Here is a 69,070-nt window from a genome sequence, read left to right on the forward strand (position 1 = left end):
CCCTCTCGTGAAGCCCGCGCCCCTCAGATGCCCCCCACAGCCGGTTTCCGATCCCCGTCGCCCACCCAGCGCCCCCTCTCGTGAAGCCCGTGCCCCTCGGAATGCCCGCCCCCCCCCCCCCAGCCCGTGTCTGGAGCCCCGTCGCCCACCCAGCGCCCCCTCTCCTGAACCCCGCGCCCCTCCGGTGCCCCCGCCGGAGCGTCGGCGCGCGGCCCTGCCCTCCGTCCCCTCCCCCGGCGGCGGCCGCGCGTCATGGCGGCGGCGGGCGGGGCGCGTCTCGCACGCAGCGCGCCGGGCGGAGCGCTCGCCGCATTGTTTGCTTCGCTGGGGAGCGAGCGGGCGAGCAAGCCGGCCCTGGCGTCCGAGCAGCCCCGCGCCAGCGCCCCGCCGCCCCGCCGCTGCCGCCGCCCGCCGCCCGCCGGCCGGGCTCCCGCGCCGGGCCTCCGCTCGGCCCCGCCGCCGCGCGAGCCGCCGCCCGCGAGCCCGCGGCCGCCGCGCCGAGCCGGGCCGGGCCGCCGCCGCCAGGAGCCCGCGCCCAGAGCGGCGGCGGGCCGGGCCTGCGCGGCCGTTGGCGGAGGAGCCGCGGGCGCCATTAGCGCCGCCTCGGCCGCGCCGGCCCCGCGCCCGCCGCCCGGCTCCCGCGGCCGCGGCCCCGAAGGTGAGTGCGCCGGGCGGGCCGGGGCCGGGGCCGGGGCCGGGGCCGCCGCCTCGCCCGCGGGCCGCCGCCGCCGCCGGCCTCTCGGTGCTGGGGCCGCCGCCATGTTTGGGGCCGCCGCGGCGACGCATTGTCCGCGGGCGGCGGGGCCGGGGGAGGCCGCGATGTGGGGGCAGCGGCGGGGAGGCCGGGGCCGGCGGGCGGGAGGCCGGCCTGGCGAGGCGGGGAGGGAGGGCGGCCCGGAGGCCCGGGAGGGAGGCCGGGTCGGGAGGCCGGGGGACCGGGGAGGGAGGCCGGGCGGCTTGGGAACTCGACAGGGAGGGAGGCGAGGCCGGCGGGCGGGAGGCTGGACGGCGAGGGAGGCCGGCCGGGTTGAGAGGCCGGGGGGCCGGCGGGGAGGTCGGTCTGGCGAGGCGGGGAGGCCCTGGGTCCGGTCGGGAGGCTGCAAGGCCAGGGAGTGAGGGCGGGCCGGGTTGAGAGGCTGAGCGGCCGGCAGGGAGGGAGGCCGGCCGACGGGGAGGCCCGGAGGTCCGATCGGGAGGCTGCGAGGCCTGGGTGGGAGGCTGGGCCGGGGAGAGAGCCCGGGCGGCTTGGGAGCTCGACAGGGAGGGAGGCGAGGCCGGCGGGCGGGAGGCTGGACGGGGAGGGAGGCCGGGCTGTGGAGGCGCCGGGGCCGCCCTGCCCGCCGCGCCTCCTGCCCGGCCGCCCGGCGAGGTGGGGGCGGCCCGGGGGCTCGGCTTCCCCGGCCGAGCGTTTGCCCGAGGGTCGCGTTATGTAACGGACGCGCTGGGCTTGTTGAGCCCGGACGGGAAACTTCCTGTTCCAGGGCCGCGCGGACCCGGGCGGCCGCCCCCTCCCGCGCCCGCTGCGGGCGGCCTCCGGGCCCCCAGGAAGAAGTGACCTGGTTGTAATTTACGGGGCACGCGCTGCAGGCGGGCCCCGCTGGAGGAGCCGCCCACCGGCGGAGAAGGGTCGCGGGGGCGGCGCTGCGTGCCGCCCCTGCGCGAGGGTGTTCGTGGCTTTCCTAGGGCCAGGCGGGAAAGGCGGTGTTGGAAGGTGAACCGGCCCTGGGTGCCGCGTTCCTCTCTTGTGGCCACACGGCTTTTCAAGGGGCATTTATCAGAAGGGTCTGGAGGGGCTGCCGATAGTCTCCACGTGGGAACCTTTGTCCTGCACGGAAGCTCCAGGTGGACGGAGGTTGGAGGTTTGGAGCCTGGGGTGTAGGGGAATGGTGGGCTGGTGAGGTGGTCTGCAGAGTGACCAGCGCCTTCTGTCCCTGTCACCATCGAGCTTTCAAATTGCAGAGCTGCCATGAGCAGTAACTGCTGTCCTTCTTATAGCAAGTGGCCAGATAACAAAGCCTCAGTCACTTCAGGAGCGTGTGGGTTTTGAAGAGCCGGTTATGGTTAGTGCTGTTGGTACTGTGCTCTGGAGGAGAAAATTACACGTTTGCCTTTCGTCTGCTGAGTAACCAACTGTGGCTTCTGCCCCACCCCAGAGGACCCCTGAGGCTGCACTGGGGGCCCTCCGCAGGCTGTGGTGCTGACAGCAGGGGGACTTGCCCTCTTCCCAAGAAGGGCTGGCAGGGCCAGGGCAGCTGGGGCGCAGCTTGGCTGACTGCACCCCAGGAATCCAGGGCTGTGGGCCCCTGGGACGTGGAGATGCAGGTGGGTTAGGGTTGGTTTGCCCGTGGTGGCTCTCAGGCTCCCCTTTGTAGGGCGTTCTTGTCAGATTTCACATAAACGTTTCTGTTTGACAAAAGAGAAGGAAAACCACAGTCAGAAGGACCTGTCTCAAGGAATGCATTTCGGGTCTGCTGCGATTTCCTCTCAGGTGTGACAGTGCAGGCCGCCGCATGGCGGCTTTTCCTGGCCGACTCCCCAGGGCTTTGTCCAGCGGGGGGCCTTGTCCAGCGGGGGGCCTTGTCCAGCGGGGGGCCTCGGGCTCCACCTGGCATGTGTGTCGGCCAGTCTCGTCAGCATCACTCTGATTCCTGTCAATGGCGTGTGGTGGTTTGGAGTGGGGAGAGGGCATTGTCATCAGTTCCTAAGGTGTCACCCTGCTTGGCGGGTGGTGGACCAGAGTCAGGGATCGTCAGGAAAGGGAGACTGGAAGTAGAACTTGCTGGTGGCCGATGGCAGATGTCTGACAAGAGCAAGTGCTTGAAAGTCTCCGTGGCCAAGGCTTAAGTCGCCTGAGCCTGTGCTGCACCCGGTAGAGGGGAGGAGCACTCTGTGGGTGGCGAGGGGGTCTCCGGGTTGCCCTCACTGTGACGGGATGATGGCCCAGCACTGTGGTCAAGCCAGCAGCCGAGAAGGCCCCCGAGGGGCAGGCAGGTGGCTGGCGTGCAGTCGCCACTTCTGAGAAGCCTGCCCAGGCCAGTATGGGGCTGCCCTCTTGGGTCCCGGCGCGGCCGGTGGCCTTTGCCTCAACACGGTTGTGGAGGGTGTGTTCGTGGAGACAGTGACGGGCTGAGGGCTCTCTCCTGGGTAGCAGTGGGGGTCAGACAGTGGCCAGAACCTGCAGGAGTGCAGCTCTGTGCACGTACTGTCTTGGGCTTGGGACTGTGACCCCAACTCCTGAGGGGTGTGGATCCAGGGTGACCAGTGAGCAGTGGGCGTCAGCATTCTGGAAGGACTCGTCCCCGTGTGTGCCTCTGGGGGCCCTCCTGACTGCCTGCCTTCTCCTCTGGTCCTGGGAGTCCTTGGCGGGGAGCAGTGGCTGTAGGTGGTTGTTGTCATACCTCCGTGAGTCCCAGATGCGTGATTTTGGAAGCCTCAGGGTGGGTTAGCTGGGACGTCTGCTTGGATTTAGTGCCAGGTGGTTAGTTCTACCCATGTGTGCTTGGTGGTTTTCGCCTCTCCTGTCTTCTGCGTGGCGCTCACGTGTTGTCTGTCTGTTTCAGGGAGTCAGTGCCAAATGAGGAGGAAAGGCCGAGGTCATCGCGCTGCAGCGAGGCACCCTTCCTCCCCTGGCAGCACCAAGCACTCCCCCACACGAGAGACCCTGACCTACGCGCAAGCCCAGAGGATGGTGGAGATCGAGATCGAGGGGCGCCTGCACAGGATCAGCATCTTCGACCCCCTGGAGATCATCCTGGAAGATGACCTCACGGCCCAGGAGATGAGCGAGTGCAACAGCAACAAGGAGAACAGCGAGCGGCCGCCCGTGTGCTTGAGAACTAAGCGGCACAAGAACAACCGGGTCAAGAAGAAAGGCGACGCCCCGCCCAGCGCCCACGGCGCACCGGCCTCCGCCAGCGCCCTCCCCGAGCCCAAGGTGCGGGTGGTGGAGTACAGCCCCCCGTCGGCGCCGCGGCGGCCCCCCGTGTACTACAAGTTCGTGGAGAAGTCTGCCGAGGAGCTGGACAACGAGGTGGAGTACGACATGGACGAGGAGGACTACGCCTGGCTGGAGATCGTCAACGAGAAGCGCAGGGGCGACTGCGTGTCGGCCGTGTCGCAGAGCGTGTTCGAGTTCCTCATGGACCGCTTCGAGAAGGCCTCACACTGCGAGAAGCAGAAGCAGGGGGAGCAGCAGTGCCTGATCGACGAGGACGCGGTGTGCTGCGTGTGCATGGACGGCGAGTGCCAGAACAGCAACGCGATCCTCTTCTGTGACATGTGCAACCTGGCCGTGCACCAGGAGTGCTACGGCGTGCCCTACATCCCCGAGGGCCAGTGGCTCTGCCGCCACTGCCTGCAGTCCCGGGCCCGGCCGGCCGACTGCGTGCTCTGCCCCAACAAGGGTGGCGCCTTCAAGAAGACGGACGACGACCGCTGGGGCCACGTGGTGTGCGCCCTGTGGATCCCCGAGGTGGGCTTCGCCAACACCGTGTTCATCGAGCCCATCGACGGCGTGCGGAACATCCCGCCCGCGCGATGGAAGCTGACCTGCTACCTCTGCAAGCAGAAGGGCGTGGGCGCCTGCATCCAGTGCCACAAGGCCAACTGCTACACCGCCTTCCACGTGACGTGCGCCCAGCGCGCCGGCCTCTACATGAAGATGGAGCCCGTGCGCGAGCTGGCCGGCGGCGCCGCCACCTTCTCCGTCAGGAAGACCGCTTACTGTGACGTCCACACGCCCCCCGGCTGCACCCGCAGGCCTCTGAACATTTACGGGGACGTGGAGATGAAAAACGGCGTCTGTCGGAAGGAGAGTTCGGTCAAAGCGGTCAGGTCCACCTCCAAGGTCAGGAAGAAAGCCAAGAAGGCCAAGAAGACGGCCCGGGAGCCCTGCACGGCCCTGCCGCCTGTGTGCGCGCCCTACATCCCCCCGCAGAGGTGAGCGCTGCGAGGGGGCGCAGGGTCTGTGCGGGCCCGCCACGTGCCGTCTGCCCGGCCCTGACGGCCCCTCTGACGGGGCCTTGTTCCCGCTGCACTTGGCGGGAGCGTGGCTGTTGTCAGAGACTCGGGTCTGAGGCGGGGGTGTGTGTGCGTCTGGTCTCCTCGAAGCCCTGGGCCGAGCCCGCCCAGCCGCAGCCCCGCCTCGGGTGCCCAGGATTCGCTGCCCTCTCTGCCTTCCTCACCGTGCTCGCAGCAGCATTTGGGGATCTTGGGACTGAAAAAACGCACGCATTTATTTATCCGGCTGCGTCGGGTCTTAACTGCGGTGCACGGGATCCTCTGTGGCGTGTGGCCCCGAGCGTGCAGGCTCCGTTGCCCTGCAGCATGTGGGGGCCCAGGTCCCCAGCCAGCAACTGACCCCGTGTTCCTTGCACTGGGAGGCGGACTCCCACCCGCTGGACCACCAGGGAGTCCCCTTGTGGGATGTTTAACTTGCTGAACTTAGGCAGTGTGGCCGGGTGAGGCAGACACGGTGGAGATGAGAGTGGGGCTGACGGGGACCCTGGCGGGAGATCCTGGCTTCATTCCTGTCGGGGCACGGGCTGTCTGGTTTCCCAACCTTTTCTCTCAGATGAGCGTTGCCTGGTCAGCGTGGGGTTCTCTTTCTAGAGTGGTCCCGGTGGGGGGTCAGGATCCCGCCGGCCACCCCGTCTCTAAACTCTCCGCCTTCTGCTTATCTCTCTTGCTACTGACTTCCTGTTTTTATTTCATTGGATTTAAAAATGGTCTTGTTGGGAACACCAGGTAAGTGGCTTGGGGAATTTCTTAGCAGACGTGTGAGCACCGTGTGGTTTGGGAAAGACTTAAACACAGGCTCTAGTGTTGAGCGGCAGAAAGGCAGGGAGAGCGGTTCAGGGGGCTGCGGCAGGGTGGCCGGTGTGGTAGGCGTGGCCTCGGAAGTCCTGCCTTGTGCTAGAGGAACAGGCACTTCCTGGGTGTTTGTCAGGAGCGTCCAAGAGGAGAAAAGTAGGTAGATAACAGTAAATTCAGACAGTGAATAGAAAGCACTTCTCATTCTTCTTATCTGGAGAAGACTTCTGGTAAAACCAAGCGTCTCTTTGCGAGTAAGTCGGTCTGACTTTTAAGACAGTTTCACTTGCATTTGGAGAAGGAAATGGCAACCCACTTCAGTATCCTTGCCTGGAAAATCCCATGGACGGAGGAGCCTGGTATTCAGGAATCCATGGGGTTGCAGAAAGACAGGACTGAGCGAATTCACTTTGACTTCACTTGCGTTTCTTCCCGAGGGTTGGAAAGTATAGGATTTGTATCAAGAAGTTCTGTTTAAGACCCCAAAGTTTTCAGGTTTACTAAAATCAAAGTAAATAAAAGTTGTGACTTTATAAATTGAGAAGCCAGGAGCTAGGTGCTGCCCTCTGTCCAGTCCCACGTGGTGCCCACTGCCTGCCTGTCTGTCTGTCCGCCCGAGGGGCAGGCACGTGGCGGGGAAGCGCGGGTTCCTGGGGTCGGAGGTGCTGCCTGATGGGGGCCGAGTGGAGGAGCGACAGGCCCTTGCGCTGCCCCCCCCCGGCTCAGGGCGGAGGTCAGCGATGCACCTGGGCGAGTGTGTGTGGCCGTGGGCCTCGCCGTCGCTGTTGCCCAGCGTCTCCGGAGACCCTGACGTCAGACCAGCGTGTAGGGTGTTGGGGCGGCTGGGACGCCTAAGCTCACGACCACTGCTCTCTTCCTGAAGCTGTGGTCCGCGGTGCGGCCTTAGGATCCAGGCCCCAGAGGGGGTCAGTGAGGGTGTAACCCCGCGCTCTCCACAGCCGCAGGACAGAGCTGCTGCCAGGACGGTGTTCAGAGCTGGCTCAGGCACTGGCTGCACGAGGGACTCTGAGGTCTCAGAAGAGGAGGGGCCCCTCACTTGGCTGAGGGGAGGGTTGGCTGTGAGAAGGCTGGGGGTGGTGGCAGGGACTGTGAGTGCTTCTGTAGTTTGCGTGGTTTAAAAAGTTGTTTGCAAATGAAAAAGATAGTTCAGACACACTAATTTTGAGACCGTCATCTGTTCTCAACAAGAGGCAGATGGTTTAGTTTTTCTCATCTTGCAGCATGTTTACACTACAAAGGTCGCTTTTTTTGTCTAGTAACAGACCCCAGAACAGAGGTGTGGGTGCCCTGAGCATGTGCTCCCTCCTGTCCGAGGGCCCCAGGCCTGCGGTCAGCCTGGCTGGCTGTGCAGGCTCAGCCCTGTGGCTGCTCCGTGCGCGGCCAGGCATGGCATTGGCTCTTTCGGGAACGCCGAGCGCTGCCCTGGGTGGCCCTCGTGGCCTCCCGCTCCTGTTGCCGTGAGGGCCTAGCCTACAGCGAGCGCGGGAGCTGTGCCTGTCTGCCCGCCTGTCCCCTCCCTCTCCTGCTCTTCAGTTAGAGTGACTTTCTCCCTGATGGAGAGGCGACACGTTTGAAGTTGGGGAAGACCCGTGAGGTCAGGTCGGAAGGAGAGAGAGCTGTTGCTCGCCCTCCTCTCTCCCTCCTGAGCTGGTGCCGCCCTTCTGGTGAAGCGGCCCTTGTCCTCGGGGCCGCTGTTCTCCTTGGAGCCTCTGTCTCCTCATCCGCTTCCTCTGCCTTGTGCGCGAGGGCAGAGGGCGGCAGAGGCAGTCACGGCAGGGCGCAGGCTCGGAGAAGGCGTGTGTGGGATTGGAGCTTCTGGGTCTCTGGGGTCACTGGCTGTGAGGCTCCTGCAGAGCCGCAGGCCGCTGTGGGCGCCGTGGCTGCTGCTCTGGGCGTGGGGAGGGGCCGTGGCAGGCCCACGTGGCCCCCAGGTGGTGTACGCACTGCTGCTCACTGTGGACGCTGCCTTACGACCCCTGACAGGGCCCTTGCCAGGGTGGGGGCTCGGCGTCTCATCCCTCCGAGGACGTGGCTGAAACCCCAGGGGGGCCGGCTGGACGGTGGGGGCTCGGCTCACGCACTTAATGCTCGTTGAATGTAGTAGCGAGGAGTGTGGGCCTTAGTCTTGCCTTCATTCTTTTCTAGCAGCTAGTTTTACTACGATTTCTGAAGTTCTGATGGGCTGTGGCCTGGGTAAACGGGGGAGCCTCGTGGCCCCCGCAGGAGCACAGCTCTGGGTGCCCCATGCGTGTGAGTGTCGCCAGGCAGCCCCCCACTGGGTCCTTGGGGAGGGGCTGTTGACAGAGCCCAGGTCGGGAATGTGGGTTGAACGGTGGCCATGGTGCGGGGAGCCGGCTGCCCTGCTGGGCGAGTGCACGGCTGGGGGACCGCGCCACGTGGGTGCCACGTGTCTGTGCTGACCCTCCCGTGACTTCGCTGGTTTCCCGGTACTTGAATTTGGGGTGGGGTATGGGGGCTGGCGGCCAGCTCCAGGCTCTGCCCCCAAGGGCCTTCGGGGGGTGGGGTGGGGTCTGGGCACAGGCCAGCCCGTGGGCACTGTGAGTCAGTGAAGCCCAGTGTGGGGTGCCTGGCGCATCATGGTGGCTGTGCCATGTCTTGGGCGTCTCTGAGCACCTCCCGCAGGCCCCCGTGTTTCTGGGGCTGAAGCAAGCGCCGAGCGGGGTTCAGTGGGGCGCGTCCCGTGTGCCTCAGGTGTGTGGACCTCTGGTGGGCCGGGCATCCTGGAGGCGCAGAGGGGGCCTGGCCCCTAGGGCGTCTGCCGAGGACTGGGGTCTGGCAGTCCCTGCTCACGGCCCCCGTGTCTGCTTTGCAGAGGGGGGCAGGCACACGTGGGCGTTTTCCTCCGTGCTGCGCTTGGGGTCGCTGCCTGGAGTGGACCGTGGGGCGGGCCCGGCGTACGTGGAGACCGGCCTCGGCATCCCGCCGCGTCTCGTCCTGTATTAGTTTCGAGTTTTTCTCTGAGATAACTTCAGATTTATAAAAGCTTGCAGAAGTAGGAGGAGAGACGTCTCCCCTCACCCCCTCAGCCAGAGGCCCCTCTCACTGATGGCTCACCAGTGTGCTGTCCCGGGGGCAGACCATGTGCCCCTGGGCACCACCCAGGCGGGGGCTGGCCTCCCGGGGCGCCTTCTTGCCTGCGGCCGGGAGTCCCACTTGGCCTCCCCGGGATCGGGGTCACCCTTAGATTGCCTGTGCCTCCCTGTGAGGGCTGAAGGGCATACCCACCCCATGGGGTTCTCTTCTCCTCTCAGCGCCATGGAGGGAGGTGCGGTTTTCGGAGGGTCTGCCTAGCGGGCCTGGGTGCTGAGGTGGGCGTCTGGGGGCGTCACCGCTGGTGGGGTTTCTCAGGAAAGGGGGCTCTGACCAGCTGGCTGTCACGCGCCTGCTTGGGCTGTGAGGGGCGGCGCCCGGCGCAGGCAGCTGCCTGGCTGGGGGCTGGGGGTCCTGCTGGGAGGCGCGCACAGGCTCCTGGGGTCCCGGCCGTGATCTGTGCCGTCGGGCAGGGGGCGCCCCAGGAACCAGCAAGGCCCAGAGCTGCGCCCCTCCAGAGGCTGACTCTGGGCTTTTTGGGTCTGGTGGGGGGCTTCTCTCGCGTCCCCTGATCTCCGACTGAGCTGTTCTGAAAGCGCAGGGCCTGTTGTGGCTGGGAAGGGAAGGTGGCCCTGCTCCCTGAGATGCCGGCGGGGCGGCCTGGGCCCTGCTTCCGCGTCTGTGTGTGTGAGGAGGGATGGTGTGTTTAAAAAACCAAGTAACGAATCTGGCTGCGCGGGCTCTGCAGTTGCGGCATTTGGGCTCGTGATTGCGGCCTGAGGGGTCCCTGACCTCGGCCCCCGCGTGTGGAGTCTCAGCCAGTGGACTGCCGGGAAGTCCCAGGGGATGGTTTTTAATGCTGTTTTCTCCCTGTTTTTCATGACTTTAATAGAGAAAGTTAAAAAAGAGACACTGACAGGGATTTATCAGATGTAGCAAAAAACGGTGACTGACGCTTGTTCCTGAGGCGCCTCCAGGCCCACCAGCCCGGCCGCGGTCGCAGCAGCCGCTTGGAGTGGATGGGGCTGGGTCCCTCTCAGGCCTGCCTTTCCGTTCTTCCTGCCGGGGTGGGCTGCTCTCCCGCTGCGGGCATGGGCAGGCCTTGAGTGCTGCCCTCTGACCGCAGGCCCCTGGCGCAGGCCTGGGCCTTGTCAGCAGGGTTGGTCTCCGTGCCCCGCGGTCCCGGGTCTCTCCCTGGTTTGGCCTGTGGTTGGCAGGCAGTTTGCTGGTGCTCAGCGCACGTCTGCCCCTCGGCGTCCCTGCTCTTTACGTCTTTAAAAGCCCTTGTCAAGGCTGGATGTTTGTGAGGCTGGAAGCGCCACCCCCATACCCCAGCTTCGGGAGCACTGGGCTGGCCCCCTCGCCCGCTCCTTCCTTTGGGTCACTTGGAAGCACACCCCAGTCCTAGACGTCCCCCGGGGCCTTGGCAGCGCAGCTAACAGCACGCTTCAGAGCCTCGCCGTGCCTGCGGCCCTGGAGTGGGTGTGTCTGGACAGCGTGTGTCTGTCTGGTCTGAGGACGCGGTGTGTGACCCTGTGGTCCTCAGCCCACACATCTGTCCTTCCCGCTGGCGGGCAGGGCCATCACTGGTCTGGCCCTGCACCCCTGACCTGGAGACCGCTCTGAGGGCCCCCCATCCCCGAGATGTGCGTCTCGGAAGCCCGGCTCCATGCCTGCCTTCAGCCTGACCCGGGCGTGGCTCACCTTTTGCTCACTACGACCTTTCCAGCGTCTGTTGAAAGTTCACGGTTTTCTCCATAAAAACGTCCATGGAAACCTCAGTCTTAGAAACAGTGCTCTCTCGGCGTGTCTGGGTGCTGGTGAGATCCAGGGCTTGACGTTGGTGGTGTGCGTTGCAGCCTCCCTTAGGTTCTCTGGACGTCGTGTGTGAGGTGACGGTTTGGGCGGACTTTCCCTCCTTCGGGTTTTCCTGTCTTCTTTTTTGCTAGCCCGAGTGGGTTTGACGGGCGAGAGCGGGCAGCCCCGCCACAGGGATCACCGCCTGCCTTTAATGTGTATTTTTGATCTATCTTATGGCTTGTATATGTCACATCTTACTTAACCGTTCATTTTCTGAGGGCCTCGAGGTTTTCTTCTGAAAGCTTTGCAGCTATCCCTCCGCTCCTGCCCCCTGCCCCGCGGCCTTGGCACTGACGGGACCTCTGGGGCCTGGACTGCTGGCCTCCCGGGTCAGGATGGCTCCGAGGCGAGGCGTCGCAGGCTTGTCGTCCCTCGTGCTCACGCACCGGCGTCCGTGCAGCCGTTTGCCTGCTTTGCCCGCTTCGTCCATGAAACACCTCCTCCCCGAGACTCACACCCACCCAGCCCCGGGGGCGTCTGTGCGGCCAGCCTGTGCGCCGTGCCTGCCTGCCTCCTGTGTGCCCCCGGTCATCCGTCAGGCTCTTGGGATTTCAGGTTGGTTTGGGGGTGACCTGCGTGTCCCTTTTTGTCCTCCTCGCTGGTGCCTCCACTTCTGGCCTTCCTGTCACTCACGCGTGTCTTGTGACCGTCTTCCTTCATGGTTGGTGTGCCCACTTGTGTGGTGAGCGTAGCCCTGGCGGGGGTCCTGGGGGGCTGCTCTCGAGGGGCACCTCCCAGTGCGCCAGGAGCAAGTCGCAGGGTGCGAGGGCCCCTTTCCTTGTCTTTTGTCGGGGGGTCGCAGTCTGGTCTCCGCTGTGTGAGTGGTGCTTCTGGGACTTCGATCTCTAGACCACTGGCCTCCTGCTCGTGGCCGTGGACCCCAGGCCCTGGGGTGTGTCTGTGCGTGTGGCGTCTGGTCGGGACGCCCACCCGGAGGACTGGACGCGTGTCCTCGCCTTCATGCAGTCAGTGCGGGGCTGGGTTGGCCTGAGTTTCTTTTCTGATAGTGAACCTCCTCTGAAAAATGGGTTCCTTTTATTTCTTTTGGGGGTGGTAAGAAAACTTTTAAACGGTTCATTCAGTTTCTAGAGTAATTGTTAAAGGAATGTATTTCAGTTTTCTTCTGTTTTTTCATAATTCAGATTTGGCCAGTTACATTTTTCTACAGGTTTGTTTGGCATCTCAGTTTTCATGATACTTTTTTTTTTTTAATTGAAGTATGGTTGATTGATTTAGAAAGTGTTAGTTTCTGCTTCATTGGAAGGACTCATGCTGAAGCTCCAATACTTTGGCCACCTGATGCGAAGAGCTGACTCATTGGAAAAGACCCTGATGCTGGGAAAGATTGAGGGGAGGAGGAGAAGGGGGTGACAGAGGACGAGATGGTTGGATGGCATCACTGACTCAGTGGACGTGAGTTTGAGCAAATGCCGGGAGACAGTGAAGGACAGGGAATCCTGGCTTGCTGCAGCAAGTCCATGGGGTTGCAGAGAGTTAGTGACTGAACAGTGGCAAATTTCTGGTGTGTTGCAGAGTGACACAGTTACACGGTTGTGTTTTCCATATTCTTTTCCATTATGGTTTATTACGGGACATGGACTATAATTTCCTATGCTGCGTAGTAGCCACTTGTTGTTTATGTGTTTTACGTACAGTTCTGTGTATATATTAATCCCAAACTCCTGATTCATCTCTCCCCAACCCTGTCCCCTGGTCACTGTAAGTCTGGTCTCTAAGCCAAGCCTGTGGGTCTCTGTTTTGTACGTAAGCTGATCTGTGCCATTTGGATTGCACGCATAAGCGACACAGTGTTTGTCTTTGATTTGGCTCACTCGGCGTGACCGTCTCCAGGTCCATCTGTGCGCTGCTGCTGAGTCGCTTCAGTCGCGTCCGATTCTTTGCGACCCCAGAGACGGCAGCCCCCCAGGCGCCGCTGTCCTGGGAGTCTCCACTGTGTCATTATTTCCTTCTTTTAATGGCCGAGTGATATTCCCCCTCTCTCTCCCTCTCTCTCTCTCTCACACACACACACACCCCATCCCTGTTGCTACTGTGTCATTATTTCCTTCTTTTTTTGTGGCTGTTTGTCACACACCCCATCTTCTCTGCCATTCCTGTTGACGGGCATTGAGGTTGTCTCCGTGTCTTGGCTGTTGTGAACAGTGCTGTTTTAAAGGCACAAGGCTCACTGTTAGTTGCTTTCTGCTCCCGTTTGCTTCTTTGCTAGTCTTTTCAGCTAGCACGGTTCTGGTTTTGCCGAGGTTTTCCCACACTCTTGTGCCCTGCCTCATGTTCCTCCCTGGCGGCCTCAGTCGGTGTCGCACGCCGAGTCCACCTTTTACTGGTGCCACCCTTCACCGTTGCGGGAGCCGAGCATGTGAGAGAGCACACGTCTGCGTGCGCTCCGTGTGTGAAGCTGCCTGCTCTTTGCTGGTCCTGAGTCAGGTGGCAGTCACAGGGTGAGGACAGGTCTCAGCAGAAGGGCACCTGCTAGGTGCCCAGGACAGACACAGCCCCTCTGCAGAGGGGGGGCCCGGGGTCCCCAGCGCCTCCTGCTGGAGCCGTGGAGGGGCTGTGGGGACGCTCTGGCTGCCGCTGGAGCCGGCACCGTGTAACTGGGCGGGCCTGTGGACGCGCTGGGCTGGGGCTCGCTCTCTGCCCGGGCCGCTGTGCCTGGGTGGAGCTGCCCCTCGCTGGATTCCTCGGCCGCCAGAAGAGGCCCCGGGCAGGGCCATCCTGAGCGGCACGTGGCCTTCGGCCCCGAGGCTTGAGCTGCAGCCACTGCCTTAATGACGAGGAGCGTTGTGGGTCTGGACTCAGCGGAGCCGAGGAGCGTTGTGGGTCTGGACTCAGCGGAGCCGAGGGTGTCAGCACAGTTACATATGAATTAGGAATCACACTCCTCAGAAGATGTCCTTTTAAAATTCCTTTATCTCCGCCCTGAAATGTTGATGTCCTGTGTACCGGAAGGAAGCCTCCTGGTCCCATTGGAGTTTGGTCCTCAGCCTGCATTTGTTGTCTTCAGGAGGCGCAGTTCCCAGGAGGGGCAGAGGCAGGGGCCAGAACCCAGCCTGGAGGGTGTGAAGCCCTTGGTGTGCCCTTGAGTGTTCTTAAAATCCTTCGAGTTTTACAGTCTCTGAAACGATGGTCTTGCCACGAGGCCTGGAGACGCTTGTGCTTACTTTTGTGATGAGGAGCTGACCCCACCCCCAGCAGCTTCTGCCTCCAGCTGTCCCATTGCTTTTTGTCTTGCGGGGACTGGGGCCCCCTGAGAGGAGCCATCCTGCAGGGCCGCTCCCACCTGGGGGAGGTTGGTGCGTGAGCATGCGTGGCTTAGGGTGGGGGATACCCGGGGTCCCTGGACGCGTGAGCTGAGGGCTTGGAGGGGGGACACCCGGGGTCCCTGGACACATGAGCTGAGGGCTCGGAGAGGGGGACACCCAGGGTCCTTGGACGCGTGAGCTGAGGGCTCAGAATGGGGGACACCTGGGGTCCCTGGACACATGAGCTGAGGGCTCGGAGTGGGGGACACCCGGGGTCCTTGGACGCCTGAGCCGAGGGCTCGGAAGGAGGGACACTCGGGGTCCTTGGACGCATGAGCTGAGGGCTTGGAGGTGGGGACACCCGGGGTCCCTGGACGCATGAGCTGAGGGCTCGGAGGAAGGGACACCCAGGGTCCTTGGACGCGTGAGCTGAGGGCTCAGAATGGGGGACACCCGGGGTCCCTGGACGCGTGAGCTGAGGGCTTGGAGGGGGGGATACCCGGGGTCCTTGGATGCCTGAGCTGAGGGCTTGGAGGGAGGGACACTGGGGGTCCTTGGATGCCTGAGCTGAGGGCTCGGAGGTGGGGACACCCGGGGTCCCTGGACGCATGAGCTGAGGGCTCGGAGGCGGGGACACCCCGGGGTCCCTGGATGCGTGAGCTGAGGGCTCGGAGGGGGGGACACCCGGGGTCCCTGGACGCGTGAGCTGAGTGGCAGTGGCAGGTCGCGGCCCGCAGACAGACGGAGCCAGGAGGCAGGTGGTGGTGGTGGGGGGCGGGGACAGGCGGGGGCCGCACACGGTTTGTTAACTGTAACGCTGTTGTTTCTAGTTTCCGTGATAACGTGTCCACGTCCTGCTTCATAGCTAAACCCCGAGTTTTTCCATGTTCTAGATTAAATAGGATTGCAAATCAGGTGGCCATTCAGCGGAAGAAGCAGTTTGTCGAGCGCGCCCACAGCTACTGGCTCCTCAAGAGGCTGTCCAGGAACGGAGCCCCGCTGCTGCGCAGACTCCAGTCCAGCCTGCAGTCCCACAGGAGCTCGCAGCAGGTACGTGGCCCGCCGGGGCCGGGAGGCGGCATTCGGCCGGGGCGGCAGGCGGAGCCTCCGTCCGAGGTGCCCCTCGGCCCCGCGGTGTGCTGGCCTTTCCTGGCCCCGCCCACTGGGGGCACGCGGGGGAGCCTCTGCCAGCTGAGCAGGGGGTGGGTGTGCCGGGGCCTCTGGCAGGGACCAGTGCGCAGGAGGGGCAGCCGGGGCGGGACGCGCGCCTTCCTCTCAGTAGCTGACGCAGGTTCACAGGCCGGCTGACGTTCAGAGTCCTTTTCTGAAAGGCGGGTTTAGGAAGGGAGACACCGACTTCATGAGCTGTCACAGATAAATGGGGCTTGGCCGCTGCTGGAGCTGAGGGCGGGCCTCAGGGCTGAGCGGACTCTGCTCTTCCCACTGCCCGCGTGCAGCAGGGCCGCCCAGCACGTTGTCCGGAAGGCTCCGTGAGCCACGACGCCCGAGGGGGTGCAGGGGTCACGGTGCCCCTGGGCTGGCGGGGACTTCCCTGGTGTGGGGAGCCCCCTGCCGAGTTCCAGTCGGGCAGGGCTGCCTGGCTGGAGGCTCGCGTCGCTGGTCCCACGGCGGGTGACGGCGGCTGCCCGTTCGTTCGCGTGGTCCCCAGAGCCGCCGCTTCCCCGCTCTGTGTGCCTTCTTCCCGTGGTTCCTGTGCGAGTCCCAGGCTGTGTGCCGCCCGGCCTGGACGGAGCTCTGCCTCTTCACCTCCTTAGGCCTTCACCTCCTTAGGCCTGCAGAGCTGATGGCAGGTCATTCAGCATTGCACACACATGAATGCTCGTTTAAAAAGAGAAGCTTGGATTCTGCTCTCTCTCTAATGCTTTTTGAAATCCAGAGGAGTGTGACGTTTCTGGGCGACTGTGGGGTGGGCCGTGCCCGTGACCCTCCTCTATCTCCAGGGAAGGAGGTGGCACACGGCCGCGGGGCCGCTCCCTGGACCTGCCGCTCCCGGGGTGTGACAGGCAGGTCAGGTCCCCCCGCCCGGCGGTCCTGGTGCCTGCAGTGCCGTCTGAGTCCCCTCCCCCGAGACGGGCACAGATGTGCAGGCTCACCAACACCGCCCCCCCCGCCCGCTGGGGAGGCTGAGCCCCACGCACCAGGCTGGAGCCGCCCTGGACGCGTACAGAGGGGCTGACAGGGCCAGGTGCTTGGCTCCCGCCTCCTGCCGGCTCCGTGCAGCGGCAGGACTGCTGACGGCTGAGTCCTGCTGCCCGCCCTGGGGCGGGGATGCTCGTCCTGAGCCTTCTGCCCCTCCTGGGCCTTTCTTGGGGAGGCTGTGTGCTCTCCTTCTCCCCACTGGACACGGGGTTCTGTCTCCGTCAGGGCTGTGTCAGGACCTGGGCCTGTGGGCTGTGAGGGCTGGCTGTGGGCTGGGGGAGCGTCCTTGGGGCTGCAGGGCTGGAACCTTGGGGACTGAGGGTGGCTGTTTGGCTTGGTGCTGCCTCAGGAGCTCCAGGAAGGAGGGCAGGGCAGAGCCCACAGGGCCTTTGGGTGCTCGGAGAGGGTGCTGGGCCTTGGGGCTGGTGAGTTAGGCAGAGGGCATCTCGAGATGGGAGCAGGGAGGCCGGACGGGGGCCTTTGTCCTCAGCCCGGTGACGGCGGAGCAGTGGGAGGTGCAGAGAGTGCAGAGCTGGGAGTCTGGTCTGGGGCTGGGCTGGCGTGGGGAATCGAGTGGGGAGCGGGACCTGGGCCGAGGTTGGGGTGCGTGAGGGGCCTGCCTGCACCTCAGGGGAGCACGCATTCCCAGGGTCAGCATGTGGGTTTGAGAGCAGTCATGTTCTTCTCATGTCCTGCTACGCATGGGGAATTCGTAATGACAGGAGAGTCCACGCACAGGAAACAGAAGGGCCGGTCCTCTTGGCCGAAGGAGTTGGAAGGAGCCACAGAGACTCAGACGGGAGGTGCAGCCGGGCTTGACCAGGGGCCAGTCCTGCCTCGGTGGTGGTGAGCTCAGTGGCGCAGCCTGTGTGGGCAGGGCCACAGGTTGGGGGTCTGCCTGCCCCCCGCCAGCCTGGCATGGCCGGGAGCTCCCCATCGCGGGCTAGGTGGGAGGGCTGCACTACCTCTGGCTTCCCACCCATCCTAGTGAAAGTTGGCTTTTGGGGGCAACCCGTTCATGTTCCACATGGACTGTCGAACGCTTGGTGTGATTTTGATGATTTTTGAAACTTGAAAAATGTTTGGTATCAGAGTTTAACCTGACTCACTAGTCTGTGTGTCTGGGCATCTGCCCTGAGCTGGGCCCTGGGAGAGGCTAGGTGCAGCCCTTCTCTCTCTGGCAGACCTTCCAGTCAGGGACGGACGGACAGATGGGATGAGCTGGGCTGGACGGGATGAGGCGCTGCGGTTGCTGGGCGCTCCTGGCCCCTGCCTCCTTGGTGGTCTGGCCCCTCGGTGGTCTCTCCTGGGCCCATGGAACCCTGGCCTCTGTAGGTTCCCGTGGTGGTTCCATCCTGCAGAGCAGGCTGGGGGCCTGCTGGGCATGAGGGTGCGGCTCCTGTCCCACCCGCCCTCGAGTGCTCACGTCCGCCAGATCCCCCTGATGCGTCCTGTGGTGGGAGGGCGTCCCCCATTCGCTTTCCAGGGGCTTTCGGACAGCTGGTTGTCCTGCTGAGCTGGGGCAGGGCCTCTTGCTGTCCGCACTACTGCTGCTGGTGGTTCGGCAGGGCGAGATGGCTGTCCCTCAGCGTCTCCCACCCTTGCTTGTGTCCTGGGAGTCGGCCTGATGTGCGGGGTCCTCACGCTGCAGAGCTGGTCTGCTCTGTCCGCAGCTGGGGTGCTGGTCTGACCCAGTTGGTGTTGACCTTGTGGGGTGAGGGGGTTCTGTCCGTCTCACTTCTAGGCACCGGGTGTGTTCCCCTCCTTCCACGGGTGAACGACGGCTGGGTTGCAGTCTTCTCAGAGCTCTCTTGATAGCTGTTTGAAACCAGAAATGACTGTAGTACTCCCCCAGTATATGCAACCTTCCAGGATTGGTTTCACGTAGCAATTAAAGTGGAGAAGGCAATGGCACCCCACTCCAGTACTCTTGCCTGGAAAATCCCATGGATGGAGGAGCCTGGTAGGCTGCAGTCCATGGGGTCACTGAGAGTCGGACACGACTGAGCGACTTCACTTTCACTTTTCACTTTCATGCACTGGAGAAGGAAATGGCAACCCACTCCAGTGTTCTTGCCTGGAGAATCCCAGGGACAGGGGAGCCTGGTGGGCTGCCAGACGTCTATGGGGTCGCACAGAGTCGGACACGACTGAAGCGACTTAGCAGCAGCAGCAGCAGCATCAATTAAAGACTGCTCATGTGGAGTCAGAAAGGCAGGCCCTTCTGTACACAAGAGGCGTGGGGCTCGGTCACGTCCTCCCTGCAGCTTCCTGCTTGGCGGGGGCACTGTGTCGGAGGCAGGGCCTGTGGTCTTGCAGCCAGTGGTGGGCACAGCAGGTGGGCATCAGGGGTTTCTGGGGACTTAATGCTTTCCTCTGTCTCATGTGGGGCACCAGGCTAAACGTCCTTGGAGCTGATATTTTCAGTGTCTGTTTCAAACTGACGAACAAGATGATTTCAGATGCTCTCGGGGAATTTGGTTTTCTGAGCCCATTGTTTAATGTATTTACTGGCCTTGTTTATACAGCTGATGTTACTGTTAACTCCTGTTTGATGCCTGAGAATTTCAAATAACGTAAAAACAAGCCGGTGATTGGAATCCAGTAGAGCTGGAGGATGCCGGTGGAGGGGAGGCTCAGGCCCGGCTCAGTCCCTGCGCCCGGCCTCCTGGGTGGGCCCCTCTGCTGCCTTCCCCAGTAAAGCGAGAGGGGCCTTGCAACTCCGGCCACGGGTTTTTCGCCTTCAGACCCTGAGGTCCTGGAACGCAGCGTCAGCCTTAGGGTCGATCGTCTCAGAGCAGAGTGCTTCCTGTTGCCAGGGTTCAGGGTTTGCACTGCGATAGGGGTTGGGGGCCGCGGACGAAGCCACATGGCTGTGCTGATACAGCTCACTCCGGATGGGGTGGGCCCCAAGGGGCAGAAGAGGCTGAGGAGAGAAGAGGGCCTGAGGCTTGTGCGGAGCGTTCTGGAAAGCGGTGCCTGCGCCGCCGCAGCCGGAGCAGGTCCACGGTGGCAGCGGCGGCAGGGAAGGGGAGCCTCATGCGTGAGGTCGGACTCGGCTTCCGGGTGGCCTTGACCGGGAGGGCCCCAGACTCCTGCCTGGAGGCTTAGTGGGGGTTGTGGGAGGAGCTGTGGTGGGATAGTCTTCAGGTGTGCTGAGCGGCCAGCAGGTGCGGCGGTGGGAGGGTGGGCCCCGGGAGCTGGGGGCAGGCAGCCCTGAGCCCCTCCAGGAGGCTCTGAGGACCCCAGGCCCTGGGCAGAGCTCAGGGAGGGAGGGGAGCGAGGCCGGGGATGCGGGCACTGGCAGTGGGGTGCAGGCGGAAGCGCTGGGCGCCCTGGCTGCGCGCTCTCCCTGCCCGGCCCCACCCCTCGCCGCAGCGCTGGCCTGGAGATGAACCAGCTACAGGCGAGCTTGTCCCGGGAGGAGGCGAGGGGCTGAGCCGCGGAGCCCTCCCCTTGCGTGTCTGTGTCGGGGACAAGGTCGACTCCATTCTTCTTCTCAGAGAGAGAACGACGAGGAGATTCAAGCTGCCAAAGAGAAGCTCAAGTACTGGCAGCGGCTGCGGCATGACTTGGAGCGCGCGCGCCTGCTCATCGAGCTTCTGCGCAAGCGCGAGAAGCTCAAGCGGGAGCAGGTGAGGCTGCGGGGGCGGGGCGCCCCGGGAAGGGGCAGCTTGCGCTGGGCCCGCAGTCCTTGCCCCAGCTTCCTCTGAGTGGTCCTCTCTGGTGAGGGGTGCTGGTGGCTTTAGGGGTGACACCCATCTCTGCCGTGAAGAAGACTGGCTGGGGTGGGATCTTGGTGCTGTCCAGCGGGTCCCAGGAGGTGTGAGCAGGAGGAGGGTACCGCTTGTGCCTTTAATGTGGACCTCCTTTGGCCCCTGGATGGTGCTGCGCCCTCGAGGTGGGAGGTGGCTCCTCAGAGGGAGTGTCCCCTCGGGCGCTGAGCCCTGGTGTCCTGGCCCCCAGGTGAAGGTGGAGCAGATGGCCTTGGAGCTGCGGCTGACCCCGCTCACTGTGCTGCTGCGCTCGGTGCTGGACCAGCTGCAGGAGAAGGACCCGGCCCGCATATTCGCCCAGCCAGTGAGCCTGAAGGAGGTAGGTGTCCTGGCCTCCTGTGCCGGCCTCCCTCGGGTCTGCAGTGGCCCAGGGGATGTGGAACGACCCTTCCCAGTGCGTGCGTGTCTGGCCAGAGGACCTGGGCTGCCCCGCGGTGCTGCGTGAGCCTGGAGTGCGCCTGTGTGTGTGTGTACATGACGGGTGTCTTGGTTATGTGGAGTGTGTGACTCTGGTCGTGTCTGTAAACAGTTGCTTTGTTCCCTGAAATCAGGTCCCGGATTATCTGGATCACATCAAACGCCCCATGGACTTTGCCACAATGCGGAAGCGGCTAGAAGCACAGGGGTACCGGACACTCAGGGAGCTGGAAGAGGACTTTGACCTCATCGTGGACAACTGCATGAAGTACAACGCCAAGGACACGGTGTTCTACCGGGCCGCCGTGCGGCTGCGCGACCAGGGCGGCGTGGTGCTCAGGCAGGCCCGGCGCCAGGCGGACAGTGTAGGCTTCGACGAGGCCTCGGGGATGCACCTGCCCGAGCGGCCGCCCCCGGCCCCCCGGCGGCCTTTCTCCTGGGACGAGGGTGAGCACGGCCATCCAGGAGCGGGTAGGGGGGCACTTTCCCTGATGCTGGAGTGCAGGCTCAGGAGGCGGGATGCGAGCTGCACGCTGGCTTGAGGTTTCCTAGGAGCCTCGTGAGGACTTGTGTTCACGTCGTATCTTCAACCTAGTATGCCTGAGTATGGTGATTTTAATGTGTAAGTGACACAGGAATCACAGAGGGTTGCTTTCACTGGCTTCTCCTTCTCTGTTTGCCGTGTGGCGTGTATTTTACACTCAGCACATCTCTGCTGAGAGCATCCACGTTTCAGGTGCCCACTTGAGAGACACATGAGCCGTGGCCCGAGTGGGACAGCAGGTCGCCCTGATACAGACCAGGGAGCAGTGTCGCTCGGGCCGTGTGCTCAGGTGGGCCTGGGGCCTGTGAGGATGTCCTGTGGCAGAGGAAGCCCCTGGCGAGGGAGCAGGGAACAGGTGCAGGCCCTCCCTGCTGGGGTCTGCCTACCTCACAAGGCGGCCTCCAGAGGGACGTCCTGTGTGCGCTGGCTCTCCCAGGTCCTATCCCCTCCCCCACCTGAGCGCTCGGGGTCGGGAAGGGGCGCCGGCCGTGCAGGAAACAGCCGGGCGCGTCACTGTGAGTCTCTGCATCCATTTCCGCGCCCAGGTTTTCACGAAGGATGGACTGGGGTGAGAAGCGCACTTGTGTCCCCTCTGCGTTTGGGCGGCCCCAGGCCCCTCCCCATGGTGTCCTCTGCCCGAGGGCAGGCCAGATGCTACAAGGCTTTCGGATGAGATAGGATTTCTTGCTGTGAGCCTTCCCATCTGTGGCGTCCTGTTAGGACGCGCTGTTATTCGATTCCCTGCACTGGCTTCTTGCTCTTCTCGTAATGAGGTGGGCGCTTTAGGGAGAGGTTTGCCGGTGGAGCAAGGGCGTCTCCTTGACTGATGGCCGCGCTGCCATGCTTTTTGTTCCAGGTCTGTCTGCAGGGGGTTCTGTAGACTCCTTTAGTTTCTTAGCCGCCTCTCACTGACTCAGGGTAGTCACTTTATACGTTTTGGTGTTTGGCTGAAATTGAGAATTCGTTAAGGATTTTTCTTATAAATATGCCCCAAACACAGGATTACCTGTGAACTTTGCAGCCCAGTTAAAAAAAGCCACATAGCCACCTGGGACTGTGACTTGGGCTCAGACGCACTGGCCCCGAGCTGGCACCCCTGGCTGGTCTGGACCTCTTTCCGGCCCTTCTTTGCCTGGGCACCTGGTCTCAGTGGGAGAGCTCAGCGTCCCTGGGCGCGGCCCCGGCCCCCGTGTCTGCCAGTGGCACCCAGCCAGCAGGCGCCATGCGAGGCGGGCCCTGGGGCCCCTGGTGAGGGTCTCAGGTGGGCGGCGCCCATGTGGCGGCTGATGGCTGTGTCTCTGCTTCCAGTGGACAGGTTGCTGAACCCGGCCAACAGGGCCCACATGGTCCTGGAGGAGCAGCTGAGGGAGCTGCTGGACATGCTGGACCTCACGTGCGCCATGAAGTCCAGCGGGTCGCGGAGCAAGCGGGCCAAGCTGCTGAAGAAGGAGATTGCTGTCCTGCGGAGCAAGCTGAGCCAGCAGCACAGCCAGCCCCCAGCCGTGGAGTCAGGTACTGCAGGCTCGGAAGAGGACGGTGCTCCGCGGGGGCAGGAGGCCGCGGAGGAAGGTAAGCGCTCGGAGACGCTCCGGGCTGAGGCCGGGGTCTTGTCCTGTCTGCGCCGCGTTTGGCCACTTAAAAACGTTGGGGTGAAATGAGATTTGTTCTCGAGCGCGGTTCAGGTTGTCCACAGCCTTGCAGGGCGGTTGGAGGGTGAAGGGTCGGTGTGCCGGCAGGCACGGCCGTGTGCTGGGGCGGGAACGTGGAGCAGAGTCTCCCAGCAGGTGCCCGGTAACCCGGCAAGGCTGCTCGGGGGGAGGACTGTCTCAGCCCCCCTCCCAGGGCGTGTAAGGTAGCAGGGCCCTCCAGTGGCCCCATGCCCCTGTGGGTGGGACGCGTGCCGTGGGGGCCCCTCCCCGGGGACAGCCCCGGGCTTAGCCTGGGCTCCTGGAGGTGCCCTTCAGGTGCCCTTCGGGCGGGCCTTCTCGCTTCACTTGGGACTTGGGCGTTTCAGGCAGCAGCACAGGCCGTGGGGTCAGGCTCCCTCCCTGCACGGCTCTTAGCAGCTGTGTGTGGTCTTTCTGAATTTTTACCACTTTGTCCAAATAAGAACAACAAAGCGGTTCATGAAAGGACGTCGAAAGCCGTCCTGCTGCTCACCCTTTGAACAGGGCCGTGGCCTCTGCGGGTGTGTGCTGGCCTGCGGCCCTGCCGTATTCTGCGGTGATGCCATGACTCTGTGGTGCCTGTGGGCGGGTGGGCTGCTCTGGTCCAGTGGTGTCCTGGGGTCCAGCTGCCTGAGGAGCAGCGGGTAGGACCTGGATCCCTAAGCTTTCTCTGTTGGGAGAAGGTGGCTGTGTGGTGGGGCGGGGCCCCTCGTGGTGCCCTCTGCCTGGGGGGCCGTGTGCCAGCTGCAGGCTCTGGAGTGTCCCTGCTCGGGGGCGGGACTCACGTTTGGACGGTAGAGTCCAGGGCCTCCCTACCATCAGCACACTGGCCCTGCCTGTGGGTTTGGTTCCTAGCAGCCCTTCTCCCGGGGGCCTTTGGCAGCCGGGTCTCTCTGGGCTCCTCGGCTGTGCTCCCCTGTGCCCTCGGGGTTCTCAGGGTGCAGGGCGGCCCCTCCTGCCAGCCACCCCTGCTGCCCCTGCTGCCCCTCAGGGTGAGGGCGTGCGTCTCCCTTCTTGGGGGAGAACGGGTCACCAGGTTGGTTTACTATCCACAGAGCAGCTTCTCTGAGCTCTCCCGCTATGCGGGTGTCCCTGCGGGCCCCTCATGCTGCTTCTGGGGCTGGGCCCACGTTAGAGGAAGCCAGCACAGTGGTCTGAGTGGGGCCGGCTGGAAGGGACGTGTGGGAGGAGCAGTGTGGTGGAGGTGGCTGGCCAGCGGCACGGGTGGGGGTGCCCCCTGTGAGGCGACAGACATCAGCGCTGGGGGTGGCTGTGAACAGTGGTCGGTGCAGACCGCGGAGACGGCCGCGTGTGAAGGACTGCAGGAACGTGCTTGGCGACACGGTCCTGGGACGGAAATCACGCAGTATCGTCCATCACACCTGAAAGGGCAGTGGTTTCTCAACGTCTTAGCTGTCATTTGATGCTCACGGGGTTTCCCCTGGAAACCCTGATGAGGAGATGTGGGGCAGGCCGGAGGGGTGGCAGCCGTGACCTTCCCATGGTCAGCGGGGAGCCTTGCAGGCAGGTCTTCAGTTTCCAGGTTGGTTTTCTTGAGCAGTGGGGGCCCAAACAGTCAGGAGGGTGTGGCCGTGGGCCTCAAGGGGGTGTCTGCCTCCCGCTGCCACACTGCGGTCTAGTCTCAGGGTGAGGCTCTGTCTTCGCGGCTCAGGACTGGGTCCTCTCCCTCCCCAGAGGGGTAGGGGCTGCGGGACCACTGCAGCTGAGGCTGGATGACGAGGTCATGCTCAAGTTGGGTGGGGGGCGCCCCGACTCGGGAGAGACGGCGGCACGGTGTCGAGTGAGGCGCCAGGCCGGGTCCCTGGTCCATGTGTAGCTTTGGTTTGGAAGCATCTCATGGGAGGTCAGTGCCCGGGGCATGGATGGTGGCGTGGGGTGCCCTGGGCAGGGCCCATGCTGATCTGTGCGTCGTGAGTTCCCTCAAGTGGGACTCCAGATGCCAGGTTTCACGCTGGCGCGTCCTGAGGCTCTGCGTTCGTTTATGCCGCGAACACGTCATTTATTCCAGATGTTCCCGGAATGTTTCTCCCGAGCAGCTGAGTGGTGTGTTAGCAACCAGTGACCGTGGGGATGGTTAGTCTAGTGTGTCGACCCCGAGGGCAGGCCCCAGAGCCAGTGACCGCAGGGAAGTCGGTCTTGTGTGTGGTCCCTGAGGGCAGACCCCCGAGCCAGTGACCGCGGGGAAGTTGTCTAGTGTGTGGTCCCCGAGGGCAGGCTCCAGAGCCAGGGACCGCAGGGAAGTCAGTCTAGTGTGTCGACCCCAAGGGCTGGCCCCAGAGCCAGTGACCGCGGGGAGGTCGGTCTAGTGTGTCGACCCCGAGGGCTGGCCCCAGAGCCAGTGACCGCGGGGAGGTCGGTCTAGTGTGTCGACCCCGAGGGCTGGCCCCAGAGCCAGTGACCGCGGGGAGGTCGGTCTAGTGTGTCGACCCCGAGGGCAGGCCCCAGAGCCAGTGACCGCGGGGAGGTTGGTCTAGTGTGTCGACCCCGAGGGCTGGCCCCAGAGCCAGTGACTGCGGGGAGGTTGGTCTAGTGTGTCGACCCCGAGGGCAGGCCCCAGAGCCAGTGACCGCGGGGAGGTCGGTCTAGTGTGTCGACCCCGAGGGCAGGCCCCAGCGTCCCTGGCCAGCACCTGCTCTGTGGGCCGCCAGATGGCGGGCACGGTTCTGTCTGTTCCCGCCTGATGGATGAGAACACCGAGGCTTGGAGTCCGCGGCCCATGAGGGGCCCACAGCTGCTGGGGGGATGGTTTGCACTGGGTCACCTGAGCACCTTCTGCCGTGATCCCCGCCATCTGTGAGGCTGTGGACACCCGGGATACGTCTGTGAGCCGCGCTGGCAGACTCAGAGCCCTGAGCCATAGCGTCATCTTCGGGAGGAGGAGCGAGGCGCCCCTAAGACGAGCCCCCCTCGTGGCTGGTGCAGGCAGAGTGGGCACAGTGGGTGCCGCCGGGTTCAGGGCCTGTGTGCTGGGGGCAGCTGCCCTGGCAGGAGTGCCCAGGCCTGGGGTGGGGCGGCCATCGTCTTGGCCCGCTGCCGAGTGGGGGCCCTGGGAGGGGCGTCCTCCACGGAGGGAGGGGTGTCCTCCATGGAGGGCGGGGCGGCTCCAGGGCAGTGCGGGTCCCCTGCCCAGGTGGAGGCAGAGGCAGATGCCGGCAGCTCGGGTATCGGGTCAGCACGAGAGCCCCTGTGGGGCCCCAGGTTGAGGGGAGAGGAGGCCTCTCTGGGGAACGAGGGGAGCCTGCTCCCAGGGAGCGTCCAGTGCTCACTCTGCCCGCCTGCAGCTCCCCAACGGGTCATTGTCCCTCACAGCCACGGGCAGCGGGTGGGAGCTTCGTCACCAGTCACCAGCCACACGCTGTCAGCAGGACTCGAGCCCTGCCAGCTGCACACGTGTTTCCAGTTTGCACGTGTATTTGCACTGACGTTTCTAACGGCTTTGGTCAAGGAAAGGCTTTCTCTTCGTTTTCCGAGCCGTGTCACGAGCCTTCATAGGCTCGAGTGGCGTCTGAAAGCTCTGGGCGGAGCCTGACCGCTGCCACCCTCCTGGGCGCCAAGCCTGGCCGGCCCATCTCACTATCAGTGGGGAGAATTCACAAAACGTGCTCCGAGACATAAGTGAACCTTGGAAGTTGTGTAGCTTTTCACTTTCAAAATGACTTCGAGTTGAAAACTTTAACATTGTGCTGTTTCAGATAGATGTGGGGAGGTTTGCAGGCTTCGTCCACTAGAGACGACTTTGTGGCCGTGTGTGCTGCGCAGTCACTTCCTCTGTGTTGCACGTCTCGATGCCAGCCTCAGCCTCGATTGGAGGAAAACCTCAGTGGCTTATCCCAGAGGACGTGCCCAGCCCGTCCTCCAAGGACAGGTCTCTCCAGCTACCCAGGGCCCGGGGCTAATGCACTGGCTCTCAGGCGTCTTGTTTTGTAATTTCTAAAAGCCTTTCTAAAGAGGCTAAGATAGTCGTTGTCCAAAGATTATGTTTTTATCTTTCAAGTCAGATTTAAAATAACGAGCTTGGATTGTAACGTTTCTGAAGGCGGCACGGTCTGAGAGCCGATGGGGGGCTTCCCTGGCGCGTTTGCAGCCACTCACGGCTCCGTTTTTTGACATCAACTTAGAATGCCCTGGTCAGAAATCAGATTCACATGCTTGTTTCCTTCTGTTTGCTAACCTTGTGGACCAGGTCAGGACTGTGGGAATGCCCGCTTAGACCCCCTTAGTTACGTGACATATTTTTCTTCCTCAAGGTAAGTGACTGTCGATTGCAACGACTGTCATGAACTCGAATGGTGTCTTGGGCTGGCGCATGTGCGGTGGTCTCAGGAGCCTCTGACCCTGGGTGCAGGTGCCGGCCGGGCGTCAGGGGCGCGCAGTGTGGCCGTGGCTGCTTGCAGACGGTTCTGTGTGATGCCGTGTCTCCTTGACTGAATTAGTGTTTTGGTGGGCTTCACAGTTATAGTAAGTTTTATGATAGCTTTGAATAATTATCAGCTTTCAAAAATCACTTTATTTATAATTTTTTCAGGAGATAAATCTCCCCCTAAACTTGAACCATCAGATGCATTACCTCTTCCTTCAAACTCGGAGCCTAACTCAGAACCACCAACCCTCAACCCAGTAGAACTCCACCCAGAGCAGAGTAAACTGTCCAAAAGAGTCACATTTGGTAATGAGTCACATAGCACTTGCACTCAGAGCGCGCTGCTAAGCGGACACTCTCCAGAGCCCACCCTCGCCCGTAGTGGTGCTGCGCCGGGGGCGGAGCCATCGAGCGATGTAAACAGACGCACTTCTGTTCTCTTCTGCAAATCGAAAAGTGTAAGCCCCCCAAAGTCTGCCAAGAACACTGAAACCCAGCCAACTTCTCCTCAGCTAGGGACCAAAACCTTTTTGTCTGTAGTCCTTCCGAGGTTGGAGACTCTTCTGCAGCCAAGAAAAAGGTCGCGGAGCACCTGCGGCGACTCTGAGGTGGAGGAGGGGTCCCCGGGAAAGCGCCTGGACACAGGTAAATAGCGCCACCCGTGCGCCCCCAGTCCCGGGCGGAGTCGGGTGGGGGCGCCTCCAGGGCCGGCGTTTGCCCTCTGCGTCCACGGGAGGAGACAGACGCTGTTTCTTGTGGAGAAGCACCCAGTCGCAGGCCTGGCGTGGCAGCGCCTCAGGGTGGCCGAGGGCTGGGGTCGGCCTGGCCTGGGGGTCCTGCTGGTCCCTTCCGGGGAGTCTGGGCCCGGGAGGCTCCCGACTGGCGGGCGCGTGGGTGCCGGGCGGCGGGCCCCTCTTCGGAAGCCTGCGGGCCCGGGTGGATGCGGCGTGCCGTCCGCCTGCACTCTGTCCTGTGTGGCTTGGTTGGGTCACGTGCACTGAGCTGTCTGCTGCTAAGGTAGTGCGAATGTGCTTCTGGTTTATCACGAAGCTCTCATGGCTGAGGTCTGTCTGGTGAACTCCCGTCCGCGTGCCTGCGCTCCTCAGGAGCCCCCGGGCTGTGTTTACACCGGGCACCTTCGCGCCCCTGTGCTCAGCCTGCGCTGAACCCCAGCCCTCCCGGCGGAGGCACGGGGTTTCCGTGTGGGTGAACTAGCGGTGGGTCACCCTCGCGTCCGCTCCACCGTGGCTGTGCTGCGGGTGTCTATGGAGATGTGCTGGCTGCGGACCAGAGCCGTGGCGTGAGCTGTCGGTGCGTCGGTCACAGCCACGCAGAGAAGTGCGTCCTCCCCTCTGCTGCTTGGATTTGAGCCGCAGCGCAGGTTCGCGGGGTGGGTGGGTGCCCAGCTTTCACGGAGGTGTGTCTCCTGCGCCTTGATGGATAGACCGGTCTTCTTGTCGCCAGAGTAAACTTGTGCCCATTAATTAGTTCTATTAGATAATACACTTTCCAGTAAGCACAGTGCTTTGTTTTGATGAGCTGATAGCAAGTGGGTAACTGTTGGTGCGTTGTTGGGGCTCTGAGCTCTGGGCTGCGTTAGTGCCCAGGACCCAGGTTCAGATGGGTCCCTTCGTGGCGGGGCCTTTCTCAGCTAGGCTTAGTGGGAGGCGCTCTGCTGGGTTTTCTGTTGCTAGGATTCTCCTAGCAGGCCCCCTGCTGCCGGGAGGCGAGTCGGACACCGCCCTGTGGGTCTCCGGCTGCTGGACTTTTGGGGCCTCTGGGCTCCCTCCCAAGATGTCTCTGTGGAAACCACGTCACTTCTTTGCTGCCACCCCTGAGCCAAGGACGCTGCAGGTTCTCGGGTGGTGGCAGCTCTGGAAGGCGGTTCTGGAGGCCTTGCAAGTGGGCTGGGTGTATTGGAGGTGCCGGCCCTGCGGCCCGGCTCAGGCAGAGCTCTTTCTTCCTCTCCAGACAGCGGTGTCTTCCGTCTTCCACGCGCGGTTTGTCCTGAGGGTTTGCTTGGCACCAACTGGCCTGGTCCCCGGTCCTGGTGTGGCCTCACCCGGGCGTCTGGCGGGGCTCCGTGGCTCCAAGCCACAGACTTTGCAGTCTCAGGATATGGGCATTCGCAGCCTTGCAGTTTTCCCAGAGAGCCGTTTTGTGCCTCGTAGGAAGTCCTCGGCGTCCACTGCACACGGCAAGGCCGCCTCCTTCCGGACACGCGGGCCTCTCGCTGCAGGTGCCCCGGGGGTCATCGCGTTGGCTGTTGGTCCCAGAGCCACGTCTCCGGGGCCCTTGCTGTCTGACTGCTTCCTCTGTGCCCGCCGACTCTTGGCCCAGGCTGGGCTCCGAGCTGTCAACCCCTCCTGTCGCGACACCTGCCACGTGGCTCCTGGCATGCGCGCTGCTCAGGGAGCGTCTGGCCTTCAGTCAGACTAAACGGCTGTTTCGCTGTTTTCCAGGTCCTCGTTTTAGCTACTAACATGCGGGCTAACTCACTCTTTGGACCCTAACTGTTCTCTCTCGCTCACCTTGGACGGGAGAAGCGGAAGGACCCCTCATCCTTGCGTGTCACCCGGTCCTTGTGGATGGCATTGGAAGCGCCGCACAAAGCCCACACACAGCACCTGGAGGAGCCAGGCCGCCTACCCCGCCCGCCCCGTCAGGCGTCCGGCCGCCCGCAGGCGCTCAAGCTGGCTGGGACGTCGCCTGGCCTCCCTGCGCCGGGGTGGCCGTGCAGAGCGAAGCCTTGGGCTGAGGCGCCCTCAGAGCCGCTGCCTCCACAGGCGACTGATGTGGACAGACCTGGCCTGCGCTCGGCCGGCACCGGACTGGCTCTAGAGGACCTGGGGTGGAGCTGGGGCCGGCGCAGAAAGGACCGCGCTGCCCAGCCGCGTGGCGTCAGCGCCTCCGCCCTCGCTGTCTGCTGTTGGTGCTGGCCCCCTGGCGTCTGCCGCCCCCTGCTTCTCCGGTGCCTTGGTCGCCCCCCGGGTCTCTGGGATGCACGGCTCTGTCTCTGTCACCACGCCAAATGCCTGCTGCCGGGAGCGGACGTCCTGTCCCCTGGCGTGGGCATCCGCTGACGGGGGACCTGCTGGCCTTCCTGCTGCTGCGTCTTCTTGGAGCTGGTCTGGGCACGAGCAGGGAGTCGGGATCCTACTTGCTGTGCATCTGTGTTTTCATTGAAAGGTGGAGAAACACCCCCAAATGCAGCTCCATCGCAACACTGAAAATAAAAGCTTGTAACCAAAACAGAGGCTGGCTGCGGCCCCTGCTGCCCCGCGCGTGCCCGGCGGGCTGTGGCGTGTGGGCCTGGCGCCCAGCGCACCTGTGGGAGCCTCTAGGGGCCTCCTGTCCCTGTGGTGTGAGGGTTCAGGATGCTTGCTGTGGCCCCGCCGACCGGCGTCTTGACTTGGGCCAGGGCTCCCCACTCGGCGTGTCAGTCTCTGGGATGGAGAAGGGGGTTTGAGATCCTGGGTGCCTCTGTCATCTGAGGCTTTGGCTCTGATTCCCAGGGAACCTGGGGGCTTTGGCCTGTCCCCAAAGCCACTTTTGACTGGGCCCTGACCTGACTCCTGGTGTTTCAAAGGGACCCTGTGCGAGCTCCTGCCCAGTGTCACTTCAGGCCCCGCGAGGTCTCTGGGCGGCGTGGGGCAGCTGGCAGAGCCTGGCCCTGCTCCAGCCCCGGGCCTCATGCCCTTGGGCTTGTCTGCCGCTCAGCGGGTAGCGTGTGGAAGACTGCTTGACTCGCTCGTCACCCTGGGTGGGTGTGTCCCCTGAGTCCTGGGGAGGCGCGTGTCCTCGTGTCCCCAGCTGCCCCCGGGCCCTCTCTCCCTGGTGTCGCTCGTCACCAAGTGTGTGCATGGGCAGGGCTCTCGGCGCCGTCTCCCCGGGATGTGCTCAGGGTCCTGGGGCTGGCCCGTCTCCCCCTTTTCCCGCCCTCTGTCGGCCTTGGGAGGGCGGCTCCCGCCTCCCGCCGTGTGCTGGGGCCGCAGACGGCAGGCCCCGTTGACCCCTCACCGAGCCCTTCCCAGGCGCCGGGTGCCTGTGGGGGTGAGGCTGCCCGTCACCCTCTCGGGGTCCTCCTCTCCGCCAGGAAAGGCAGCTGAGCGGCTTGGAGGGCGGGGGGAGGCGGCCCCCAGCTCTGGTTCCGTGGCTGAGCACCCTTGGCCCTGCTGTCCCTGAGGGCGTGTCTGGGCCTGGCCCCGCGTTGGTCTGTCTGGGGGCCTCCTGGGGGTGTGGGTGGGGTCTCAGAGCCCCCGTTGCAGGGCTTTTGCCCGGGGACCTGGCCCCTGGGCTGAGACGAGACGCGTGCTTTCTCTGGGTGGTTTGGTCCAGGTTCCAAAAATGAGTGTAACACCCCTGACTACCTGTGGCTGCTACTTATAAGTAAATAAGACTTGGTAGGAGAGAGAGAGTGCCAGGCTTGGGGTGCGTCCGGCAGAGCCGCAGCCTCCTGACCGGCTCACTGTGGGCGGGCAGCAGAAAGCGCGCTGTCTTCCTGCATCTTTGAGGCTGTCTGGTAAAGGGTCTCCATGTCTCCTTTTATTTACAGAGAAGTATGTACAGCAGATGAGAAAACCAGTAATCAGCCAGTTCCTTCAAAACATTTTTAAAGCAATAGATTTTTAGATTTTTAAAGCATGAGGAATGGGATTCTTTTGGGGGAAAAGGCACCTCCCCCCTGCAGCCGTCGCCCAGAGGGGCCGGGCCGGGCCGGGCCGGGCGTCGCTGGACACGCCTCGGGCTCCTGGCACCTCGTGACCCGGCGGGTGGGGCGCTTGGTCTCCTCCCTGCCTCCTGCTGGCGTGGACTTCTGGGGCAGGACCTGAGGTTGGCTCTGAGGTCCTCCTCGACCTGCGGCCTGATGCCGTGGGCCTGTGGGCCGCTTGCTCTTCGGGCCTCCTGGCCTCCTGTGTGCTGTGGCAGGCTCGGTGTGAGTGGCTTCCAGACACAAGGGTCGCACGCGGACCAGACGCTTGTGTTGGGTCTCAGGCTCTGGAGGGCTGGGGACCCTGCTCGTGCTTTGTCTTGGAAGAAGGTGTTCCTTCGCTGGGGACGTGCAGATCCCCTGGAAGCCTACCCAACCCCCACCCCGCAGGCTCAGGGCCTCGGTCAGTGGGACGGGAGCGTCCAGGAAGGAGTAGCCGGTGTCTCTTTGCCTTCGTGGGATCTGTGTTTCCACTCAGTTCCCCCCTTCCTTGCGTCTCCTTGTACTGGGCACGTGGGTGTGGGTTGCAGGGTGCGTTTGTCTGTGTTGTCCCGATTTAGAGAGCTGGCGAGCTCAGGGCTGCACGCACACTTGTTTTTCAGGTCTCACCAATGGCTTTGGGGCCGCGCGGGGCGAGCAGGAGCTGGGCGGCGCCCCGGGGAGGACCGCCGCGCCACGCCGCCGCTGCGCCTCCGAGTCCAGCATCTCCTCCAGCAGCAGCCCGCTCTGCGACGCCAGGTGGGCCCCGGGTGTGCCTGCTCCCCGCTGCCCGCTCTGTGGAGCTCACAGTGGGGAAGGCACCGTGTGAGAGCTGAGCACAGCTTGCGGACGAACAGGCCGTGTCCATACGGGCTTCCCAGCCTGGTTTGTCGCGGCGATGGCTGGGAGCCCCTGGCGTCCTGTGGTTAGGACCTGGCACTCTCATTGCCTGGCCCAGGCTGGTCCTTGGTTGGGAAACTGAGATCCCACGTGGTGGAGCCAAAAAAAAGTGGCTGTAGCCCACACCGCCTCCCCTGAACAACCCCCACGCCGGGCACCCGTGCGCTCTGGGTGCTGACAGTCTGTCCGCTTCCCCCTGAAGCTTCAGCGCACCGAAGTGCGGCCGCGGCAAGCCGGCCCTGGTCCGCAGGCACACGCTGGAGGGCCGCAGCGAGCTGATATCCTGCATCGAGAACGGAAACTATGCCAAGGCAGCACGCATTGCTGCTGGTGAGTGTGTGCCCACCAGCCCTGCGCGCAGCGGGAGGTGCCGGAACCCCGAGGCCCGGGGCTGCGGAGCGGGGCGGGGCGCAGCTGCAGAGGACTCCGACACCACGCCGGGCCACCCAAGTCCCCCGGTCCTGGTGTCCAGGTGATCTTAGGTGCGCGGCCCAGCGGGTCCTGAGGGCCCTGCCGTGACTCCCCTCTCCCCCACTCTTCTCCCCAGAGGTCGGGCAGAACAGCATGTGGATATCCACCGACGCGGCCGCCTCCGTCCTCGAGCCCCTGAAGGTCGTGTGGGCCAAGTGCAGTGGCTACCCCTCGTACCCGGCCCTGGTGAGTGCGGTGGGCGGGTCAGGGTGTGCAGGCACCCAGCCTTGGGGCCGCGTCCCCCGCTCCTGGGCCTGGGGCCACCCCAGCAGCGCTTGGACAGGTGTCCTGGGAGACCCCACGTGGAGTCGGGGTCTCAGGGTGTTGGGCAGTCAGGGTATCAGGGAGTTGGGGTGTGGGGGTCTCAGTTGGGGACTCGGAGTCAGGGCCTCAGGGTGTTGGGGAGTCGGGGTGTGGGGTTCTCAGAGTTGGAGTCTTGGAGTCGGGGTCTCAGGGAGTGGGGGTGTCGGGGTGTGGGCATCTCAGAGTTGGGGTCTCAGGGTGTTGGGGAGTCAGGGTGTCAGGGTCGGGGTGTGGGGGTCTCAGGGTCGGGGTCTCAGGGTGTCGGGGTATCAGGGTCTTGGGGTCAGGGTGTGGGGGGTTGGGGTCAGGGTCTTACGGTGTTGGGGAGTCAGGGTGTCGGGGTCGGGGTCTCAGGGTGTTGGGGAGTTGGGGTGTTGGGGTCGGGGTGTGGGGGTCTCGGGGTCAGGGTCTCACGGTGTCGGGGTGTCAGGGTCTCGGGGTCGGGTGTGCCTGGCGTCCCTTCCCGCCCACCGCTCTCTGGCCGCGCAGCCTGTGCCGTGACCTCGCGCCCCCCTCTGTGCAGATCATTGATCCTAAGATGCCGCGCGTGCCTGGCCACCACAACGGGGTGACCATCCCCGCCCCGCCGCTGGACGTGCTGAAGGTCGGCGAGCACATGCAGACCAAGGCCGACGAGAAGCTCTTCCTCGTGCTCTTCTTCGACAACAAGAGGAGCTGGTGAGCGCGGCCCCGCTGAGCGCAAGCGGGCGCTCAGCCTCCCCCGTGGCGGGCGGGGATGCGGGCGCTGGGCCCCCGGGTCCACGTGCACCCTGCGGGCCCCACTCAGGCTCCCGGACCCCTGTCTCTGCAAGGGCTGCTCCTGCCGTGGCTGCACGGCCTTCTCCTCTGCAGCCCCCGCCCCGAGGCCCGTGTGAGGCCGACCACCCTGTGCGGGGCCTGCGGTGCCCCAGGTCAGTGGGGGGCGTCTTGCTGACCCTGCCTCCCCCAGCCGGCCGCCCTGCTGAGTTCCACTGGGCAGCCCTGCCCTCCGCCGGCTGGGGAGCGGTGTGCCTGGAGGTCAGGCGGGGGCGGTGGGAGTGCCCGCAGGGCCCGCGCTCTGGGGTTCCGAGGCGCTGCCTGGGGTGTGGAGGCCGGGCGTGTGCGGGGTCGCCATGGGCAGGCGGTGCGCTCGGGCCTCACATTCTGTTTTCTTCCTCAAAGGCAGTGGCTTCCGAAGTCCAAGATGGTCCCTCTGGGCATCGACGAGACGATAGACAAGCTGAAGATGATGGAGGGCAGGAACTCGAGCATCCGTAAGGCCGTGAGGGTCGCCTTCGACCGCGCCATGAGCCACCTGAGCCGCGTGCACGGGGAGCCGGCCAGCGACCTCAGCGACATAGACTGAGGGGCGGCCGCCCAGTGTGCAGAGCTGTACATGCTGTACATTGTTCACCACTTAACTTATTCTGAGTTTTAGGTATAGTTGAGTTCTTTCTCCCAGGGAGGGGGAGGTTTTCTTTCCTGGTTTTCTAGGACCCATCCCCATCTGGCGCCGTGACGGCGTGGGCGCGTCCCAGGGCGCCGCTCCGTGCCCCTCACAGGGCACCGGCCGGATGCTGCTGGCGCCATTTCTTCCATCTGTAGCGCTCTCTCTCTCTCTTTTTTTTTTAAAGACTTTTGAATGTTTAATAATTTTGTAAATCATACTCTTTACACAGAGTACCACTATTTAATAGACGGGATGTACATTTACAATGACAAATGTGTATTTTAAGAAAGAAAATGACATTATTTTGAATGGTACTTTGTGGAAAGAGGTGGAGAATAAATTTATGCCGCGTGCATCACTCGCAAATCACCAAAAACACTCCGCCGCCTCCGTGAGGGCCGGGGCGGGCCTCCTGGGCCTCCCCTGCAGCCTTGCCCGCCTGCCAGCCTCCCACGGTGTGCCTCCCAGCGGGTTATTTATTGTAGAAAGTGTATTCATTTGCTTTATAATGAAAAATAAATTTGCAGAAGTATATTGATATGCATTTTTATACAGGCACATAAAAATTCAACTTGCTTTGGGAGCAGGATGTTGGTTGTTGTATAAATGACTCTGGCTGTGTGTGCTTTGATTTTGTAACTTGTAATCTTTTGTTTACAATGAGGGGCTTTCTGTAACTCGTTTTAATTTAGAACACTTTGGTAGCAATAGAAACTTTGGATACATTTTTGTATGGTACATGTGATGTATATAGAATTAGTACTTTATTTTTATTTTTAAGAGGTAAAAGCATTATGTTAGGGGAAAAGGTAGGGTGGGTTTCCAAAATTGCATTTTTTATATAAAAAAAATAAAGTCAAGATTTGGACGGTGTGGCCCTTTCATTCCTGCCTCCCTAGCACGCCGAGCGGCCGGCGGCCGGGCTGGGGAGGGCACCCGGCCTGCGCCTGCCCCTGGCTCGTGCCCCGCCTTCATCTCTCGTGTTCTGGGGTGTCGTTATTTATTATTTCACCTAATCATATTTTTATTTTAAAATGGTAGCTTGAAACTTTAAATGTTTTTTTCTTTTCAGTTTCCATTGTTTGTAACATTTCCATAGAAACTTGAAAATAAACATCTTCCTTGGATAGCTCTGTCCCGTGTCTGACGGCCGCCTTCTCTCTGCCGGCATCCCGGGTCCCCGTGGACGGCCTCCTGGGGCTGCCTTGCCGTGGTGCGGCCTTGGCCGTGGTCCGGGGGGACGAGAGGGACAGAGCCCTCCTGCCCAGGGCTGTGCTCGTGGTGGGGTGGGGGCTCCTGCACCTCCGCTCTGGGGCTGCCCCGCCTCTCAGGGCCGCCCGCTTGGCCCTGCCCGAGTGCAGCCTGCCAGTCTGCCCAGGTTCTGTGGTGTAGGCACGGACGTTGGCATTGCCGCTGCTTGCTCTGCTGTGAGGTTCCACTGGGCGCGCCCAGCGTGGCAGCGGCTCCTCTAATGGAGGCAGCCCCAGGGAGCCCCCATCTCGGAAGCTCCCTCGGCCCAGGGCTGACGGCCTGGCCCCCGACCCTGGGCAGGGGCGTGGTGGGTGGGGCTGCTGGCGGACCCCTGCCTGGGCCGAGGGCACCTTGTGTCCTTAGCTTGGGTCATGCCCCAAGGGCCCTGGGGCTCCAGGATGCAGATGTTTCACGGTTGAGAGAAAGATTTGTCCAAAGTCCAGTCTCCTGGGGCCCGACTCCAGCCTGTCCCACTCTTGCTTCCAGCTCATCTGTCTTCCCCATCTCTGTTTCAGACAGGAGTACAGAGCGGGCTGCTGAGAGCTTGGAGTGGGTGTGGGGTGGTGTGTGCCCGCTGGGGGTGTTGGCCAGCGTGGGCGCACTGCTCCCTGGGTCCTCCTGCGCTTCGGTCTCTGGCCAGGGTGTAGCATCTCGTCGATAGTCTGAATTCTGTCCCTCGCAGGGTGGTTTAAAGTACGGGCACCTGTGTTTGGGGTCTCTTGGCCCTGGGTCATGCGGAGGTGTCCTGGGCCTGGTGGAGACAAGGCCTTGGGTGGGCAGTGTCGGGGCTGGTGGAGGGGAGTAGGTTTTCCCAGGGGCTGTGTGGGGAGAGGATGGGTCCTGGGGGACCAGTGGGCAGGGGGCAGTTTCTGTGTGTGAGGGTCTGCACAGATGGCTGGGGGCCCTCGGGCTGGTCTCTCAGCTTCTGCAGCCAGCCCTGTGTGCTCTCTGCTCAGGGCCCTGGCCCTACTGACTTGAGGCCACAGGGGCAGAGACTGGACACAGGTCTCCTGGTCCAGGCAGAGGAGCCTGTGCCCCCGCCGAGTGTGGCCCTGGTGTCCAGCTCCCAGCCTGTCCTGGGGCATTCTGTGTTGAAGGCAGTGTAGACAGTGCTTGTTAATGGGGCTGGGGCTCCCGACCTGTCCCCTCACACAGGGCCCCCCAGTGGTGCGGCTCCCCTAGTCCTGTGGGCGGCCCTGAGCAGGGCAGGGATCCTTGCGTCTCCCTGCATGCCCTCTGTGGGGCCCTCCGTCCCAGATGTGTCTTCCTGGCCCCCTCCAGGCCTGCTCTGTGGGTATGGGGACTCCCCACTCCTGGACCAGGTACATCTGGCTTCATGGGGGAGGAGGGATCAGCGGTCCCCCAAATCCTTCCCCACAAACCAGGGGCTGACTCCAGGCTGGGGAGACTGTTCACACCCCCCTCACCCCGAGAACTTGTGGGGTCAGGTCTTGCCACCCTCACTCAGACCCCAGCCCCTCCTGGGACCCCCCCAGGGAACACCATCCATGGGCAGTTGAGGCCCCTAGCTTCATCCTTGAGCCCCAGGCTTCCAGAACCGAGTTCTGTGGGGTGGGGAGTGGCCTCTGCTATAGTGCCTGCTGCTGAGATATCAGCTGGCCTCCCCCACCGCGTTCTGCTTGTGTGTTGTAATGAAGCCTCTTGAAATAAAGGCCACACCTCCAGGCTCCTTTGCAGCTCGGTGAGGCCTGGGGACCAGATAGATGCTAAGTAACTGGGAGCACCACTGCCAGGAAGTGTCCTCCAGGTGGGAGGAGTTTCCTCTTGCTGGCTGGAATGTGGATGGGGTGGTTGGCGCCAGAGCAGCCATTCTGGGTCCTGTGGAGAGTGGCAGAACCACAAGACTGATGGAGCCTGGGTCTCTGGTGCAAGCACAGAGTTTGCCTTTTGTGAAATGCAACTCCTATTTTATGGCAAGACAGAAGTTTGTACAAAAGCGTTCTCCACCCTTTGGCCCACTCGTCCCCTGCTGTGCCTGTGCGTGGGGCATCTGCAATATGCAGCAACCACGCTTTCCCCATTGGCAGAAATACCTGCTCAGCCATGAAAACCAATACTCTCCCAGTGTCAGCAAGACAACTCCTTAGAGATAAATTCCTTCTTAATCTCCTGAGGGGCCATGATGACACTTACATCTGGGTTATGTAAACTGTCAATTACGTCATTTGATGTCCAACCCTCAAGGTTGAGGTATAAGGTCTCAAAAGCCTTGTCTCACTGTGCCTCGACGTGTAATGGGCAGGACAGTTCTCGGAGCTTACCGACACGTCCTTCCCGGGTTATAACCCTCAAATTTGGCTCAAATGAAATGTTCCATTTCTTATGTGGCTTGACTGATTAATTTTTCGTCAATACCATGAATCCTGAAGACTTTATGTGATGTGTGTTTGTGGCAAGTCACTTCAGTCCTGTCTGATTCTTTGAGACCCCATCAACTGTAGCCCACCAGGCTCCGCTGTCCATGGGATTCTCCAGGCAAGAATACTGGAATGGGTTGACATTTCCTCCTCCAGGGGATCTTCCCAACCCAGGAATCGAACCTGAGTTTCCTGTATTCTCCTCCTGCATTGCAGGCAGATTCTTTACAAGTGCCATTTGGGAAGCCCGATAGTTCACCAATAGGACAGAAAAAAACGGGCAAACAGTGGACTCGTTTCACAGAAAGGTAAGTACAATTGGCTCTACACATGTTGAAAAAAATGCTGAATTTCACGCATAGTAATAGAAACGCAAATTACAGAGGCGCCATAAAGGCCATTTTAAACCTTCGGGAGGGCAGAGAAGCAAGACGGGGCGCGGGACGAGCGCCCCTGGCGGCTGGAGGACGCCACGCCGAGCCGGTCGGGCCCCACGCTGGTCATCCGGCCGGAGCCCTTCTGGCCCCGACGCTGCCTGAGTGACGAGCCGTGAGCTGTGTCCACCGCGAGAAGCGCTCTCCCAGGCGGCAGAATCTGGGAAGAGCCACGGTTGGCAGCGCCCTTGACGTCCACAGGCAGGGAGCGGGGGTGCCCGTCAGAGACACAGTGCCCGGGGGTCCTCATGGCCTCGCCCCCTGATGGGGGAGGGTGGACACTGTGTGCCCTGCTGGGTCAGAGGGGGTGCCCGCTTGCATCTGCGGGGACTACATGCAGAGACCCGATCCCCGATCCCCGGAGCAGGCCCGGAGCCAGGCAGCCCAGGGGCTCCCTCCAGGTGAGGCCGGGTGGGCGGGGGTCCAGTCTGGGGTCCGACAAGGACCAACCGGTGTCCAGCTGCTCCTGGTTCCCATGTAAAAGGTCTCTGCTCCACGGCCAGGCAGCCGGGGCTGCGGGAACTGGCCTCGGGTCGGGGGACACTGGCTGGCTGGGGGGCTCCTCGGGGCTCGTGTGCTTCCTCCCTGCTGGGGGCCCCGCTGTTTGTAACCCAGACTCTCACTTTAAAATACCTCATGTCACTGTTGTGTTGGCTTCTGCCATAAATGACGTGAATGAGCGACAGGAACACACGTCCCCTCCCTCCCGAACCTCCCCACCCCACGTCCAACCCTTTAGATTGTCACAGAGCGCCCCTCCCGCAGCTTCCACTCCCAGTCCCATGGTTATCACCCCACTTGACACATGATACTTGTGTTTAAAAATAAATGCTTACCTGTCCTGGAGGACTTATTTTATTTGGTCTTAAAAAGCAATATACACAAAGATATTGAAAATTAAAAATTCATCAGTGCTCCAAGACTCCGTCGGGCTCACCGAGACACAAGGGGGTGATTTGTCAAGGTGGCTGGGAGTGGGGGGCCTGGGCTCTTTGTTGCAGATTTGGGGAGACACCACGGAGGGCAGAGACTCCTTGGGAAATCCGTCTGATGGCGTTCTGTTGCCTTATCTCATTAACGTGCTTCTTCTGTTGCAAATGAAAAGCGTCTCTTGTAGTACTAACTCCCACCCTGGAGCCTAGACCCTCCAGGCCCTCACGCCTCCCTCCACCTGCCCTACCAGAGGAGGGCCCCAGGGTAGAGGTACAGAGAGGTCTGAGGGCCGTGGTCGTGTCCGGGTTGGTGGGCGGCCCTGTGCATTGGACCTGGGCTGGGTCGGGGTAGGGGGTGGGCAGTAGCCCCAGGCCCTCCTGCTGTTATTAACCAGTTCAGCTCAGTCTGTCCGACTCTTTGCGACCCCATGGACTGCAGCCCACCAGGCCTCCCTGTCCTTCACCAACTCCTGGAGTTTATTCAAACTCATGTCCACTGAGTCAGATAAAACAGCCATAGTTGGAAAGTGTTCCCTTGGTATCTCTAGTTTTCTTGAGGAGATCTCTAGTCTTTCCCATTCTCTTGTTTTCCTCTATTTCTGTGCACTGATCACTGAGGAAGGCTTTCCTATCTCTCCTTGCTATTCTTTGGAACTCTGCATTCAGATGCTTATATCTTTCCTTTTCTCCTTTGCTTTTCGCTTCTCTTCTTTTCAAAGCTCTCTGTAAGGCCTACTCAGACAGCCATTTTGCTTTTTTGCATTTCTTTTCCATGGGGATGGTCTTGATCCCTGTCTCCTGTACAATGTCACGAACCTCATTCCATAGTTCATCAGGCACTCTGTCTATCAGATCTAGGCCCTTAAATCTATTTCTCACTTCCACTGTATAGTCATAAGGGATTTGATTTAGGTTAGGTTATATGTGAATGGTCTAGTGCTTTTCCTACTTTCTTCAATTTCAGTCTGAATTTGGCAATAAGGAGTTCATGACCTTAGCCATAGTCCACTCCCGGTCTGGTTTTTGCTGACTGTATAGAGCTTCTCCATCTTTGGCTGCAAAGAATATAATCAATCTGATTTCGGTGTTGACCATCTGGTGATGTCCATGTGTAGAGTCTTCTCTTGTGTTGGAAGAGTGTGTTTGCTATGACCAGTGCGTTCTCTTGGCAAAACTCTATTAGTCTTTGCCCTGCTTCATTCCGTATTCCAAGGCCAAATTTGCCTGTTACCCCAGGTGTTTCTTGACTTCCTACTTTTGCATTCCAGTCCCCTATAATGAAAAGGACATCTTTTTTGGGTGTTAGTTCTAAAAGGTCTTGTAGGTCTTCATAGAACCATTCAACTTCAGCTTCTTCAGCATTACTGGTTGGGGCATAGACTTGGATTACTGTGATATTGAATGGTTTGCCTTGGAAACGAACAGAGATCATTCTGTCCTTTTTGAGATTGCATCCAAGTACTGCATTTCGAACTCTTTTGTTGACTATGAGGGCTACTCCATTTCTTCTAAGGGATTCCTGCCCGCAGTAGTAGATAGAATGGTCATCTGAGTTAAATTCACCCATTCCAGTCCATTTCAGTTTGCTGATTCCTAGAATGTCGACATTCACTCTTGCCATCTCCTGTTTGACCACTTCCAATTTGCCTTGATTCATGGACCTGACATTCCAGGTTCCTATGCAATTTTGCTCTTTACAGCATCGGGCCTTGCTTCTATCACCAGTTACATCCACGTTGGGTGTTGTTTTTGCTTTGGCTCCATCCCTTCATTCTTTCTGGAATTATTTCTCCACTGATCTCCGGTAGCATATTGGGCACCTACTGACCCAGGGAGTTCATCTTTCAGTGTCCTATCTTTTTGCCTTTTCATACTGTTCATGGGGCTCTCAAGGCAAGAATACTGAAGTGGTTCGCCATTCCCTTCTCCGGTGGACCGCATTCTGTCAGACCTCTTCACCATGACCCGCCCGTCTTGGGTGGCCCTACATGGCATGGCTTAGTTTCATTGAGTTAGACAAGGCTGTGGTCCATGTGATTAGATTGGTTAGTTGTCTGTGATTGTGGTTTCAGTATGTCTGCCCTCTGATGCCCTTTCTCAGCGCCTACCATCTTACTTGGGTTTCTCTTACCTTGGATGTGGGGTATCTCTTCATGGCCACTCCAGTGCCATGGAGCCAGCAGAAGATATTAAGAAGAGGTGGCAGGAATACACAGAAGAACTATACAAAAAAGATCTTCACGACCCAGATTATCACGATGGTGTGATCACTCACCTAGAGCCAGACATCCTGGAATGTGAAGTCAAGGGGGCTTTAGGAAGCATCACTACAAACAAAGCTAGTGGAGGTGATGGAATTCCAGTTGAGCTCTTTCAAATCCTAAAAGATGATGCTGCGAAAGTGCTGCACTCAATATGCCAGCAAATTTGGAAAACTCAGCAATGGCCACAGGACTGGAAAAGGTCAGTTTTTGTTCTAATCCCAAAGAAAGGCAATGCCAAACAATGCTCAAACTACCACACAATTGCACTCATCTCACACGCTAGTAGAGTAATGCTCAAAATTCTCCAAGCCAGGATCAAGCTGCTTTTAGAAAAGGCAGAGGAACCAGAGATCAAATTGACATCTGCTGGATCATCGAAAAGCAAGAGAGTTAAAAAACGTCTATCTCTGCTTTATCGACTATGTCAAAACCTTGTGTGGATCACAACAATCAGTGGGAAATTCTTCAGGAGGTGGGAATCCCAGACCACCTGATCTGCCTCATGAGAAACGCGTATGCAGGTCAGGAAGCAACAGTTAGAACTGCACATGGAACAACAGACTGGTTCCAAATAGGAAAAGGAGTATGTCAAGGCTGTATACTGTCCCCCTGCTTATTTAACTTCTATGCAGAGTACATCATGAGAAACGCTGGGCTGGAAGAAGCACAAACTGGAATCAAGATTGCCGGGAGAAATAGCAATAACCTCAGATATGCAGATGACACCACCCTTATGGCAGAAAGTGAAGAGGAACTAAAGAGCCTCTTGATGAAAGTGAAAGAGGAGAGTGAAAAATTGGCTTAAAACTCAACATTCAGAAAACTAAGATCATGGCATGTTGTTCCATCACTTCATGGCAAATAGATGGGGAAACAGTGGAAACAGTGAGATACTTTATTTTGGGGGGCTCCAAAATCACTGCAGATGGTGATTGAAGCCATGAAATGAAAAGACTCTTCCTCCTTGGAAGGAAAGCTATGACCAACCTAGACAGCATATTAAGAAGCAGAGACATTACTCTGCCAACAAAGGTCCGCCTAGTCAAATCTATGGTTTTTGCAGTAGTCAGGTATGGATGTGAAGGTTGGACTATAAAGAAAGCTGAGCGCCGAAGAATTGATGCTTCTGAACTGTGGTGTTGGAGAAGACTCTTGAGAGTCCCTTGGACTGCAAGGAGATCCAACCAGTCCATCCTAAAGGAAATCAGTCCTGAATATTCATTGGAAGGACTGATGTTGAAGCTGAAACTCCAATACTTTGGCCACCTGATGCGAAGAGCTGACTCATTTGAAAAGACCCTGATGCTGGGAAAGATTGAGGGTGGGAGGAGAAGGGGATGACAGAGGATGAGATGGTTGGATGGCATCACCGACTAAATGAACATGGGTTTGAGTAAGCTCCGGGAGTTGGCGATGGACAGGGGGGCCTGGCGTGCTGCAGCCCCTGGGATCGCAGAGAGTTGGACATGGCTGAGAGACTGAACTGAGTTGAACTGAGTTGGAAAGTGGCGCCCTCCGTTCCTCTTCCCTCTGCCCCTCCGTGTCCTCTGTGAGCCTGGCTTCCGTGACCTGTCCCGGTGGGGGTGGGCCTCAGTGGGTGACCACCAAGGTCTGAGGACAGGCCGATCCTGCTCTGCTCTGCCGGGGGTGAAGCTGGTGGTCCTGGGGTGGGGGCTACAGGTGGGGGGCAGCCTGGCCCGTGGCCCCCGCAGCAGCGGCTCCCTGGCTGTGCTGGTGATTCTGTGCTTTCTGCACATAAATCATGTGTGTCTCGCGCATGCGCCGGCCGCGCCTGTGACGGCTGCATGTCCTCAGAGAGACGGCAGATTTGTTTTAATTCATACGTAGCAGATGCTGCGACTTTGCTGGCGCACCCAGTGGATCGTGGCCTCTGTGAATATTAAGCAATCCGGAGCCCAGAGGTGCTCAGCTCAGGGCTGGGGGCTGGTGTGGACCTGGGAACTTGACTCCCCGCACTCAGCTGCCCACCCCAGCCTGGGAGCCCCACATGCCCCTGACCCATGCACGGTGGCCCCCGAGCAAGTCCTCCCCACCGGACTCCTCATGCCTCTGTGAGCACCCAGCCAGCAGGGGCAGGAGGCTCGGTCCACAGGGGACGATGACCGGACTCCACGGCCACTGCTGCTGAGGGGGGCCCTGGGGAGCTGATGGCCTCCTGGGAGGGAGATGCCTCTGGTTTGGGGGTGCTGGGGCCCCACCGTGGCTCCCCCAGTACTGCCACCAGACCCAGGCCTTCTGTGTCCTCTGCACAGAGACAGCCCTCATGGCACATCTGGGTCTGGGGCAGCCCTGCTGGGCACGCACCAGCTCCCCATTCACCCCTGCCAGCCCCCTGCACTGCTTTCCAGACCCCAGGCCTTTGTCTCCTGGGCTGCAAGCCTGGCAGGGCCCTCCTTGGGCAGTGCCCCCCAGCCCGGCCTCCTTGGCCTCCCTTCTCCCTTCAGCCTCCTCCTCTGGGTCTTCCTCGAGCCCCCTGGTTACTGAGCCTCCTTCCTCTAGCCCATCTGTTCTCCCCCACCTTTGTGCATGTATCTACTTGGGTCCACAGCTGTTTTCTGGAAACTACTGTGTGCCGGATTCTGTGTCAGAACAAGAGATGGGTGAGGGCCTGGTGCCCCCTCCCAGGCAGGAGCTGGGCAGCGCCCAAAACGACAGTGTGGAGTCACAGGTATGCCGGGCAGGCTGCCTGGAGGAGGCGTCTCACAGCTTTGCCCAGGCTGGGGTTCTCCTGGGTGCACGGCAGGAAGGCATCAGTTCAAGGGAGGGGGCACGGGGTGTTGGGATGGAGGCGCCCCTGAGAGGCCTGGGGAGGGGCGTAAGACCGCCACCTGGACAAGGGTACCAGGTTAGCTAGCTAGGGGTACCACCACGCTAGCCGGACAGTTGTGCACGTTGAAGGGTGAAGTGGAGGCCGTGACGTGGCTGGACTGAGCTGTAGAGGAGGCAGGTCTGAGGCTGTGGACGGAGTCGCGCCCATGGGGGCTTCCGGGCAGAGGGGCTCTGAGGACATGGCACAGAAGCGCGTGGTGTCAGGAGGGGCGGGCGTCTCAGCTCCCAGTTCTTTCTGAGCCGGGGCCTTTGCGCTCTGCTTATTGTTACCTGGCGGGTCCTGGGTGGAGGGCAAGGCAAGGGCAGAGACCCGGCACCCGGGCAGGGGCCACGAGGCCAGGGCAAATGAGGAGGAGGAGACGCTGGGGGGTGTGCTCCAAGGCCTGCGGGTCGCCCGGTGGGTGACGCCATCCGAGCTACGGGGGCCCTTGAGGCTGCGGCTCTGAGTGCAGGGCCTGGGGCCGCGCGGGGCGGCTCGCCTGCGGGGAGGTGGCGGAGGGGCCGCGTGCGCAGGCGGATCTGCAGGTCAGCGACAGCTGTGCTGATGGTGGGACCTGCGGGCGGGGAACCGCGGGACGCCTGCTGACCCCTGAGCTGGGGGTCCCTGGGAGCCCTGGGGGCTGGAGAAGGCGGGGCAGGAATTCTTCAGAAAGAGGGAGGGTCCCCAGAGAGTGGGTGTGTTCAGAGCAGAGTGGTCTCGAGGGGGAGGGGCGAAAGGAGGGTCCAGGGAGGGAGGCGTCCTGGACACCAAGTGGAGAAGCTTCTGGGGGGGGGTGGGGTGGCCGAGGGGGTTGGAAGGGAGCCGGGGGCCCCTGGGACCCTGGCGAGGTCGCCTCGATGCAGGGGGGCGGTGGAGCCGCCGAGGAGGCGGGTCCGACAGGGGCGGGGCCGGGGCGGGGGCATGGGCGTGGCCGGGGCGGGGCCGGTACGGGGTGAGGCCGGGGCGGGGCCGGGGCGGGGCCGGGGCGGGGCCGCCTGTTCTCAGGCCCACCGTCTAGTCCCACCCAGGATAGTGCAGTCTGTGGACACGGGGGCCTCGGAGGGCCACAAGGCTTCTTTGGCCTTGAGAAGCACAGGTGCCCGGTCGGAGGGGACCTGGGACGCAGGCGAGGTCACGGCCAGAGAGACAGGAGGACAGGCCACGCGGGGAGACAGCCCACCCACAGGCCCCACCGGTCGCCCCTGGGACGTGGGATGGGAAGCCTCGGGGCCACTTTGCTTCCAGTCTTGCCGGGGGGCCGGGGTGGGGGTCCAGACCCCTGCCAGCAGCTCCCCGGGGTCCGGGAGCCGCCCTCCCAGTGGGCGGCCAGGGCCCGAGTTCTGCCAGTGAGGTCCATGGGTGCCCTGAGGGGCTCTGGGCACAGTTGGCGATGGAGGCCCTGCCACCCACTCTTCGGGGCATGCTGCAGCCCCGACCCAGACTGGGGGGTGGACGCGCCCCCCCTAAGGTGACCCCCAGGCTCACCCTGCCTCACCCCTCCCGGCTCCTGGCAGTTTGAGAAATTGGATTGTGAATGATGAGGTTTGGCTGGATTACTCCTGATGGATTCCTGCAACTTAATTGAAAATAAAATGCATGATCTTTTCTTTCGATGAGAAAAGGCAGATTTAGCTGGAACTAATCAGCAATGGGGCTGGAGAAACTTAGGGACCGTGGAAGGAAAATAAGTTTGAAGGCATTTGAAAAATATGGTAATTCTCCCCAAACTGTGTGAATTATGATATATTACACTGGGCCGCCAGGCGCTGCCCCTCCCCGACACGGCCCCAGGTCCGCCGTCAGCACTTCATCACAGCTCCTTACTAATGCCATCTGCTTCCTCACTTCTGCTGACCATCCCCAGGGAATTGGACTGGGAGCCAGGAGCTGGAGCCAGGGGCTGGCTGGGGTGGGGGGCCATGTACCCCAGCCTCGCGGGACCCCCCTGGCCCCCCTGCCCACCCGCGCCTGCTGCTCCCCACTTTCTGCCCCGCTTCCTTCCTGAGCTTGGCTCTCAGCACTGTGGGCGTGGGGCTGCTGGTGGCGTCCCCCGGGCTCCTGGGCGTGGCCTGGGAACCACCTGTGGTGACCCCTGTGCTGCTGAGCTCTGCCAGGGGCCTCACCCGCGGTTTCTGCGGGCGGGCTGGTGCCGCCGGGTCCTCCGCTACGGCCTCCTGCAGCCGTGGTGCACGTGACCGCGGTGCTTTGAGCTCAGTCCAGCGGCTGGCTCTGTCCAGCTTCCTTTGGTCGTAGGACTGTGGCTTCCCTTTCTGCTGGCTGTTTGTTGGCCAGAGGCCACCCTCCATCCTGGTGTGTGTCTGTCCTAACGTGGCTGCTTTGCCCGGTCCACGGAGACGGTTCCCCCATGAGGAGGGCATGGGTGCCTTCACTGGTAATGCGTTCCCTTGTTCAGAAGTGAGTCACAGGTCCTGCCCACATAGGGTGGCCAGCAGGACGTGGGTGGCCTGGGACCACCCCGTGTCTGTCTGCCGTGAGTCTAGGCTCCTCTCGCTGGGTTCGCCGAACTGGCCTGGGCCTGGCTCCCTCCCCTTGGTGTGGCCCCCCTCCCTGCCCAGACAAGCCCCCAGAGCCTTTGCCCTTCCCCCTCAGTGCCCCCGACCGCCTGGCAGAGGTAACCGTCTCTGCCCCGACAACAGAGCGTCCGAATAGCGGGCAAAGATTGCTGGACCTGCAAGGACAGATGGCCAAGTCCACTGACAGACGGCCTGGGCTCCTGTTAGTAAGGGGCAGAGAGACGATTAGAAAGATGGAGCTGAGCTCACAGCGCTGTCCACCGACTCCTGCGGCTGACGCCTGTGCACAGCTGCCCCCAGCACAGCAGCGCGCATTCTTCCCACAAAACGCACCTTCACAAGCTCAGAAGCCTTGTAATCTTACAAAACACGCTCTCAGACCACAATGGAATTAAACGGGAAATCCGTGAGAGAGAGATGGCTGGAAAGCCTCCAACTATCTGCAGAAGAAGCAGCACGAAGGGCAGAGGAAAGGCTCCAGAGAGGTTGAAAAATATTATGAAGTAGATGAAAACAAAACTGTTATCAAAATAGGTAGGATGCAGCAAAAGTAGCTCTTACAGAGGAATTTACAAAAGAATGGGTGTGTTGGAAAAGAAGAAAGAGCTGGAGCCGGCCGTTAAGCTCTTAGGAAACTAGGTGCAGAAGGACAAGTTGAATCCAAAGAAAGAAGAAAAAGGGGTAGGAAACGGCAGACGCCAACGAGGTGGGAGACGGGAGCGGCACTGACGGGCATGGACGCTCGCAGCTGGCTCATTGAAAAGAGCAGCAGAAGTCATAAACCTCCATCGAGGCCAAAAACACACAGAGAGAGAATACACCAATCAGTAATGTCAGAAAGGCGGGCCGCCACTACAGATCCCACGGATGCTGAAACGGCAAGAAGGGAACACCGTGAGCGACTCGATGCCGCCAGTTTCATAATCTAGGGGAGATGGACCAGTTCCTTCAACGACACAATCTGCCAAAGCTCATGCAAGAAACAGGCAATCTGAAGAGGCCCACACCTATTAAAGAAGTTGAATTAACAATTAGTAACCTTCCCAAACGGGGCTTCCCAGATGGCATTGGTGGTAAAGACCTGCCTACCAATGCAAGAGATGCAAGAGACCTGGGTTCAAACCATGGGTCGGGAAGATCCCCTGGAAGAGGAAATGGACACCCACTCCAGTATTCTTGCCTGAAAAATCCTATGGACAGAAGAGACTGGCGGGCTGCAGTCCACGGGGCCGCCAAGAGTCGGGCACGACGGAGAGACTGAGCACGCACACAGCAACCTTCCTGAACAGAGGGCACCAGGCCCAGACGGCTTCTCCAGGAATTCTGCCAAACATTTAAGGGAGAGATTATGCCAGTTCGCTACAAGCTGTCCCAGAAAACAGCGGAGGGACTATCTTGTAACTCATTCTGTGAAGCTCTATCGCTCAAGGGCCAAGACAAAGATTAATTAATTAATTACAAGAAAAGGAAACTATAGGCTGGTATTTCTCACGAAGGTAGGGTGCAAAAGCTCTCAACAAAATATTAGCAAATCGAATCTGACAGTGTATCAAAAGAATGAACTGTGATGACGAACAAGTGGGATTTGTTTTAGGTAGGCAAGGTTGGTTCAGCATTTAAAAATCAATTAATGTAATCCGTCAACAGGCTAGAGAAAAAGTTCCACAGAATTATATCAATAGATACAAAGAAAGCCTTTGGTAAAATATGATACTCCTTCCTGATAACAATTCTTAGCAAAATAGGGATTGAGTGGAACTTCTTCAGCTTGTACATCCGCAAAACCTACAGGTGGCACCATACTCAGTGATGGGAAGCTACATGTTTTCCCACTCATTTTTGGCCGGTGGGTGCAGACGCGCCGCCTCCAGGCAGCCTTCTGGACTCCCCCTCCCTCTCCCGAGTGAGGGACCTCCTCTCTGGGGTTCCAGGTCCTCGTGCAGTCTCAGCTTGCCGTCCTTGTGTCTGCTGCTCGTCTGCCTGGGCGGAGGAGCTGCGTGCAGCAGACGTGCTGAAGGCGGACGAGCATCACAAGAGGGGTGAGTAAGTTTTGCAGTGAGGACACCCCTCAAGGGGCTTTTGGAGCGAGGGGGCCACGTTCAGAATGTGGCCCACGGGTGTGGGCGGGTGGTTGAGCGGGTCAGTGATGAGGCACGTGCAGAATCCGGGCCAGTGACTGGCCGCGGTCCTCAGGGCTGTTGCCTCCACTCTGTGGGCGGCCGTGTGTCACGGCTGGGGGTGGGACTGCACCGAGGGAGCTGGAGATCTTGAGCCGTGAGTCTTCAAAGGTGGCTGATCAGCTGCCCGGGAGGATTTGTGGCAACCTGCCAGGTGAGAGGAGGCTCAGGACTGAGCAGGGTCGTGATGAACTCCGGGCACGCTCTGGTGATGTCGAGGGTCATCCATCCCTCCCTCTGTTTTCTGTCCACTTACCCATCCACCCAACGATCCACCCATCATCCATCTATCCACCCATCCACCCACACATCTAAGCACACGAGGAAAAGGACACAGTACACTGCTTAAAACGAGTGCTGAGACAACCTCAGATCTGCAGATGACACCACCTTACGGCAGAAGGTGAAGAGGAGCTGAAGAGCCTCTTGAGGAAAGTGAAAGAGGAGAGGGAAAAGTTGGCTTCAAGCTCAACATTCAGAAAACTAAGATCACGGCAGCCAGTTCCATCACTTCATGGCAAATATATGGGGAAACAGTGAGATACTTTATTTTTGGGGGCTCCAAAATCACTGCAGATGGAGACTGCAGCCATAAAATTAAAAGACGCTCGGTCCTTGGAAGGAAAGTTATGATCAACCTAGACAGCATATTAAAAAGCAGTAACATTACCTTGTCAACAAAGGTCCGTCTCATCAAGGCTATGGTTTTTCCAGTGGTCATGTATGGATCTGAGAGTTGGACTATAAAGAAAGCTGAGCACCGAAGAATTGATGCTTCTGAACTGTGGTGTTGGAGAAGACTCTTGGGAGTCCCTTGGTCTGCAAGGAGATCCAACCAGTCCATCCTAAAGGAGATCAGTCCTGGGTGTTCATTGGAAGGACTGATGCTGAAGCTGAAACTCCAATACTTTGGCCACCTGATGAGAAGAACTGACTTGTTGGAAAAGACCCTGATGCTGGGAGGGATTGGGGGCAGGAGGAGAAGGGGACGATAGAGGATGAGATGGCTGGATGGCATCACCGACTCATTGGACATGAGTTTGGGTGAACTCTGGGAGTTGGTGATGGACAGGGAGGCCTCGCATGCTGCGATTCATGGGGTCGCAAAGAGTCGGACACGACTGAGTAACTGAACTGAACTGAAAGAGAACATCCCACATGCAGGGAGAACAAAGATAAGAATGACAGCTAAGTTATGCTCAGAAATAAGCAAGCAGGACTTGGTGGGTCAACATTATGAAAGTATTGCAGTAAGATACTGGAACCAAGAGCTCTTTACATGAAAATATCTTTCAAAATTGAAGACAGAATAAAGACGCCCAGACGCACGAACCTGAGAGAACGTGTCCCCGGGAGACGCAAAGCAGCCTTGAGGTCTGCTCTGTCTGCTTCTGCTGCAGCTCAGAGCGGAGTCTTGGTGCCCAGCTGGGGCGGGTGGAGACAGGGGCAGCTGCCATGTGGCTGCGCTCCCGGGCATGGAGACCCTCCTGAGCCACCCAGGGCCTTGCTGGTCAGAAGGAGGGCCCCTTCTTGGGAGAGCCAAGCTGCGCAGGGAGGATCCTGAGAAGGTCTGCTCTGAGACCCCACCCCACCTTGACACTGGCGGATCCCGAGGTGTGAGCTATGTTGATGGATGCTCTGCCTCCAGGGCCCCCAGGACCATGGGCCGCGGCATTCTGGTCATGTCACGGGGTCCCCCCGAATACCCAGCCGTCCCCCTGAATATCTAGGCTTCCTGGTTGTGTCTCGGGGGTCCCCCTGAACACCCAGCCATCCACCTGAATATCTAGGCATCCTGGTCATGTCCCAGGGGTCCCCCTGAACACCCAGCTGTCCCCCTGAATATCTAGGCTTCCTGGTTGTATCCTGGGGGTCCCCCAGAATACCCAGCCATCCACCTCAATATCTAGGCATCCTGGTTGTGTCTCGGGGGTCCCCCTGAACACCCAGCCGTCCACCCAGGACCCAGCCATCCAGCTGGCCCTTGCCTGTGCCCAGCATCTTAGCTGACTCCCCGGGTTCTGGGAATGGTCTGGTGTGCCGGCTACCCCCCTCTGAGGAGGTGGGTGCTGTGTCAAGCCCCTCTCCACCCGGGGCAGCCCTCGCAGGCCCCAGGCCACAACTTCATATGAGGGCTGGTCCCCCTCTGAGCAGGTGGGCGCCGTGTCGAGCCCCTCTCCACCCGGGCAGCCCTCGCAGGCCCCAGGCCACAACTTCATATGAGGGCTGGTCCCCCTCTGAGGAGGTGGGCGCCGCGTCGAGCCCCTCCCCACCCGGGCAGCCCTCGCAGGCCATCCCCCTCTGAGGAGGTGGGCACCGTGTCGAGCCCCTCCCCACCCGGGGCAGTGTGCCGCCATCCCCCTCTGAGGAGGTGGGCACCGTGTCGAGCCCCTCTCCACCCAGGCAGCCCTCGCAGGCCCTAGGCCACAACTTCACATGAGGCTGGTCCCCCTCTGAGGAGGTGGGCACCGTGTCGAGCCCCTCCCCACCGGGCAGCCCTCGCAGGCCCCAGGCCACAACTTCATATGAGGGCTGGTCCCCCTCTGAGGAGGTGGGCGCCGCGTCGAGCCCCTCCCCACCGGGCAGCCCTCGCAGGCCCCAGGCCACAGCTTCACGTGAGGCTGGTCTCCATTCTTCTCGCTCTTGGTGTGAGACCCGCCGCTCAAGCTGAAGGGTGTTTGAGTCTTTTCCGCTTCTCCAAGGAGCTCCTGCCAGCTCATCTACGGGCCCCGTGCTTCTGCCCTGTCCACGTGGGGCAAGCACGGCCTGGAGGGGCAAGACAGGAGGAGGCCCGGCACGGCTTCCTGGGCACCAGCTTGTTTGGGCGATTTCCTCCTGGAGCCCTGATCACCACCCAACCGTCAGCATTGCTCCTCGGAGGCCAACGCTACCTGTCAGGCGAAAAGCCCAAATGTGCAGCATTCGTGTGCACTGAAAACCATTCCTTTACTTCTGGTTGCTCTGGGTCTTGGTTGCAGCGTTCGTGTGCACTGAAAACCATTCCTTTACTTCTGGCTGCTCTGGGTCTTGGCTGCTGTGCGGCACTCCTCTAGTTGTGGAGCGTGGGGGCCGCCCTCTAGTTGTGGTGGGAGGGCTTCTCTTGCTGCAGAGCACGGGTCCCCCGGCACAGGGTCAGCAGCTGCAAGTGCACGGGCTTCATTGCTCCCCATCATGTAAAATCTTCCCAGACCAGGGGTCGAACCCGTGTCCCCTGCGTTGGCAAGCAGACTCTACCACTGAGCCACCAGGGAAGCCCCGACACTCACCTTTAAAACAGTCAGAAGAGCCCGGCTCGGGGGTCTTTCCAGATGCGTGTTTAACCTACAGATCTTAATCTCTGAGGAGGTGGAGAAATTTGCTTCCCTTCGAGTTCATACCCGTCACCCTGATCCATCCCCAGGGGTGGCCTCAGTAGGGGCCCCTCGCTCGTCCCAAGAAAATGCTTGGAAGGGACTTAAAAGAAGCCGTCTGACTCTATCGTAAACGAAAGCCCAGTAAATAGTCCTGGTCCAGTTTTACAGACAAGCCGCTGTCTCAGTTTCTCAGCTCCTGTGCAGCGGCCGCAGGTACAGGACGGCGCTCACCTGTCCTTGTCTGAAGCACGCTGCCATTCTAAGTGACCCTGCGGCGACCATGGGGTCCAAGGAAGCGGAGCGCTCGCCGCTGTGCTCGTAGTTCAGCAGGGCTTGGGGGGTGCTCCTCAGATCCCCTCAGGATGCCACGGGACGCCACGGGACCCTGAGTCCTGCGGCTGGGCCGTGGGGCAGGTGTCCTCTCGGACCTGGACTCGAGCAGCCTCTGCAACCTGCCCCTCCCGTCCTCCTGGCCCCTCGGGGGCCCCTCAGGTATGTGAAGCCCTCAGAAGCTGCCCCCACCGAGGTCTCACTGTCCAGCGGCTCCCGGGGCCCAGGTCAGCCTGGGCTCCATGAGGACTGGCCCTCCAAGGATACCCCTGCCCACTTCAGCCTGCCTCCCAAGGACACACATTAGTCACCTTCTGCATACATGCGTGCAGGCGGGGTGTCAAGAGGGCAGGGCTTCTCTGAGCTCCGGGTGGGACCCCCCGGCCATTTACTATCAGAGGCGGGTTTCCCAGAACAAACTGTAAAATTGCTCAGAGTCTGTTTATAAGGAGGGTTTTCTTAATTGCAGTGCATATACAGTGATTTTTATTAATAAAAATAAATTTTACTTAAGAGCAAGAAAATGCATTAAATAATATTTAGGATCTTGAATTTACGTGAAGTGGCTGATCTAAGAATAAAGGAGAAAAGAAAGTCAGGGTGACCCCTGCAGGGAGCACAGCTTTCCTGAGTGGAGGGTGGGGCAGTTTCCTGCCTGGGCCCCTCACCTCCTCCCACGGGGTGGGCCCCTCTCCTCCCGCCCCGGCCCCTCCCGCTCGATCTGACCTGGTGCTCTGACCGGGCGCCATGTGCCCCACTCTCCAGCACGGCCCCCGGGCTGGGCTCTGGCCTCAGGCCCGGGGAGAGGTGCTGTCCGTGGGCACTGCTCTCACCCTCGCTTACCTCGCTGGGACCTGGGGCCTTCAGGGGAGGCTGGAAGCGGAGGTGGGTGCTGACGGTGGCCCTGCCCACGGAGGAGCCGGGCCCGCTCCCTTCCAGCCCTTTGCCCTGGGGGTCTTGGGCGGCCCAGGCTCCTCCCTGTCTAGCCGGTGCTGGGCCCAGGGTCCTGTTCTCTAGGATCTGTTCCGTGCCTACTGGGCTCATGGGGACAGCGGGGAGGCTGAGGGGGGACCGGCTGCAGAGTGTGAACTCAAGCCCCAGGGGAGCGTGGCACTCAGCAGGTGTTTCCTGCGGCGTCTAAGGCGTCCTGCTCTCTGGCCGCCGCCTGGGGGCGGGGACTCCTGTCTGCAGGGTTCCGGTTCCCCGGGGCTGGGCTTTCCCGCGGTTGCTGTCATCCCCGGCACGGCCACCAGGTGGCATAAGTGCTCTTTGCTGGCCGGGCCACTCCGGCTGTCACCAACCTCAGCCCGTTTCTTTTCTTTTCTTTTCTTTTCTTTTTTTTTAATTTTATGTATTTACTGTTCTGTGTTCTCTGGGCCCTGCTGCTGCATGAGCAGTTGCGGTGAGCATGCCCGCGGCTCCTGGGCTTCAGCAATTGTGGCACACGGGCGTCGGTGCCCCTTGGCACGTGGGATCTTCCGAGATCGGGGATCAAACCCCTGCCCCCTGCACTGGCAGGCGGATTCTTCCCCACCGAGCCACCAGGGCAGTGCCCGCGACCCATTCCTGTGAACTCGAAGTCTAGGGGCGAATGTGAAATATGAAACAGGGAAAGTTTAAGTAGTAGCTTTGGGCAGAATTGGGACGTTCTGCTGGGTTTTGTAGGGGTTCAGTTCAGTTCAGTCACTCAGTCGCATCTGACTCTTTGCAACCCCATGGACTGCAGCACGCCAGGCCTCCCTGTCCATCACCAACTCACGGAGCTTGCTCAAACTCATGTCCATTGAGTCGGTGATTCCATCCAACTGTCTCATCCTCTGTCGTCCCCTTCTCCTCCCACCTTCAATCTTTCCCAGCATCAGGGTCTTTTCAAATGAGTCAGCTCTTCACATGAGGTGGCCAAAGTATTGGAGTTTCAGCTTCAGCATCAGTCCTTCCAACGAATATTCAGGACTGATTTCCTTTAGGATGGACTGGTTGGATCTCCTTGCAGCCCAAGGGACTCTCAAGAGTCTTCTCCAACACCACAGTTCAGAAGCATCAGTTCTTCGGCGCTCAGCTTTCTTTACAGTCCAGCTCTCACATCCGTACCCCACTGTTTATTAACGGCGTGTTTGAGAGCCGGGTGGGGGACCTGCTCCTGGTAGGGTGTGGGGCCCACGGGCTCCGTGGGTCTTCACACGGGGTGTGTTCTGTGTGTGATTTCTAACCAGGCAGGTGGGCGGGGTGCTGTGGACCCAGGAGACCCTCACACCAAGCCAATGGGTGGGACCCAGACTGCAGGGTGGGGGTGCAGGGGGACCTGAGTCTGCTGAGACCCTGTGGGGCTGCCTCCCCTGCATGGTATCAGGAAGCCCCTCTTAGAGTTTAGGCTGTAGAGCCTGGAGTGGGGAGGACCGTGTCTCTGAATCAGAGCAGGGCTGGCTTTAGGTGTGGTTCTGACCGGCCGGCAGGCGTCTCGACCCCTACCACGACCCCTGCGGATCCCCTGCCCCCAGGGCAACCTTGAGCCCCTCAGGGGATGGGTCATTCCCCCTCCCTCCCCTAGGCTGCGGCCTCCACGGGTGCCCTGTCCGCAGACCCCCAGTGCAGGGTGCGGGACCCAGCTCCAAGTAGGTCGACCCCTGTGTGGGCAGGGACCTCGGGCGGCTGGTGTGGGGTGCGGCGGGGACGAGGGGGTTCCTGATATGGGGGGCTCCCACCTGCTCAAGTGGGTGGGGGTCTGAGATCGTAGCTGGACGTGGAGCGAGCATCCCTGGATGTTGAGACGGAGAGGATGTCCGGCTGGGCGGGCCGAGGCGCAGCTCTGCGTCCTTGTCCCCAGAGCCCCTGAGGTTCCCAGGGCCTCGGGACAGGTGGGGCTGGCGAGGAGCAGGCCGGGCCCCACTGTCCCCCCGGACGAGGGGCGTGGCATGAAGACAGAGGCTGCTGGGGACCTCACATTCCTTGGGGGCACAGGAGGCTTTAAGGACAGTGAGCCTGGGCAGCGCACGTTAGGAGATGTATGGTCCTTAAAGAACCCAATGGCGGGGTTACCAAGAGGCAGCTGCGTGCACAGGTGGGGTCTGAGCCAGAACCAGGAATCTAGAAACTGATGCTGGAAGGAGCTCCACTCCTGCGGTGACAGCTGAAGGAGCTCTATGGACGGCCCCCGGCAGAGCAGGCCAAGCTCGCAGGACTCTTTAGAAAACCTACTTAGAGTGTGTTGAAATTGTCCTCGGGGTGTACAGCAAACAAAGAAATATTTACTCGGGAAAATTTACTAAAACTTGGTGAGAATTCCGAGAGCTGGGGCCCCAGCCCGGCCTGACGGAAGTACTGCTCCGGGAGGTGAAGCCCGGGACGCAGGGGCTCACCCCCGGCCGCTCCAGGCCTTTGCAGCTCGCCAGCCCCCACGCCCATTCCTCAGCTCCACGACGCCCCACGATCCACTCCTGGGGGGCGGCCAGGAGGCGGGAGGGTCCGCGCCAGCTGTGGAGGGCTGACTGGTGGGGACCGGACCGCTCTCACCCGTGCTTCCATGAGAAGCCAGCCTGATGCCCACAGGTCACGTCTTGCCCAGAGTGTGGCCGAGAGACTGTCCAGGGGAGAGGGGGTCCCTCGAGAAGACCGCACCAAAGGCTCCCCAAGGGAACCAGCTTCATCTGAAACAGAGTGAGTGACAGTTCAAGCCTCTGGAAAGATCAGTTCAGTTCAGTAGCTCAGTCTCTCAGTCATGTCCAATTCTTTGCGACCTCATGGACCACAGCACGCCAGGCCTCCCTGTCCATCACCAACTCCCAGAGTTTACCCAAACTCATGTCCATCGAGTCAGTGATGCCATCCAACCATCTCATCATCCCCTTCTCCTCCTGCCTTCAATCTTTCCCAGCATCAGGGTCTTTTCAAACGAATCAGTTCTCCGCATGAGGTGGTCAAAGTATTGGAGTTTCAGCCTCAGCATCAGTCATTCCAATGAACACCCAGGACTGATCTCCTTTAGGATGGACTGGTTGGATCTCCTTGCAGTCCAAGGGACTCTTAAGAGTCTTCTCCAACGCCACAGTTCAAAAGCATCAATTCTTCGGCACTCAGCTTTCTTTACAGTCCAACTCTCACAAACATACATGACCACTGGAAAAACCATAGCCTTGACTAAATGGACCTTTGTTGGCCAAGTAATCTCTCTGCTTTTGAAAATGCTGTCTAGGTTGGTCATAACTTTCCTTTCAAGGACCAAGCATCTTTTAATTTCACGGCTGTAGTCACCATCTGCAGTGATTTTGGAGCCCAAAAAATAAAGTCAACCACTGTTTCCACTGTTTCCCCATCTATTTCCCATGAAGTGATGGGACCAGATGCCATGATCTTTGTTTTCTGAATGTTGAGCTTTAAGCCAACTTTTTCACTCTCCTCTTTCACTTTCATCAAGAGGCTCTTTAGTTCCTCTTCACTTTCTGCCATAAGGGTGGTGTCATCTGCATATCTGAGGTTATTGATATTTCTCCCGGCAATCTTGATTCCAGCTTGTGCTTCCTCCAGTCCAGCGTTTCTCATGATGTACTCTGCATATAAGTTAAATAAGCAGAGTGACAATATACAGCTTTGATGTGCTGCTTTTCCTATCTGGAAACAGTCTGTTGTTCCATGTCCAGTTCTAACTGTTGCTTCCTGACCTGCATACAGATTTCTCAAGAGGCAGCTCAGGTGGTCTGGTATTCCCATCTCTTTAAGAATTTTCCACAGTTTGTTGTGATCCACACAGTCAATGAAGCAGAAATAGATGTTTTTCTGGAACTCTCTTGCTTTTTCGATGATCCAGTAGACATTGGCAATTTGATCTCTGGTTCCTCTGCCTTTTCTAAAACCAGCTTGAACATCTGGAAGTTCATGGTTCACGTATTGCTGAAGCCTGGCTTGGAGAATTTTGAGCATTACTTTACTAGTGTGTGAGATGAGTGCAATTGTACGGTAGTTTGAGCATTGTTTGGCATTGCCTTTCTTTGGGATTGGAATGAAAACTGACCTTTTCCAGTCTTGTGGCCACTGCTGAGTTTTCCAAATTTGCTGGCATATTGAGTGCAGCACTTTGACAGAATCTTTTACGATTTGAAATAGCTCAACTGGAATTCCATCGCCTCCACTAGCTTTGTTCATAGGGATGCTTCCTAAGGCCCAGATCGCATTCTAGGATGTCTGGCTCTAGGTGAGTGACCACACCATCATGATTATCTGGGTCGTGAAAATCTTTTTTGTGTAGTTCTTCTGTGTGTTCTTGCCATCTCTTTTATAATGGTCCATACCATTTCACGCCCACCTTTGCATGAAGTGTTCCCTAGGTGTCTCTGATTTTCTTGAAGGCAGCTCTAGTCGTCCCCATTCCATTGTTTTCCTCTATTTCTTGGCACTGATCGCTGAGGAGGCTTTCTTATCTCTCCTTGCTATTCTTTGGAACTCTGCATTCAAATGGGTATATGTTTCCTCTTCTCCTTTGCTTTTCACTTCTCTTCTTTTCACAGCTATTTGTAAGGCGTCCTCTGACAACTGGAGAAGAGTAACTCTTCTTAATTAATAGCACTCACTACCCCATGGGCCATTAGAAGGAACCATGGAAAGAGCAAGAGCAAACCTCAAAGACTGCCTGAGCATCGCCCCTGCCTGGATTCAGTTGCATTATCTGCTGAGTGCCCTACCACCCAGCAGGGAAAGCAGCAGGGCATCAGCTGAGCCTCACAGGCTGGGTGTGATGCCTGAGGAGGTGGGCGGCTTGGCAGACAGACAGACAGACAGACGGGGAGGAGATCTATTAGAGCTAACAGACAAGTTCAGAAAGGCTGCAGGACATGGAGCCAAACACAAAAGGAGATTGTATTTCTCCACCGTAGCATTGAGCAGACTGAAAATGAAATTAGGAAAACAATTACACCTATAACAGTATCAAAATAACAAAACACTTGGGAATAAATTTAACAAAAGAAGAGCAAACCTTGTACTCTGAAAGCTATAAAACATTGTTGAAATAAATTAGATCTAAATAAATGCAAAGACGTGTTCATGGTCAGAAAATTTAAAATTATTAAAGTGGCAATGTGAGTGTTAGTTGCTCAGTTGTGTCTGACTCTTTGCAACCCCACAGACTGTAGCCTGCCAGGCTCCTCTGTCGACACGTGGGATTCTCCAGGCAAGAATACTGGAGTGGGTTGCCATGCCCTCCTCCAGGGGATCTTCCCCACCCAGGGATCGAACCCTCGTCTCCCGCATTGCAGGCAGATTCTTCACCTGAGCCACCAGCGAAGCCCAAGATGGCAATACCCCCAGACTGATCTACAGATTGTTATGCCGACCAAAATCTAAGCTGACGTCTTTTTAGAAACAGAAAAGTCATTCTACAATTCATATGGACTCTCAAGGAACCCTGAATAGGGTAAAGCAATCTTGAAAAAGGAAGAACAAAGTTGGAGGAGTCATATCTCCTGATACGCCTTACTTCAGTCATATCTCCCGGAACTTACTAAAGGCTGCGGTGAACGAGGCAGCGTGGCGCCGCCGTGCGGACAGACGAACGAAAGCCAGAAACAGCAGAGAAGCTCATGGTGGGCTTGCTGGCGGCCCAGGGCTTAGAGTCTGTCTGTTAATGCAGGGGACACGCGTTCAGTCCCTAGTCTGGGAGGATCCCACGTGCTGGGGGCAGTAGGCCCGTCCAGCGCAGCTACTGAGCCTGGTGCCCGGGGCCGGCACTCCACAGCAGGAGAAGCCTCCGCAACGGGAGGCCCGCACCCGCAGCTGGAGGGCAGCCCCCGCTCGCTGCAACCAGAGAGAGCCCTCTCGCAGCGCAAGGACCCAGCACAGCCAAAACTAAATACATTAATTAAAAAACCAAAATGTTAAAAAGACCTTACCCTGGAAGTCAACTGATTTTTGACAGGTGCCAAGACCTGTCCTAGGAGGAAAAGAACATTTTTCAACTAATAGTGTTGGAACAACAGGATATGTGTATGCAAAAAAATAAATTTGGAGTCCTACCTCAGACCATACGCAAGAATTAAACCAGAATGAATCGAGGATCCAACTGTAAGAGTTAAAATTGTAAAACTCTTAAAAGGAAATAGGTATGAATCATCATGACCTTGGATAAGGTAATGGTTTCTTAAATATGGCACCAAACGCACAGCAGCAAAGGGAAGCATAGATAAGCTGGACTTCACCAAAGCTAAAAGATTTGTGTATCGAAGGACCCCATCAAGAAAATAAAAAGACGACCCAGAGGACTAGAGTAAATATTTACGGATCTCACATCTGGTAATGACTGGTGTCTAGAATACATGAGAATTATATACAGTGTCATTGTTGTTGTTGCTCACTCGCTCCGTGGTGTCTGACTCTTTGCGACCCCGTGGACTGCAGCACGCCAGGCCTCCCTGTCGTTCACTGCTTCCTGGAGTTTGCTCAGACTCATCTCCACTGAGTCGGTGATGCCATCCAACCATCTCATCCTCTACTCCCCTTCTCCTTATTATCATTGAGGTGCCATTACAATTCAGCAAGAAATGATACCTAATTGAAAAATGAGTAAAGGATCCGAAAGATATTTCTTCAAAGAAGATATGTACACGGACAGTAAGCATATGAAAAGATGCTCAACATTATTATGTTAGTCATCAGGAAAGAGCAAATCAAAGCCACAAAGAGACACGACCTCCAAGCAGGAGGATGGCCGGCACCTAGGGACAGAGGCACAGACTCCGCTGTGCTGATCAGAACGACAAAGGCTATAACCACCTCGAAAAACACTTTTGCCCTTTTTCATATGGTTACATGTAAAGTTACCAGATGACCCTGAAATTCCACGCCTAGGTATCCATCCAAGAGAAGAGGAAACATGCCCACAGAAACTCGCACGTCAGCATTATTTGTAACAGCCAAAAAAATGGAAACCGTCCCCATGTCTGTCAGAGGATAAACGGATAAATAGAACGTGGTGTAGCCGTAGAACGGGATATTACTCGACCATGAAAAGTGATGAAATAACGACACATCACGGTGTGGATGGACCTTGAAAACGATAAGCTCTGGGAAAGAAGCCAGGATCCCAGGACTGTGTATCGTACGAGTCAGTACACGAACCGTCCGGAGTGGACACTTCTATGAGAGGCAGAGGTTAGTGGTTCACAAGAGCCAGGGGTGGGCTTTGGGGTTGATGAAAATACTCTGAAATTGAGGTGGCGGTAGTTGCAGAATTCCATAAATATATTAAAAGGCATTGAATTGTACACTTTAAATGGGTGAGTTGAATAATATGTGCATTATACTTCAATAAAGCCATTAAGTATAAAAATGAGACCTGTACTAAAAGCTCCTTTACCCGCCCCGCCGCCCTCCGGAGGCTGGAGCAGAAGGGCACGGACCGGAGGGCATCCAGCCTCTGGGCCCTGGAGATTAAAGGCGGCCTGACATCCACGGGCCGCGCACGTTCTGTGTCTCCTGTAGCCAAGTTATCACTGTTATGGAGCTGCTTTTCCAATTATGGCCATATTTGTAATTAGTTTGGAAACCATTAAATGTCTTATTACTCTTGTTTTTCTTAAGTCAAAATTCTCTGCTAATTACTAACCATAATTTTAAAGACAAGGGCTGGAGCTGGGGATAGCTGTGCATCTCTCTCTGATTCCTGCAAGTATTTAATCGCTACTTTTCATTAGCCTGGCGGTGAGGTTGTGCGTATGCGTGATCTGGCCATTCTCCTCTCTTCTGGCAGGGACACCAGACTCTCGCCCCAGAACAAAGACAGAGCAGACAGCCCAGGCCCCGCAGGCTGCTGTGCGGGGGGACCAGGCTCTCTGGGTGTCCAGTGCTGTGGAAACCTGGGGGTCACAGGCGAGCTGGCCACCTCATGCCTCTGAACAAAGCGCACCTTCTTGGGGGCGGTGCTGTGATGGGATGGCAGTATGGTGGGGTGGACTGCTCTTTCTTTGGTCCATCCCCCATCTATCCATCCACCACCTATCTCTCCATTCATCCCTTCAACCGTCCATCCACCCACCCATCCATCCACCCCTTGCCTTACACATCCATCCATCCATCCACCCATCCATCCATCCATCCACCCCTCGCCTCACACATCCATCCATCCATCCACCCATCCATCCATCCACCCCTCGCCTTACACATCCATCCATCCACCCATCCATCCATCTACCCATCATCCACCCATCCATCCATCTCTCCATTCATCACTTCAACTATCCATCAACCCATCCATCCACCCACCCCCTCGCCTCACACATCCATCCATCCACCCATCCATCCATCTACCCATCCATCCACCCCTCGCCTTACACATCCATCCATCCATCCATCCATCCATCCATCCATCCACACATCCATCCACCCATCCATCCATCCACACATCCATCCATCCATCCATCCATCCACACATCCATCCACCCATCCATCCATCCACCCCTGGCCTCACACACCCATCCATCCATCCACCCATCCATCCATCCACCCCTCGCCTTACACATCCATCCATCCATCCACCCATCCATCCATCCACCCCTCGCCTCACACACCCATCCATCCATCCACACATCCATCCATCCATCCACCCATCCATCCGTCCACCCCTCGCCTCACACATCCATCCATCCATCCACCCATCCATCCATCCACCCCTCGCCTCACACATCCATCCATCCACCCTTCACCTTACACATCCATCCATCCACCCCTTGCCTCACACATCCATCCGTCCATTCTTCCATCCACCCATCTACCCATCATCCACCCATCCATCCATCTCTCCATTCATCACTTCAACTATCCATCAACCCATCCATCCATCCACCCCTCGCCTCACACATCCATCCATCCACCCATCCATCCATCTACCCACCCATCCATCCACCCCTCGCCTTACACATCCATCCATCCATCCACCCATCCATCCATCCACCCCTCGCCTCACACATCCATCCATCCACCCATCCATCCATCTACCCATCCATCCATCCACCCCTCGCCTCACACATCCATCCATCCATCCACCCATCCATCCATCCATCCACCCCTCGCCTCACACATCCATCCATCCATCCACCCATCCATCCATCCATCCACCCCTCGCCTCACACATCCATCCATCCATCCACCCATCCATCCATCTACCCCTCGCCTTACACATCCATCCATCCACCCCTCGCCTTACACATCCATCCATCCACCCCTCGCCTTACACATCCATCCATCCACCCCTTGCCTCACACATCCATCCGTCCATTCTTCCATCCACCCATCTACCCATCATCCACCCATCCATCCATCTCTCCATTCATCACTTCAACTATCCATCAACCCATCCATCCACCCACCCCTCGCCTCACACATCCATCCATCCATCCATCCATCCACCCATCCATCCACCCACCCCTCGCCCATCCATCCATCCATCCATCCATCCATCCATCCATCCATCCATCCATCCTTTATCCATCCATCCATCCATCCATCCATCCATCCCATCCATCCATCCACCCTCCTTACATATCCATCCATCCATCCACCCATCCATCCATCCACCCCTCGCCTCACACATCCATCCATCCATCCATCCACCCATCCATCCACCCACCCCCTCGCCTCACACATCCATCCACACATCCATCCATCCACCCCTTGCCTCACACATCCATCCATCCATCCACCCATCCATCCATCCACCCCTCGCCTTACACATCCATCCATCCATCCACCCATCCATCCATCCACCCATCCATCCACCCACCCCCTCGCCTCACACATCCATCCATCCATCCACCCATCCATCCACCCACCCCTCGCCTCACACATCCATCCATCCATCCACCCATCCATCCATCCACCCCTCGCCTTACACATCCATCCATCCATCCACCCATCCATCCATCCACCCATCCATCCATCTACCTATCCATCCATCCACCCTATCCATCCATCCATCCCCCATCCATCCATCCACCCCTCGCCTTACATCCATCCATCCATCCATCCATCCATCCATCCATCCACCCTCGCTTACACATCCATCCATCCATCCACCCATCCATCCATCCACCCCCATCCATCCATCCATCCACCCTTGCCTCACACATCCATCCATCCATCCACATCCATCCATCCATCCCCCCTTACACATCCATCCATCCATCAATCCATCCATCCATCCACCCCGCCACACATCCATCCATCCATCCACCCATCCATCCATCCACCCCTCGCGCACACATCCATCCATCCATCCACCCATCCATCCATCCACCCCTCGCCTTACACATCCATCCATCCATCCACCCATCCATCCATCCACCCCCTCGCCTCACACATCCATCCATCCATCCACCCATCCATCCACCCCTTGCCACATCCATCCATCCATCTACCCATCCATCCATCCACCCATCCATCCATCTACCCATCCATCCATCCACCCCTCGCCTCACACATCCATCCATCCATCCACCCATCCATCCACCCCTCGCCTTACACATCCATCCATCCATCTACCCATCCATCCATCCACCCATCCATCCATCTACCCATCCATCCATCCACCCCTCGCCTCACACATCCATCCATCCACCCATCCATCCATCCACCCCTTGCCTTACACATCCATCCATCCACCCATCCATCCATCCACCCCTCGCCTTACACATCCATCCATCCATCCACCCATCCATCCATCCACCCCTCGCCTCACACATCCATCCATCCATCCACCCATCCATCCACCCACCCCCTCGCCTCACACATCCATCCATCCATCCACCCATCCATCCACCCACCCCTCGCCTCACACATCCATCCATCCATCCACCCATCCATCCACCCACCCCTCGCCTCACACATCCATCCATCCATCCACCCATCCATCCATCCACCCCTCGCCTTACACATCCATCCATCCATCCACCCATCCATCCATCCACCCCTCGCCTCACACATTCATCCATCCACCCCTTGCCTCACACATCCATCCATCCATCTACCCATCCATCCATCCACCCCTCGCCTCACACATTCATCCATCCACCCCTTGCCTCACACATCCATCCATCCATCTACCCATCCATCCATCCACCCATCCATCCATCTACCCATCCATCCATCCACCCCTTGCCTCACACATCCATCCATCCACCCATCCATCCATCCACCCCTGGCCTTACACATCCATCCATCCATCCACCCATCCATCCATCCACCCCTCGCCTCACACATTCATCCATCCACCCCTTGCCTCACACATCCATCCATCCATCCACCCATCTACCCACCCACCATCCATCACCCATCATCCTCTCCTCCACTGTCTGATGACCCACCCATGCATCTGCTAATTCACGCCACCTGACTAAGGGCTACAGCGTTCCTGACACCTGGCCAGCTGACTTCCATGCAGCCCCTTCTTTTCATACCACAGCACAGAGCTGCCCTCCTGACCATTTTCCAGGAGAGGAGACAGGCCCAGAGAAGTTCAGTGACTTGCCTGGGGTCACACAGCGAGGACCTGGGGCCTGTGTTTGGTGGCTTTCTCCTGTACACACTGCTGGTCCTCAAGGGTGTGCTGAAGACAAATTCCACGTAGGGCCACATGCCGACGGGCCCCGAGGCCAGGACCCGGAGGCCAGCAGGAGGGCAAGCAGTTGGGGAGCTCTAGGGGTCCCAGGTCCTGTGAAGGTGGGTCTGACTCTGGCAGAGAGGTGGGTGGTGGGCAGCTCCACCCCTCCTCCAGCCTTGGGCTCTCATCTGGCCTCTGACTGTCCCTTCGCCTGCCTAGGCCCCAGGTGTCTCTGTCCACGGGGGAGGATGGTGCAGCCACATGCCCACAGGCCACTGCATCCCAGCCCCACAACTGAGGGGAGCCTGAGCCTAGAGGGTGATCACTCTCTTCATGTGTCTAGGTTGACATTGAAAATGCCACCTCCAGGAAGTCTTCCTGGGCTGCAGCTGGCACCGGGACAGGCAGCTGACATGGTGGGGAGATGGGCAGGGTGGATGCAGCTCCTGGGGCGGGAAACACACAGGCGAGGGCTGGCGGGTCAGTGGTGTGAGCAGGCGCGGTTGTGTCTCAGGCGGCAGATGAGGGCTGTGAGGGGGTGATGTTTGAGGAGGGACCACGGGGAATGAGGAGATGGAGGACGGAGGGCCTTTGTCCCAAGTAGAGGAGGAGCCCGTGGAGCCCCGGGGCCCTCGGGGGTCCTATGAGGCGGAGGCGGGGCAGGGTGCTTGGACTGCGGGTCTGGAAGGAGGGGGCAGCTGGCGGGTCTCCGGGTGGTGGGTGGGGCCGCTTGTACCTGCGTTGGGGGGCTAGGGGCTGAGCTGTGGGGGGACAGGAGCACTCTCATGAACCTGACGCTGGACGGGCTGGTCTTCCAGGGGCAGTGGGCTGGGGGGAGAAGCACTCCTTTCCAGCTGCGTGTGACCTGGTGATGTCACCCTGAGCCAGCCCCAAAGGGGAGAGGGTCCCCAGAGGGTGGGATGCAAGCCCCAAGCTCAAGGTAGAGCCCCAACTCTGGGAGCTTTAAACCCTCCAGAATTTAAGCAAATAAATTTGTCAACACGCAGCTTCTTTTCACAAAACAAGAGATTTCCTCTAAATAATATTTGCAGCTAAAAGTGAACTCGATTTTTCAGATCTGTAATTGTGCTCATTCGGAAACCGACTCTCATTTGGCCTCATCCTGTGTTTTATGAAATAAAGACAAAATTGCCAACACATTTCCTTATAGTTCCGTTTGGAAGGGGTTATGAACAGCTGGGCTTGGAGAGCCAATATAGACACACAGCTGCAGACTCTTCCTGTCAACAGCGGCAGAACCTTGGCTCCAGGGTCGGGGTGCAGGCAGGCCGCAGGCCCCAGATGTCAAGGGTGACTTTGGGGCGAGGACACCGTGGCCCATCTGCCCCTCCAGGTGGCACCCACCCTTCTTTGCGGCCTAATGTGGACGCTTCTGCCAGCTCCTGAAGTTGCAGAGCGGACAGGCAGCTCGCTCCTTCACAGAAGCTCCTGGTCTGTTTCTACACAATCCCATCATCTAGAAAGTGTCTTGTTCCCCGAGCTGAAGCCCAGCAAGGCTGCCCAGCCAGGGGCCCCCCTTTCCTTGCCCACTGCCCTGGCCTCGCTGCCAGTGCTCATGGACGCACACCGATCGTCTTCCCGTGGCCTTCCTCTCACGTGGCTGGAAGCCCCAACTGTCCACTGCTGGCCCCCTGCTCAGGCTCTGTCCAGTGCTGCACTGCCCCCGCTGGAGCTCAGGCCTCATGGGCGCCTCGCCCGAAGGGGACGGAAGCCAGGGCCTTGGGGTTGCTGGTAGTTTGGTGGCTGTGGGCAGACAGCTGTGTCCCATCAGTTCCTGGGCGGTGCCTACACTCCTCAGCCCCCGTGACCCTGAGAACGGGGGCTGAGCAGGATCCCCGTCTGTGTGAGCCCCATCGTCCCCCTGTCCCTTGTGGAAGCACCCCTCTTTCCCTGCTGGCATGTCCTCGTGAGCCCCGAGTCCATCGCTAAACATTCCCAGCCCTGTGTCACCCGCGAGGCTTTACAGAGCGACTGTGTGTGACTTCCTGCAGCTGGAGATGGGCTGCTCAGCACCGTGGACAGTGCCCCTCTCGCTCTCGGGGACCAGACTCGGGTGGGGCGAGGGTTGTCCCACATGGCCCCGCTCGGGGCTGGCCACCTCCTTCTCCGGGCCCCCAGGGGCTGGCCCCTCTCAGGACACACTTCCCTCAACAGTTCAGTTGGAAGTAGTCTTTGCCACGAGACCCTCAACCCGCCCTCTTTCTTGGGTCATCTGTGATCTGATGTCTTCTGGGGTCTCTTGGGGTGAAGGGCCCTGAGGAATGTCTTTAAATTCCACTCATCACCCAACCGGCACATGGGGGTCCACACCTGTGCAGGTGTGAGCTCTTGAGATGCCGGAATGCATTGACCCAGCCTGAGGGTGCAGATGGCTGGGGGTGGGGAGGCTCGGGGGTCTTTCTGTGGCTCCTGCCCTGGACCTCCAGGGCACTGTCCCTCTGGAGCTCGCCTCAGCAGGGTTATGTGATCCCGTCTGTGCTCCTCTGGACGTGGACTGACGCTGGTCCTGGCTCCTATTGCCCTGGCTCCCGTGTCCTTGTTTCTCTGCGGCTTTTTGTTCTGTGCTGCTCTGACCCCTCGACCACAGAGCTGGCAAACACGACTGGTCTTGGAGAAAGGACCACTGTGCTCTGAGTGGCTGTGATGCTGGCACTGCTCAGGTCCCAGAGGCAAAGCTCAGTTGGCCAGTGTTCAGGCGACCCTGCTGTGGAGGAGAGTCAAGATACACCATGTGAGCAGAGTGAAGAAAGAAAAAAGGAGCACACGACCATCTCAATGGACGCAGAAAGTGTTCAGCAAAATTCAGCGCACTTTCTCGGTGAAGACGCGCAACATTCATGGTGACCACCTTGTATGTAAATGTGAAACGTTATGTTGTACGCCCGAAACTAAGTCAGAATTGTATGTCAATTATATTTCAGTTAAAAAAAAAAACCTAACTGAGGAAAACACTCGCCAAACTAGGAACAGAATTAAACTACCGTGACCCAGTAATGGCCGTATGAGAAGACCCACAGCAGACATCATAATTGATGGAGAAAGAATAAAAATGTTTCCTGTGGGATCAGGAACAAGTCATGAAGCTTAATTTCATCACTTCAATTCAACATAGCACAGAAGTACCAGCCAAAGCAATTAGGGGGAAAAGGAAATAAAAGCCACCCGAGGTGGAAAGGAAGATGTAAAATTAACCTCTGTTTGCACGTGACATGATTTTAAACGTAGAAAGCTGTAAAGACTCCGCA

At 59.5% G+C, this 69,070-nt stretch overlaps 1 protein-coding gene across 6 annotated transcripts; it reads left to right on the forward strand.

Annotated features, from left to right (window-relative positions):
- Positions 1-332: 332 nt before the first annotated feature.
- Positions 333-35,879, forward strand: BRD1 (bromodomain containing 1). 6 transcript variants are annotated; one of them, XM_070371421.1, is made up of 13 exons: positions 335-658; positions 3,561-4,938; positions 14,900-15,056; positions 19,670-19,801; positions 20,133-20,261; positions 20,494-20,806; positions 22,212-22,472; positions 27,117-27,596; positions 32,265-32,400; positions 32,744-32,871; positions 33,089-33,198; positions 33,839-33,993; positions 34,477-35,879. In XM_070371421.1, exons 2-13 carry the CDS (start codon positions 3,575-3,577, stop codon positions 34,658-34,660), a joined length of 3,549 nt encoding a protein of 1,182 aa, XP_070227522.1. In that variant the 5' UTR covers positions 335-658; positions 3,561-3,574; the 3' UTR covers positions 34,661-35,879. The 6 variants fall into 6 exon arrangements, 5 of the variants coding, with proteins under 5 accessions (XP_070227526.1, XP_070227525.1, XP_070227522.1 ...); XM_070371422.1 differs by having other exon boundaries at positions 336-658; positions 27,492-27,596; XR_011464300.1 differs by lacking the exons at positions 33,839-33,993; positions 34,477-35,879 and having other exon boundaries at positions 334-658; positions 27,117-27,409; positions 27,492-27,596.
- Positions 35,880-69,070: the final 33,191 nt, after the last annotated feature.

The sequence above is a fragment of the Bos mutus genome, chromosome 5, assembly GCF_027580195.1.
Source record: "Bos mutus isolate GX-2022 chromosome 5, NWIPB_WYAK_1.1, whole genome shotgun sequence".
Lineage (NCBI taxonomy): Eukaryota > Metazoa > Chordata > Mammalia > Artiodactyla > Bovidae > Bos > Bos mutus.

What these genes read in the sequence shown, in the direction of transcription:
- BRD1 (XM_070371421.1), top strand. Translation starts at nt 3,575, where the DNA reads ATGAGGAGGAAAGGCCGAGGTCATCGCGCTGCAGCGAGGCACCCTTCC. An exon ending in AGCCAGTGAGCCTGAAGGAG is followed by an intron (nt 20,262 to 20,493) that starts GTAGGTGTCCTG and finishes CCCTGAAATCAG; the next exon opens with GTCCCGGATTATCTGGATCA. An exon ending in GGGAAAGCGCCTGGACACAG is followed by an intron (nt 27,597 to 32,264) that starts GTAAATAGCGCC and finishes CTTGTTTTTCAG; the next exon opens with GTCTCACCAATGGCTTTGGG.